This window comes from Panicum virgatum, chromosome 2N (assembly GCF_016808335.1).
Source record: "Panicum virgatum strain AP13 chromosome 2N, P.virgatum_v5, whole genome shotgun sequence".
In the NCBI taxonomy this organism is placed as follows: domain Eukaryota; kingdom Viridiplantae; phylum Streptophyta; class Magnoliopsida; order Poales; family Poaceae; genus Panicum; species Panicum virgatum.
The window spans coordinates 68364114-68423383 of NC_053146.1; the positions used below are offsets into that span (position 1 = coordinate 68364114).

Below are 59270 nucleotides of genomic sequence, written 5' to 3' on the forward strand. Positions count from 1 at the left end.
GCGCGGGCGGAGGAGCTGGAGCGCGACAACGGCGTGCTGCGGCGCGGCGTGGCGGCGCAGCACAGGCGGCAGGAGGAGCTGGAGCGCGACAACGGGGTGCTCAAGCACGGCGTGGCGACGCTACACCGACGGCACGAGGAGGCGGAGCGCGCGGCGGCGGAGCTCAAGAAGAAGGTGGCGGAGCTGGCGGCGGCCAACTACGCGCTCGGCGTCCAGGCGCGCGGCGCCGACAGCCGCCGCTTCCAGGTTTTCCGCGGCCCCGACGTGTTCTGAGGGCCGGCGGGCAGCTCGACGAGATCGCCCATTGCTCGCTCATCTTGGTGGTGTTATCATCTACGGCGTAGGGCTAGTGATCGTCATTAGCAGCAGGCCAGCAGCATGTCGCTGCCTGAACAGACCGATGCAATGTAAACCTTAACACCAAAGGCTTTGTTCGCTTTGGATTACTATACCAAACTCGAAGCTTGTTTTCAGGATCTTGAGTCTGTAGCAGATCAGATAGTCAGTTGAGACTTCAGACAGTTCTGGTTTCAGTTTGCTCACACTCGCAGACAATCACAAGATGCAACAGAGATTCAGTTCTGTATCCCCTTGTAAGAAAGAAGAAAAGGGCAATTATGTGCATTGGTATTTAAAAAAAATAATTTGTGACTTTACATCTGAAAGCAGCTCAGATCTACGGCTTAGGGTTAGTGATCGTGATTAGCAGAGCAGCACCATGTTGCTGGCTGAACAGACCGATGTAATGCAAACATAACACCAAAGGCTTCGTTCGCTTGGGATTCGCCGAAAGGGTAGGCAGACGTGAAGAGTCGATGCAAGATTGAGAGTCGAATCTTTCTCTCTCCTGCAATGGTTCGGCTGCTCCAACGGTGAAGATTCGTTTTGAGGAACCACATCAGACGATGGTTCGATCACTGGAGAATCCCTTACTCCCTCCTTCCACTTAAGGTTATAAACATAGTACGATCTCCCAAAGAACACTTTAACTATTCATTTATCATATATTATATCACTTATAGTTATAAACTTATAATCATTATAAAGTATATTTAATTATGAATCCAATTATATAAAATTTATATTATAAAAATAATAAAAAATTAATAGTCAAATTATCGACCAAAGATAGCAAAATTTAAATCTTGACTAGAAAAGCTTGCGCGGCGTTGCCGCACCTCCCAGCGTGCCAGTGCTAGGCGACAGTGTGCTTATATTTTGGGCAAGTGTTTTTTCTTTTTGGCTGTTGTGCCCTCATGATATAGCAGAGCAATGTTTTCTTTGCAGCACGCCAGCACGAGTAGAAATATATTAGAAATTAAGTAGTACCAGACATAAGAATTGTAGTTCACCAATAGAAATGATATGAAAATGTGTTTTACATAAAGAGAAGATTACATGCCAAATTTATTTGCACTTTTGAATTACTGCACAACTCTGAATGTTCATGATTCCGGGCACTAAGATGAGTAACAGTATACGCTTGTCCCTGTGGATGGGGGAGTGTTTAGATGGAGGTGGGTTCATGATTTGTAGGAACCGGCTCTATGACTGTTTCACTCTTCACCCAGAGATGTAGCTCCTGTAGGCGCAATTATACAAGAAGTCATCAAAGTAATGTTAATTGAGAAATGAAAATGGAAATATGTATATCAGGTGCATATCTGATAATTAGGTAGGTATCTCTGTTGCTGGTGTGAAAGGAACATCAAGTCAATTAAATTTTAAATAGGATAGACCAACTGCAGACCATGCAACTTTTAAGTCTTATGTGTAGTATTGGGATGTTTGTGGATGCATTAATTAAGATAGGTCATGCCTTGTATCGTCAACCAAATATGCAGTGGCATTGTTAAAATTGGAAAGAGTATAATTTGTGATGTAATCGGAATGGACTGCATATGAAGATATTAGCACACGATATTTTTGAAAACACTTTGTTATAAAGTGGCAGATCAAGAACTTAATTCTTTTGAGATGGCTGTTGCCAACATCCCACTTCGTTGTTATTTGACCTTGCCATATGCATTGCCGCATATTATGTGGTTCCATAGTTGTATGGAACTGTAGAACAATTTTCCTGCTATTGTTATTTGATTGTTGCAGGACCAGTGCGTGCTATATAATAGTTGTATGTTTTTAATCAGTATTTCTCATCTAGGTATCTGACTGAGCAAGCAATAGAATGAACGTAGCAAATTAATGACTTTGTACTTAATTATTTTGAGCATGTGGGTGAACACCGAGAGGCCTAGTAGCATGACAATGTTGGGCTAAGCACAATTTAGCAAGTTGATTATACTATGGGAAAGAAAATTTACCTTTTTGCAAGGAACAGATCTGCTGGACAATATAGAACCTGGAGCTGGAGTTGGAAGTGGATGCGCGGAGGTGGTGCTGGTGCAGGCAACAATGCTTGCAGGGTCCTGCTTGCTTGACCCTGCAGTGGAGGAGGTGCTGCTACAATGTGCAGGTATTGGAAGTAGTTGAGCGAGCAAGGTGAGGCTCATCTGTAAATAAAATAACAGACATGAGATCACTTAGGTCTTGGCTATGGTCTTCTTTCTATTGAATTTAGAACTTATTTGTATACTATATTTTATGTTTTTGAGCCACATGAGCCATCATCATTTTCTATTAATATTTTTAGACATGTCTTGTTTGTTACACGTGACACTGCGACATATAGTTGGCCATGGGTAAATACTTGCTTCTTTAAATATATTCCTACATTTGATAGTGTTTGCCCTTGGCTTTTATTAATAGTCATTGAGTAGCAAACTTTTATTGGAAATTGACATCGGCATAGTGTAAATGGCCAATGGTTTCCTCTTGTTGTTAGATTAATTCTTGGTATGTATGTTTTATGTCCAGTGTGTGTTCCTGTAATTATTACTGCTTCGATAACATTATCTCCTAATTGTGTCACTATGAGCCTTGTTCCATTGCATAGTCCTAAGCTCTGGTTAAGATTTCTCAATAGCATAATCGGGACTCCAACTTTTAGTAATAGTCTATGTGGTGGGAAGTTGTTGGAGTTGATTGTATTAAGATATTCAACAGTATATAAAACTTCTGCATCGTTAGGTGCATCTATACATTTTGATATGATATCTGCGCTCAAGTATTCTCTTTCTTGGTTTGGTAGTAGCTTGACCATGTAGTCGTTTATTCATCAACAATTTCATTAGTAGTTGCTAATATAGCTCTTTCTTTAATATAATCAGCATCCTGAAATCTTCTTTGAAAATCAGGATATGTACAGTCTACTAATGCTTGTATTTTATTATTTGATGTTTGTATTAGTAGCTCTTTTGGTATCTCTATCAACGTAGAGTCAGAGTCAGTAGCAATATTTGTTTCACCTATGATAGTTCCATTTCCAGTGCTTAATATCCAATTATTGAAAGATTCTAGCTCTTCATATTCAGGACTCGACGGATTTACCTTTTGCAGACGCATATTTTCAGTTAGGAATAATATTTTAACATTGTTCCAAAGATATGATTTAATAATTGAGGCGTTTATAATCTGAGATTTTGAGCCATTTTGTACGACCGGAAGTATTTGCTTAGGATCACCACCTAGGACAACAACCTTTCCACCAAATGGTATATTGACAGCTTCTTGAGTTACTTCAGACATTATATCTTTGAGTGACCTGTCAAAGGCTTCGAAACACTGTTTATTTGTCATCAAGGCTTCGTCCCATATAATGTGGCTAGTTTCAGTAAGTAATTTAGCAAGTTTTGTGCCTCGTTTTATGTCACATATTGACATTTCATCTATATCAATAGGTATTCGAAATCTTGAATGAGTTGTTCGTCCATTTGGAAGTAGTAAAGAAGCTACGCCAGATGATGCAACTGTTAGAACTATTTTTTTTGGGCTCTAATGTATGATACAATTGTGTTCCACAAAAAAGTTTTGCCAGTTCCTCCATGTCCGGAGACAAAGTAAAATTGTGGTCTGTTGTTTAAAACAGAATCAACAATTTCATGGAAAGCTTCCTTTTGCCTTTTATTTAGTTGTGATTTGTGAATATAACTTTTTAGATTCTTCTTCTAGATATTGTATATCATAGTTCATTTCTTCTTGGATTAGTTTGTTGCTTGTATCTAGTTCATGGTGTATGCATCTACATGGCAGATTATAATTAGTGATTTGCTGTCCATTCCTGCTAAAAATTTCCTCTAAATGTTGTAATAGTAAGTCCTGAAGTTCAATTTCAGTAGTTATATATTTAATTGGGTAATGTTTAAGTGTTAACTGTCTTTCGATATCATCAACCATTTTTTTCTAGTTTTTATTAAAGAATTCTCTTTCATCCTTTATTTCACAGTATGCTAGCATTATGCAAAATAAATTTCGTAATTGAGAAGCTGTAGCCCAGCTAGTAGCTTCTTCAAACGTGTTGTACCATTCGTTGTCATCAGTTAGTAGTCCTCGTGCTGCGTAAGCTTCTTTGAAAGTTTGATATACAGTTCCATTATATGTTCGTATATCCGCGTAGCTTGTTGCACCTTTTACTATCATGAGAAGCATACGGAGGTAGAAACGTTCTCCTTCGCTAGGATTCACGTAATATAATCGTCCAATTTTAAAGCCATGCTGTCTTTTTGTCCATTTTTTTTGTTTTTTCCTCCCATCTCCACTTTAATGGAAATTCACAGTATGTAAGTTCTCTTGCCTCAATATGTTCTCTATTAGCGGTAAACCATTCAGTGAGCATTGTTTTGTGATTTTTTGGATTATCAATAATGTCTTTTAATTTGGCATTTTTTCTCATTTTAACAATATTCATTAGTGGCAGATGTACGGGTAGCCTTTCGACTGGAGGCCAATGATAGTGTATTTCATAGCCAAGCAATCTCCAAAGTGCATCTTGTTCACATATATAGCTACAATCCAAATATTCTTTGATTTCATCTATTTCCTTGGTTTCTTCATCACTGTTGCAAAACATGGATTAAGTGGCTCATTAGATTCGTCTCACGATTTACAGCCTATCTATGAAAAAAATTTTGTAAATAGACTTCATTTAGTACTTCATGTATGTGTCGAAACATTTGATGTGACGGCTTTTTTGCGTTTACGGGGTTTATGGGGTGGGAAAACAGGGCCATCATTAGAAACCGTTCGTTTTCTCTTTTCGGTGGTATGGTCGGGATGGGCCCACAGCCCAGCATCGTTTCGTTGGCGCGGGAAGGCGTCCGTTCAGAGTGCCTGACACCGAAGCGAGCAACCGAAAGGCATGGAAGCATGACGCATGGTTCAGTTTCTTTACTAGAACATTGCGCGGCGTTGCCGTGCAGAAATATGCCCTCCAGTTCAGGTTTATTTTAAGAAATTGAACTACAAAAAGTCCGGAGGGATTTTCGTAAAATTGGTAGACTGTGGGGGTTATTTGGTAAATTTGGCGTCGACGGAGTACCGGTCGATTACTGAAAAGTTCAAGGGGTTTTTTCATAAAATTGATGGACTTCATAATTATTTTAACAAAGTCCAGGGTTTTTTTACAAAATTCACGGAGTCCGGCACGATTACTAAAAGTTCATTTTTTTGTAAAGTAAGGTTCTACAAAGTCCGAGGGGTTTTCCGTTAAATTGATGGACTCCGTGTTCATTTTAATAAAGCTCGGGGGTTTTTTTTTGCAATCCATCTGTTATCTAAGTTGTGGTTATCTCTACATATAAAGATTCCATTGTTTCGCCTACGATACATTGTAAAACCTGTATCGGTAAAAGTAGTCTCTTCTTGAAATTCTTTTGGATAAAATTTAGAACATCTACCTTTTTTCATGCATGGGCAGTTCCAATTTTTCTCTCCACAAGGTCCATGCATCATATGTTCGGATACAAGTATATATCCTAAAGGATCTATTGTTGGGTTTGGTATTTCAGCAGATATCCAAGAATCTATTATTTCTGTTGTTATTTCATTTCCTTTCTTTTCTATCCAAACTAAGATATGAAAATGAGGTAAACCCCTTTTTTGAAATTCTATAGAATATAATATTGCTAATATAGGTCCAAAGATTGAACCTGAGCGTATGTCATCTAGTAATTGTTGCAGCTTCATATGGAACACACGTACTATTATATCACATCTATCATTAGGTTGTTGTCCCTCTAATATTGCTAATGCTATTTCTGGCCATTTAGGATTACATGTGAATGTTATAAAAAGATCTGGGGGTCCATATACACGACAAATAGCTATTCCATCATGGTAGTTTTGTATAATATAACGTCTGCAACCGACGTGGCTAGAAGGTAGAAGTACTCCTTTTCCTATTTGGTTCGCTTCATTCATTCCTTTATCAACTGCATCAAATATTCATTGTACATATTCATCTCTTAGCTTAGATTGATTTCTAGCAATATATTGAAGACGATCTTCATCTTCCATTGCTCGTGCGTCAACTATTGCTTGTTTTGATAATCGCCCATAGCACAAGTAATGATTTGGCCTATAATGCATATGGTATTTAAAAAATTCATGTATGGTTACTGTATCTCTTTTACTACTGTTTTTATGTATTGTTTTGTAACTATCATGGTATTGTATGCCTAATTGGAAGCCTCTTTCTCCATAAGGAAATAATAGAGGATACTGCAAAGGCATGTATGCAGGATGAAATATAGATATGCGTCGTAGGTCATTATTTCGGGTGCTAATAATAATATCTCGCTTATAGTTTTCTGTTGTCATATCAACTACAATTAACACAGCTAGTTCCTCTGGGTGTGGCATTTCATATTGAATTTGATCACCTTTATTTGCACCTATAATTCGAATACTGATATCGACACCTTTATATTCTTCTAATAGGTCACGGGCATGGCGGAATATCTTAACTAAAGGATTGCATTCGTCAAGCATTTCTTTTAAACGTTTTACTATTGTTGGATTAAGATCACTTTTGTTGGTATCTTCACTGCTTAATGCTCGTATTCTATTTTCTATTTCATTTTTTGTATCGAATATGTATAGTTCAGCGAACTTTGGTGATTTATTTGGCTCAGGTAATAATGATCCTATGTGATGATGTATTTGTCCATTTACTCGAAAGACATATGGACCTTCTCCATGGTTAATTTTGTTCTCAATATTGCCTCCCATGGATGTAAATGCAAACAGGCTATTATATTGTCTGATTTTCTGCAGAAAATGTTTTGCGTCTTTGTCACCTTTTGGATCAAGCAAACTCTTTAAATATGGTGAGGGTTCTCTAAATTTAGGTATTTTGATTTTTTCCATATTTGCAGCAATTGGAGTACATTACTTCTCCATGATTGCGCTCGGTATCTTTTTTATTTCTTTCATCAAACCAAAATATGGCATCGCAATATTTGCATTTGTATTCTGGTTTGCCCAAGTATGATCCTTCCTCATATGTTTCTTTTAGATACTGAATATATTCAGCGGAGAAATTAACCATACCATAATGCAAAGATAAATAAGCATTATTTTGGGTAATGTTTAAGCATTGTTTTTTTTTGCATGGTTCTCTATTATTTGGCAATTCTTTAGATCTTCTAGCTTGCGCTTTCTAACTTTGATTTTTTCCTGTCGTCTAACCTTTGCATCTTCTTTTTCTAAATTTGCATTGTCTATACAATAGACTTGCTTTTTTCTTTTTTTATGATTATTTCTATATTCATTATTATTTTCATATAATTCATATGATCTTTTGGCCATATCTATTTATAATTACGAAATAAAGTAATAATATCAAGATAAAAAGATAGTTAGAATAGTTTTACAGACCATTATAAAGACTAATAAAAACTATGTTGAATGGAGTACAAACCTACAAAATTAATAGAATAGTCTTAGTTTGTATTACAATTTGAGATATAATATTTCTTAACATGAAAATAGGTTTCTTAATGGGACGTGTACAGTGAACATATACTATTATCATTCTATATGCACAATGAAAGTTGTAAGATGTTAATATGATGTAGATACGTACCTTCTTCTCTTTATTTTTAGTTGATCATATCTTCTTCTTTTTTTCTGTTGGCACTGCAATCAGACATAGGGAAAGAAATACATAATTTAGTAAGTGTACAATAAGCAGGTTTTAGCAACATGTCAAAGCGATATATATTGTAATTCGAGTGATTTTATTTGGATCTAATATTTATATTATGTATTTTATTTGGTCACGCACACAGAATTATAGAATTTGACAAGGGCAAGGCATCAACGACTTCATATGATGGACCATGAATGCTGCCAGGCTGGTCAGTTAATGGGCAGTGTAGGCAAGAACCTTCTGGCTTCCGTGAAGCTTCGCAATCACAGTGGAACTAAAGAAAGTTTTCTGTTTGGGGGCTCATTGACCTCTGGACACTGCCTATAATTTCTATTCTTTATTTGCCCTTCTTTCTTCTTTTTCGCACGTTGTGTGAAGGGGATGGCTGGGTCCATGGAGCTCCCAGAGGCCCAGAGCGAGGTTAGCACAGCGCATGATAGCTTGGTGGAGATACGTGCCGGCTGTAGGAGCGCTTAGCTCCGGCCCCGTGTAGGAGTTGCACAGGCGCGGGTGAGGAGAGGAGCTGGCGCGCGGTGCCGGCAGACGCTGGCGACCGGAGCGCGTCTGTGACTGCCGGTGCAGCATCAATGCAGCCTGCATCTCTAGTCTAAGGGCGCCGGACTGCCGGTTACCCGATGCAATGCGACGCCGCCCTTTTTGTCGCTGCTAATTTGACGAGTTACGCAGGATGCGGGATTTAATTTGATGACTGGGTAATCGCGCAAAGTGAATGGAAGTACCCAAATTGAACAATCGCTGGGAAGTTGAGATGTAGATGGGATTTCAGCGGGTGCATACCTATTTCGGTGATTCGTCGATGCTCTTCCTTGTCGCCGGCGGAAAATCACAAGCGTCGCACTGTTTCGAGTCGCTAGGGTTGGGGAATAGCGGAAGTGGTCCTGGATTTTTCTTTCTTCTTTTGAGTTGAGGAGGAGATGCGACGGTGGGGTTGGTTTATCTCGTTGTTGGGCCTCTTTCTCGCGAGAGGTGCAGCAACATCTCCATGGCTCTGGAGTAGGCACGGTTGGCTTTGGGAAGAAGCTCGATTGTAGCAGTTGAATGAACGATTGAGATACTATGTGCCTTAGATCTGACGGTTATTATTTACATGCGACGTGGCCCAATGGCTGCTTGAGTTTCCGGCCAAGTTTCGTCGTAAGAAGATGCGTGCGGTGCGAGTGCGACTAAGGTTGGTTTGTTGAGGCAACGGATTAGATTTTGGTGTCTTCACTTGGTTTTAGCTCGGCCGAACAGCCAACGGTTTCCGTTCTCAATGGGCCGGCCGTGTTGTAGAGAACTACAGTAGGCCCAATGGGCCGCAACTTTTAAGGCCTAGTTTATGTTCTGTACCGCAGAGAATTAGGCTGGCAGTGGCCCATAGAACTTGTAGGACTTGATGTCGAATATCAGGTTCGATCGTTGGATGATTTCTTGCATCATCTCTGCCAGAGATCCTTTAATTTCTGGAGCTGGAGTGCTGCCAAACACACCCTAAATGGTCAACTTGAAACTGGTGCCCCTTAAAGTTGTAACCTAGCCTAGCTAAGGGCAAAGGGGTGATAGATCAGCACTGACCCACACACTAAGGGCTAGTTTGGGATGCCGGGGATTAATCCCCGGGGCTTCCCTCCCCCCTGCGCCCGTCAGACCCCCGGGGAGCGCTCTCCCCGCAGGGTGCATATCCCGGACAGCATTTGGCGCCTCCCCACCCTCTGCTCTGCTGCTGCTCCTGCGCTGCTGCTTCCGGCTGCGCTGCTTGCTGCTGCTCGGCTGCTGCTACCGTTCGGATTGCTGCTGCTGGGCTGCTCGGCTGCTACCACTGCAGCCAAGAGCAGCCCACTCCAGCCCTCCAAACACAATGAATATATTCAAGGGTTTTTTGTCTACAGCACACCACCAAAACGTGATTTTGTGGGCAGCACATCCCACTCTTCAAATTAGTTTGGAACACACCGTGAAAACACAAATTTGTATGCAGCACATTCTTCCTATTAAAAATTATATTTTCTAACTGGATAGGAGAGAGGGAACGGTGAAAGGACTAAAGTGCCCTTGGTGCGGGTCCCACATGTCATCTCCCTCTCCATCCTCCCTCCCCTTCTGCCTCGCCATGGCGGCCTCCCGCGGCTGCCCCGCCCCGCGTCCGCGGCACCGGGCGGAGGCGTGGCGCGGTGGCCGGCAAGCCGCGAGCTCCTCAAGCTCCTCTGCTCCGACGAGGCGCAGCGCTGGTGGCGTTCAAGGCCCGCGCCCCCTCGCTGCGAGGCGGAGCAGGCGAGCAGCCGCGGTGGCGTGCACGCGTGGCCGCCGCGATGTCGTGGCGGAACGGCGCGAGGCCGGCCGCGCTGAGACGGAGCGGCAGCGGCGACGTCGAGCTCAGACCTGGAGGTAGCGCCAAGGCGGAGCAGCGCGGGGGCGAAGGTGCCGGCAGCGGCGGAGAGCCCTCCTTCCTCCTCCCTCGCCGGATCCAAGCGCCGGCGAGCCCTCCTCCCTCTCTCCCTCGCGCCGCCAGTACCCTGCTCCCTCCGCCGCCTCCCCCTCCCCGAGGCTTCTCTGGAGCGGCAAGGGGCCTCCTCCCTCCCCCATTGCCGGCCACCGCGCCACGCCGCCGCCCGGTGCCCACGACGACCGCGCCGGCCACCGCACGCGCGTCCACGTGGAGTCCAGCATGCCCAGCAAGATGGTGGCCTCCATGTGCGCAACGGCGGCGGCGGTGGCGAGCACAAGCCATACGACGACGGCGAGCAGCGTGTGGCCACGGCACAGAGAGAGATGACGCACCCGTGGCCCTTGCGGTCGAAGAGTCTCGCCCGGGCGCGGGTCGGCGGCGGTTCGGGGTGTGGCCATTTGCGCCGCCCGTGGAGGATCCCGCTACCACGCCGCCCGTCGCGGGAAGGCAGCGACCGCGCCGCCCGTCGCGCGGAGCCTGCGACCGTGCTGCCCATCGCACGTCCGCTTGGAGGTCGGGACCGAGCTGCCCGTCGCGCCAAGGCCCGCGACTGCGCCGCCCGTCGTCGCACGGAGGCCGCAACCGCGCCGCCCGTCGAGCGCCCGCGCGGAGCCCGCGACCACGCCGGCCGTCGTCGCACGCTAGTCCGCGAGTCTGCAACCCCTCCGGCCTCCGCCCGCATCGATCCTGCAACCCCTCCGGCCTCCGCCCGCATCGATCGAAAGGGGGAGCGGGCGAGCGGCTCAATTAGCAATGCAGTGTTAACAGGAGCTGAGGCAGGCTAATTTCCTCCGCGTCACAAAGAGAGTGGTCGGCCGAGGGGGAAGATGGAAGAGAAGAGAGGGAGAAATGAGAGTACGGTGGGTCTTGGCAAAAGGGTAAATTAGTCTTTCTATCCAACCTCTTAGCTGTTAATGATTAGTTTATTCCGTAGGGTGTGTTGTAGACCAAATTGTGTTTTAGCGGTGTGTTGAAGACAATATCAACTTTGAGAATGTGTTATGCACAAAATCATATTTTCACGGTGTCTCATAGACAAATTTCCCTATATTCAATAGATCAAATCTGCGACGTACACACACTTTGGCATATAACTCAAAATCCCAGCACGTGTGAAAACTCAAAATCTGCGACGTACAAAATATATTCAATTCATTATCAACCGATCGCAATGCAAGCCAGAGTAGTTTTCCATTGATCAAATCCCAACACGTCCAATTCATCCATCACACAACAGGATAAAATTCTTGAGAAATTCATGAAGACAGAAGCAGAAGCTGCACTTGCATGTCTCGTGGCAGGATAACAGCAGAAGTAGAAGCACGCGTGAACACGCTGCCAACGGAAGAAAGAAACAATACTGCCAAAAATCTCTTGCAGGAACTAAAGTAGTAGGAGCATACATCTGAAGGCACAACCATGAACAATATATAAGAGCCTGTTATTCTTCAACAAATGGAATGGTCAGAAACAAATGCTAACCTGCATGGAAACAAGCTCAATGGTCCCACCATTTCCAGCTGGTAACATTGTAAAGACTTCAAGACCCCGACAACCACGAAACCAACTTGGACGGTCTTTCAAGATCTCCACAATCTATCAAGCAAGCTATCATAAGAAACCTCCAGAGAATTTACTAAGAGCAACAGTATGTTCCAAAAAATTTCATTAAAAAGTTCCAAGTTTTGGAACGAAGTGGCACTAGAGGATAAGTGTCCAACATTGCAAGGTAGATATGAACAGAAGATTTAGTAAAGAATCCTTGTATATGAAGCACCTAAGCTACCTGTTTTAAGAAAATTATTTTAACCAAATAATACAAAAACAGTTTTAGCCCACTGAGAGAGCTCTATTTGAGGTTATATACATTTAAACCTGCAACCTAATTTAATCAGCAAGCAGCACATAAGCATCTTCAGAAGCTACACAATATATTACTTTAGACGAATTAGGAGTTGACTAGCCAACAGATCATATATTCTCCAGTTATATGATCTATACACCCCATTTGTAATAAAGGAATGAGTTTTCATGACTGATGCGAGTGTCAATTTTTTTTTGAAAGAAATGATGTTTCAAGTTACGAGAGTAGGGCAGGGGTTAATAGGAAGTTAGAACTGTGGAGACGCACGTTAGAGTCGAAATGGTTCAGACTTAGTAGGACCAAGACCGAGTACATGATGTGCGATTTCAGCGCGACTAGGCATGAGGGGGAGACGTTAGTCTAGATGGGCAAGTGGTGGTCCAGAAGGATATTTTTCGGTATTTAGGATCGGTGCTACAAAAGGATGGCGACATTGATGAAGATGTTAGGCATAGAATTTCAGCTGGCTGGTTGAAATGGCGGCAAGCTTCTGGCATTCTTTGTGACAAGAGGGTGCCACAAAAGCTAAAAGGCAAATTCTATAGGACAACAATTCGTCCGGCGATGTTATACGGTGCTGAATGTTGGCCTACAAAAAGGCGACATGTCCAGCAACTGAGTGTAGCAGAGATGCGGATGTTGCGGTGGTTTTGCGGGCACACAAGGAGGGATAGAGTCCGGAACTAAGTTATTCGGGATAGGGTCGGGGTGGCACCAATTGAGGAGAAACTTACCCAGCATCGGCTGAGATGGTTTGGACATGTCCAACGAAGGCCTCCTGAGGCGCCGGTGCATAATGGGGTTCTTGAGCGGGTCGATAATGTAAAGAGGGGTAGAGGTAGACCTAAACTAACGTGGGATGAGTCGGTTAAGAGAGACCTTAAGGATTGGAATATCTCTAAAAAGATAGCTTTGGATAGGAGCGCTTGGAGACTAGCTATCAATGTGCCTGAACCTTGAACTTATTTCTTTCGGGTTTCATCTCTAGCCTACCCCAACTTGCTTGGGAAAAAAGGCTATGTTGTTGTTGTTGTAAATGATGTTTCAAGTTGTTTTCCCATTGCTGTCTCAGCACAGTCCCCTCCCCTGGAGCTCCTTTGATGAGCAAGACTTTCTTGTGCCTGAAACTCTGCAGGCAAATGTCAAACTCTCCACAGCTAGGCCACTGTGTCTCTCCGCACACCAGGAACAGTGTAAAGACCGGAGATGAGATGCAGACTGATTGATCTTTTCCTCTTCCTTCAAACTATTAATAACAGGGTTCATGGCCATTGTTGTAGGATTTCTAGGGTACCCACAGCCGAGTGGTGGAACGCACCCGCCTATTCCCAGAGAGGGAGTACTCGGGGAAGTACTAGGCGATTGGGCTAATCTAGCACTGAGACAAGCACACAAGAACACACGATCTAGAGTGGTTCGGGCCGCCGGAGCGTAATACCCTACATCCATTGGGAGAGGTATTGATCTTGGTTGTGTATGAATCTATCCTCTGCCGGGTCTTGGCTTTCACCCGGCCTGAGTTTTCCTCTAGCGGATGCCCCCTTTTATAGACAAGGGGTGCGAATACATAAAGCGTTGAGGCCCCGACAGGTGGGCCCAACATGACTGTGTAGCATACTGCGCGGAATACTTAAATGGCTACAGTGGTTGCGAATCTTTCCTCCGATATGCTTCCATGCCCTGCTGACCCTCTGACGAAGGGAGGTCTTCTCGTGTCCTGTCAGCAAGGTGCCCGTTGGCCGGCAAGGAGAAGGCCTCCGACAGCGGGACCGCGGCCGGGGAGAAGGAGCTAGGGTACCAATCCCCCGCTCGAGAGCTGAAGGGCGTCTACCAAGACGACGACTCCGATTCCGATAATGGCGACCGCCGCAAGAAGCTGTACGTAATGTACGGCGGAAGCTGGGAGCTTGTCTCCCGGCGGGACGTGAAGACCCTTCGCCGGGAGGTCCTTTCGGTGAAGCCGGGGGTCCCGAAGGCGGCGCCGCACCAGAGGTGGATGAACACCACCATCTCTTTCGGGCCATCCGACTGCCCGGAGAATATGGTCGGAGCTGGTGTACTACCTCTAGTCACCGCTCCTGTCATATCCAACGTAAGGCTCTATCACGTGCTGATTGACGGTGGGGCTGGCCTCAACGTCATCAGCTATGCAGCGTTCAAGCAGCTGCAGATCCCGGAGTCCAAGCTGACTCCCTCTCGCCCATTCTCCGGAGTGGGCCCACACCCGGTGTTCCCTCTGGGGATCACATTGCCGGTTACGTTCGGGACCGAGGAGAACTTCCGCACAGAGAGCGTTCTGTTCGATGTTGCGGAGGTGAACCTCCCGTTCAACGCCATCATTGGCCGACCGGCACTCTACCGCTTCATGGCCATTGCTCATTACGGGTATTTGGTCTTGAAGATGCCCTTCCCCTACCTGGCGCGCCAAATGTCGTGGTGCTGCAACCACAGTCGGGTGGCGGAAGGCACCCGCCTTAGCCCAGAGGGTGTGTACTCGGGGGTTAGCTAGTCCTAGTTCGATCTCCCTCAAGAACACGATGAACACAGCGGGATTAGAGTGGTTCGGGCCGCCGGAGCGTAATACCCTACGTCCACTGTGTGTTGTATTGACTTCCCTCGAGAGAGAGTTCGCGAGAGCTTGTGTGTGTCTGGAGAGCCTGTAGTGCACAACGAGCGCCTCCCTTTTATATCTCAAGGGAGGCGCGTACATGGCTATTGGGTCCCCGACAGGTGGGACCAACGATGTAGTATAAAATAACGTACTGTTCATACATTATGGCGTCGCAAGCAAAGGAGATCTCTCTCCTGGATTCCTTTGCCTGCTCCTGGAGTCCTTCGTTCATCAAGTCCAGGCGCTGTCTTGTCGGGACGATGCCAGACGTAGCCGGTGGCGTCGCCTGCCATGTAGCTACGCGGGCTGTGTAGCTTGCAGCGTAGGCGGCATGATGGAAAAGTGTCGCGCCGTCGTATCCATTTAATGCTGCAGACGGGCTCTGCGCGGGTGCGGCACAGGCAGCTGCACTGTGCACCTTGGTAATACGCGGTGCACAGTGAGACCTGACAAAGGTTGTCCCGCGTGCCGCGGCGACAGAGCACGCCTCAACCCACCGCATTAAATGCGGTGGGTGGGCGAGTCTCCCAGCGGAAGACTCGCGCACGAGCCCGTGCCCCCGGGACACGTGGCGGCTTCAGACCTTCATGCGGTAAGGGGGGTCCGGACGGACGCAGGAGGTCCCGGACCCCTAGGGGGGGTCCGAGGCCTCGGCTGTCAGCTCGGAGCTTCCCTTCCTTAGAGACATGTGGCGTCTCCGGACCCATCCCCAGGCGGGGAACGGGTCCGGGGCCGTTGGCCTGGTGAGGGAAGAGCCTGACCCGTGGGGCCTGGCTACTCCGTCCTTTCCGCGCAGTTACGGATAACTACGCCGGTCCTGCTTTGCCGCAGTAAGAGTGGGTATCCCTGCTACAGGGTACCGACAGCCATCAAGTAACATAGGTGACTAAAATAGCATGCAGCAATTCATGAACATGTAAATATCTAACAGCCCATCAGTGACTGTCAGAAAGGCCTTGACAACCACAAACAAATTTATTAAAATGCAAGCAATATGTCAGACTAAAATAGCATGCAGCAATTCATCAAAACCACCAAGAACACCATCTGAAAAGAATCACGCAGAACATACCAAAACACACAAAGCAACAGTCCTGCATGCACTCAGTTTAGTCACTGCCTTACTGCCTAAAGCACCACCATTAAAACAGATGTACTCTATGTTTCATCAGCATATGAATAATGTGTAAAAAAAAGAGAGTCTCTAGTGACTAAACTGTAATGATGCAAACCAGGAATACCCATATATAGTGATGTGTGTATGTGAGATATATATAGTTCTTTTCTCAGTACAGAAAGAAGGGATGAGGCATGAACATTGGAAACTTCTGTGACTGCTTGCTTCCACCAGTTGGTATGCAAGTTTTAGAGGTATCAAACTAAGATTCGGAATCCAATTACCATCAAACTTTGCAGCAGAACGGATGAGTTTATTAATACTGAGACATAAATGTACTAAATTCGGAATCCAGTTACCATCAAACTTTGCAGCAATTGGTATGCAAGTTTTAGAAACACGGTCAGAAACTAAAAAAATTTCAAGCGTAAAGGACATGGTCTTCTACAGGGCCATCATTTATGTCGAGATTAATCCGTGATTCGTTTCTTTTTGTGCAAAGCAAATTGAATACATTATCACATCTTTCTGTGACTGCTTGCTTCCACCAGTTGTTATGCAAGTTTTAGAGATATCAGCCGGCAGCAACAACATTAGCATATTATTTTCATAGGGTACCAGGACTGAATGACCATATAATAATTTACCATACATTGACAGTTTGGAAATAAAATAGAGTGATTATAGGAGATGACAAAGGAACCGATGCAAAGTGATTTTCCTCAGCAACCAGAGCTTACCTAGGCTAACAATGTCGATTGAAGCGATCAGCAGGTTGTGAATCTAGGAGATGGCAGCCAATCAGATCAGAAATCACCAAGATCTAAACAAGATCTAGGAATCAGGAGAGAGGAGATCAAACCCTAGGCAATATAGGAGAGGAGAGGAGAGGAAGAACTCACATATGACGAGGAAGTGGAGGCACCGTGGTGGCTCTGGAGGCGGCGGCGGCCGAGGTGGTGCCATCGTCGCAGATCGGATGCCGTGGGGGTGCGAAGGCGGAGCAGCATCACCAACGGGGAGCTGCAGGGGTGGCGTCTAGACGGGGGTGGAGCGGCAGCGCCGAGCCGAGCCTTGGAGAGCAGGTGAAGCGGCAGCACAAGCAGGGAGGCAGAGCACGCGGCGCGGCGGCGGAGCGCTCGCCTCGCCTCGCCTCGCGTCGCTCGCGAGCGGACTGTTCCCGGACCCAAGAGGTGGGGACGAGTCTCCCCGGGGAAAACGCGAGCCCCCCGGCGTGGGCTTCCAAACATCAGGGAAGTTTAGCCCTTCCACGTGGGCCTCTAGCCCAGGGAAAAGTCCGGGATCCCCGCCGGGATTGGGGCTCCCAAACTAGCCCTAAATAGGTTGATGGGGCCCGTCTGGGTGACTCCATGGATCCTAGCAAGTCATCAAACACGGCAAAACCCTAGTGCTAGTAGCCTAGTATGGGAGTCTACTGCACCTGAATACCGCCACTTGCTTCGCTCTCGGCAACTACTCCATGATATATGCAGATCATGCAACCACTGAACGGTCTGAACCCAACAACTAGTGATTGAGCTGTCTTGCTGAATATCCATCCGTTGCAACCAAGAACAGTATGCCTGACAGATCCCTTTCGTTGCAGCAGTTGGCCTGAAAGGGGGCTGGAGAAATTCTCCAGAGGTAAAAGAAAGTCAGCCCTTGCCCCGTGATGAGGATCTAAAGGTGTGGACGACCGGAAGTGGCCAGAAAACTAGAACTGAATGGAGGGTCCAGTGTCAGAGATAGGACTACGGTCCTGTTTAGCACAACTTTATGAGCAGTTTCATATGCAGCTGTGCCAAACGGGTATTTTGCCAGCAGCTTCTTCCACGAAGCACATGGTGAAGCTGTTTCCAGCTTACACTGGGGAGATGAAGCTGGAAATCGTAGCTTCGCCTAGCTTCTTCCTCGGACCCACGTTTCGCCAAACGATTTTGAAAACAACTTCAGCTTCATTAGAGAAGGTGCTTTAGGAGCCGTTATAGGAGAAGCTGAAACTATGCCAAAGAAAGCCTACATACGAGGAGCAAGAACATGTGTGCCTGTGCGTGGGGCCAGCATGTCAGTCGGTTACTGTGCTGCCTCGCTCAGTCCAGTTCGATCAGTTGACTCCTTGGCAGTTTGGCTGAAGGTGCCACGGAATATACCCGGGGAGAAAGGTGACATGGGAGGAGACGAACAGCTTAATGATCAACTAGGACTAGACTCCTGATGCGCCAAATTTCGCTATCAACACACGTGTCATGAAATTTTAATATTGTTCATGACACCACCAGCGAATATCATCATCCATCGTTTGTCTTTCCAACCTTTTTACATGTCAAAGTTGATCGCTGCAATTTGATGAATTTCTTACAAAATTAAAGCTGCCGTTAAATCCCTACTAGTACTCCGTGTAGTGTGTTTGTGTGTGTACCACCTCCTCCTGTGCAACAGTTCGCAGTAACTCCAAGAGGTGGCACTGTACGGCAGGGTAGAAGATGCACGGCGATTCGTTGCTGTCCCGTAAAGGTAAGGGTGGCTCCGTGCTCCAATGGAGGAGCTGCTGGTGTGGAGTGCAGACATGTTCGTCTCTTCCAAGGCATCTCCGCCTCGGGATCCAGCTGTGACACAGGAGAGAGAGAGAGAGAGAGAGAGAGAGAGAGAGAGAGAGAGAGAGAGGAGTTTTTTTTTTTTGAGAAAGAGAGAATGGTGAGTTGGTGACCTTCTACAGCTCGTCGTTTTCTCCTTGGGCCCTTCTCGCTTCCTGCAATAATAGGCACAAGCTACTAACATGAATTTTTGTTCTTTCGCATCTTCTTTCGTTATCGTCTAACAAAGCTCCATAAACATTGCATTGTGTTTTCAAGTATGACAGAAAGCGATTTTTGCGTAATGAAAGGGATTAGGCATCATGTTTCAACTCTTTTGAGCTCTCCTCCATCCGTTCAACATTTGAACGTTGACTCCATCATTCAGTATGAAGGGTGACAGTTAAATACAGTTTGTAGGCATACTCTATAGGACGCCTTGCTCACACAAGTCTCCAATCGAGCATGTCATGTGTGCGACATTTATGTAATGTTCGTAATTAATAGTAGGAAGGAGCACAAAACATATGCAAATAAAATATTTTATGCGGAAAAGAAGTCACTTAGCACAATTTCGGAGAAAAGGGGCATGTGCTTAAAGTACATGCTAATCCTACTTATTGTTCCTTTTGTTGTTTGATAATCCCATGCATTATAGGCACCGTGTCGCCAGCCCATGAGACAAAACCCAAAGGATCTACGACCTAGAATATAAATTTCAGGGGGGGCCTCCTCTACCCTTTGCTTTCTTCTTTTCATGGCTGTGGTCACATCCCTAGGACAAAGAAATAAAGAGGATAACATCTCTCAAGAACCCAAGAAGCATGCAAAAATAAACAAAAGAAAAAAACTTTTAACTTGCATTATTTATTCATACTCCATTACATGACATTGTTTCCTAGAGACTACAATGCTTGATTCTTTTATTATTAAAAAACAATGCAGAATTCCTATAGCTTACTTTTCACTTGCATTTTTTCTTTCAAAAAAACTTTTCACTTGCATTTGTTTCATCTTATATTATACCTCTCCTAGCACCACTTGCTCAAAAGAAAATACTAGCACACATTTATTCCAAGAGCAATTACCATCCTACCCTCGCCAAATTTCCGCATAGGGCGTGGGCACATCAAAGAGGACAGCACTAGTCACAAAAAAAAAAAGAGGACAGCACGTACAGACCCGTCAGAGTCAAAGCGTTCCCGTTCCACTGGCCACCACCAGCCCCGTGCCGTGCAGGCTGCCGAGCCTTGCCTTTGCCGAGCCGTTCCCCCTCACTCGCCGAGGCCTAGCGCAGCTTTACTTTACTCGCCCCCACCACCACCTCCTCCACCTCGCCTTCCGCTTCCCACCCGTCCCCGCGCCGCCGCCTCCGGACCGCGGCCTCCCTCCTCCGGCGAGACCTCTCGCGCCAACACCGCCCCATGCCCCGCCGCCGGTGACCTCGGCCCCCCGCCATGGGCTGCGTGCACGGCCGCCCGTCCACCACCAGCCCCGTGGCCCCCGTCACCTCCTCCCGCCGCCGGGACCACCCCGTGGTCTCCCAGCCGCAGCAGGAGGGAGTCGACTCCTCCGACGCCGCCGCGGCGCCAGCGGGGCCTGGCGCAGCGCCGGAGCAGCAGGCGGGCGAGAAGCCTGAGAAGCCGGCGCAGGTGAAGAGGGAGCGCCGGTCGCGGTCGTCGCGCTCCGCCGCCGCCGCGGCGGCCGCCGCGGCGCACGCGGAGGTGCGCCTGGGCGGGAGCTTCGCCAACAAGGCGCGCGGCGAGCAGGTCGCCGCCGGCTGGCCCGCCTGGCTCTCCGCCGTCGCCGGCGAGGCCATCAACGGCTGGACCCCTCGCCGCGCCGACTCCTTCGAGAAGATCGACAAGGTGCGCCCTTTTCCCTGGCCCCTCCGCCTCCCCAGCTTCGTGATCCATGCCGCGCGAACGCCGAGGTGAAAAATTGCATCTTTTTTCCCTCTCTCCCAGATCGGCCAGGGCACGTACAGCAATGTGTACAAGGCGCGGGACTCGCTGAGTGGCAAGATCGTGGCTCTCAAGAAGGTGCGCTTCGACAACCTGGAGCCCGAGAGCGTGCGCTTCATGGCGCGCGAGATCCTCATCCTTCGCCGCCTCGACCACCCCAATGTCGTCAAGCTCGACGGGCTTGTCACCTCCCGCATGTCCTGCAGCCTCTACCTCGTCTTCGACTACATGGTCCACGACCTGGCAGGCCTCGCCGCCAGCCCCGACATCAAGTTCACGCTGCCCCAGGTCAAGATCCCGTCTTGCTGAGACACCATCACACCGATTATGTGAAATGCGGCTGATGGAGGTGTTTATGTGGGGACAGGTCAAGTGCTATGTGCATCAGTTGTTGTCAGGGCTCGAGCACTGCCACAACCGGGGAGTGCTGCATCGCGACATCAAGGGGTCAAATCTGCTTTTGGACAACAATGGTGTCCTGAAGATTGCAGATTTCGGTCTAGCGTCGTTCTTCGACCCCAACCATAAACAGCCAATGACGAGTCGGGTGGTGACACTCTGGTACCGCCCACTGGAGTTGCTGTTGGGTGCGACGGACTATGGAGTTGGTGTCGACTTGTGGAGTGCTGGATGTATACTTGCTGAATTGCTGGCTGGAAAGCCTATAATGCCTGGACGGACTGAGGTTAGCTGCAGAATGCTTGACTGTTGCATTATATTTTGCCTGAACTACCATATGGCTATCAGCATTCACCGTTGAAAGATTCAGTTTTCCACGGCTGTGAAATTTTCATTACTAAAGCTATCGTAGTGGATTCTTCCATTTAGTTGTGACCCTGCTGCAATACTGTGGTACTGTTCAATTGTTCATGTGGTGGCAAACCTTCGAATTTTCAATCTCTCATCCAAACTGTATTGGTATTGTTATTCATTATATTATTGGATGAAATTGTGCGATAACTTAACCTATTCAATGAGGGGGTTATGCAAAATGATATTGTTGTGAGAATTGTATTTTTGTTGAACAATAATTGATTCTATTTAATGTTCATGTGTAGGCGAACCTTCAAAATTTCAATTTCTCACCCAAGCTATATTGGTTTTGCTATTTTGTTAGATGAAATTGGGCAGTAGACCTATTCAAGGAGCGTGCCATGCAAAATGACCTTGTCGATGAAAATCATATTTCAACTTTGACCTAATTTAGATAAGAATTAAAGGATGTCCTTATTGATGATAAAAGGACCACTTTTTAATCAGGGTTACGAATGCACTGTTTTGTCAATGCAGAACTATACCTGATTCATAGGAATAATGGAACATATCAACCATCTGAAAACTTGATCTGCTTAGCGTCACATGGCACCTTTGTTATGCGTTAAAATCCTAAATTCCTTGCTTTTCTCTAGATCTCAGATGCTGAATTATTCTTTGTTCACTGGTAGCAATGCAATGAAATCATTTGGAAATACGGCTACCTTTTCTTTTAAAATTTAGTGATGGTCATATGTTCATTCATGTTCATCTTATTCGATTGCGCCTCTCAAATGTTTCTTCTTTTGATTGTATCTGTAATTTAGGTGGAACAGCTGCATAAAATTTTTAAGCTATGTGGCTCTCCGACGGAAGAATATTGGAAAAAATCAAAGTTGCCTCATGCAACTATATTTAAGCCTCAACAACCATACAAAAGGAGAATAGCGGATACATTCAAAGATTTCCCTCAATCAGCACTACGACTGATTGAAACACTACTTGCAATTGATCCAGCTGATCGTTTAACAGCAACGTCTGCATTACAAAGTGATGTAAGTTGTCTTTGTTACCATTTTGTTCTTATTTTTTATATAAATGAAAACAAAGACCTTACTTGCTCGATTAATTACCTTTGATGATGACATTAGCAGTGGGGGTACTAAATCACTAAGAATATTTGCAACCAAAAATTGATGATAGTAGCGACCTATTTTCCTTGTAGATCACTTTGGCCTTCTCAATTTGATTTTTAGAGATTATATATAGCAGCTAGTTGACCAGAATGCTCCATGTTAGTCCCTGAGAGAGAAAAAAAGTTCATTGCTTCCAGATTTCCAGAGGGCAACAATAGTTCATTTTTTACAGGACATGAAAGTATATTACTTGTAGCCACAACTTCAAATTGCTACCTTTTGTATTGATCAATATATTGCCATTAAGTAGGCAAACCACCTTGATCTATAGATTTAATTTCTGAACAAGTCTTCCGCTTTCCCAACCTTGTCCAATTCAATAGGTATATCCTGTAGTCAAAATGTTATTCTTGTTTAGACATACAAGATGTCTACGACACTACAAGTTCTTATCTGAATTTATGTGAGTAGGTTATCCATAATCCATCCTGCCGTGTTGTTATTGTGAATAATTCTTTTCAAAAACAAGCCCCCCTTATTTTCACTATGCATGCAGTTCTTTACAACTGAGCCTCATGCATGTGAACCATCAAGTCTGCCCCAATACCCACCGAGTAAAGAGATGGATGCGAAACGAAGAGATGAAGAAGCTAGACGGTTTGTCTCACTTACACTCACAAAGTTCTATCTATATTTTGTCCTTGTTCTGGATGCTATGTATTGTCATCTATGCAAGAAAGTGGTGCAAGTAAATATGAATGTTTTATTCCTTTGCCTGAGAAAGTGTAGAATTCAGAGGTGTCAATTTGAGCTGAAGCCCGGGATTACAGCAGAACCCTGAATTTTTTAGTTAATACTTAGCCTGCTTATGCATCTTAAAATACTTGGGGCAACACTGCTCAATGTGCTCATGTTGATCACAGGAGAGGACATAACATGACAAAAATGTATTCAGCTTATGAAAAAATTATTTCGTTTCTCAAAAGTTACTTTGGTCCACTGCAAGGACATGTACTGATTTTATACTAAAAGTGAGTCTTGGCTGTCGTGCCAAGATTCCAGGATTTCTGGGAACTTGTTGAGAATAATGCTTAGACATCATCATGGAATCCTGCTTACACATCATGATGAGTCATGCAACAATTTGTCTCCCTACTTTTCTGTAATATTGTCTGTCTTTCCAATTATTCCCCTAGATGCAAATTTATTGTTTCTTAGTACACTGTTCCTTAACATTCTGGTTGCTCGTTGGCTGATTGGCTCATTTATTGGATGAACAACAGCTTAAGGGCTGCTGGTAGAGCTAATGGAGATGGAACAAGGAAGACAAGGACACGAGACCGGCCTAGAGCCGTTCCAGCTCCGGAGGCAAATGCTGAACTTCAAGCAAATATTGATGTATGTTAACTAACTTGAGTTTCATTGTTCATTGGCATAAGCTTGTCTGCATATACTGTGTTGCAAGCATTTGTCTGAAGGGTGCAAAGTTTAGTTTATTGGCTAACAATTTTTTTTTTCTCTACAGAAAAGAAGGTTAATAACACATGCAAATGCAAAGAGCAAGAGTGAAAAGTTCCCTCCACCGCACCAGGATGGTGCACTTGGATATCCCTTGGGCTGTTCAAATCACATGGAACCAGCATTTGAGCCCCCAGATCCTTCTTCCTTCAGCACTGTATTTCCTTGTGAAAAAGGCGCCGTGCCTACCTGGTCTGGACCCTTGGCTGACTCTGCAGCAGGCAACCAGAAGCGGAAACACAAGTCTGGCCGCTCTTCAAAACAACCGTCAACTGCCCGTGCTAGATGATACATCATACAATGCTTAGTGCGAAAGAAGTATTCAATACTGAAAAAAATACTTTGCAGCAGCTCCTACGAACTAAGAGATCTCAGTTAAGTCATGGGGCTGCAGCAATGAATGAATTGTTTTTTTCTAAGATCCATTCATGTACGGATTTTTTCCGAACATCGGTCATTGTATAGGCTGGAGAGGGAGCTCAATTAGTCAATTCTGTACATTAGGTTCTCTTTTCCATTCTTATAAGCAGCAATATGTTATGTTAGATTTATTTGAGTGAGGAACGGAACTGTTAGGTCTACTTAGCATGCCACTCTACATAGCTTACTTCCAATCAATTGAATATTTTTTAACTGCTACCTCGTCAATCAGTTACATTGTATGTTTTCTTTCCATTCATCTAGATTTCTTTCAAAAAAAAAATCATCTAGAAGATCTTCAACTTAACTCAAAAGTTATGTTCTTCAGCCCAGTGTTGATATTTTTACAAGTTCTACAGCAGAACTGCCGTAATCTATATGCTATTGCCTATTAGCACGGTCTAATGCGCGGGCGGAGGTTGTATCGCCTTGAGTCTGGCGTGGTGACTGAGTTTTCACCGATTTGTTCCAGTAAAACGCCATTTTTTGGCGGCACGAAGTCTGGATCGATCCTGCTGTCCACTTCGTCCTCCAGCTCGTCGAAGACCCAGGAGTATCTGCTCAGGCTTCCATCATTCTCTGAGATGTACGGATTATACGCCATGTCTCCTGGACCAGGGATGTTACAAACATTTTGGTCAGACTTTGTATGACAGTTCCACGGTGGTTAGTTGCAAAAGGACACAGAAATATGCAGGGGAAAATTCGTCAATTTTGTACTAGCTAGCACAAGGGCTTTGTCTAAGCCATTGATTGCATTGTCTGGGTGTGAAAGTGCTCACCGCCGCCGGCATTGCCTTCAATAGTCCGAACTTTCTCCACCAGCGCTTGGAGCAGATGATGGTTCAGAACATTATAATCCCTACAACAAAATGGGTAACCGAATTATTCACAGTAATTTGATGTTAATTGAACATTGTGTTTTGATGGCCTGTGAGTGCCGTACTTGTATGTGAAGATGGAGTGCAAGATCTGGACGACAGCAGCGGCGAGGAACACTGATCTGACCAGCAGCACCTTGGACAGGACCCAGAACTGAGTGTTGAAGTCGTCAGCTCCCAGTTTGATCACTCCAATCTCCAGCATAATCGTAACGCAAAGACCTAAGAGGAATCTTGGTAGCAAACGCAAATTTCAGAGTTCAGTATAAGTTTTGATGTGGACACGAGTCTGAAAACTGAATGGTTTGGCAATCTGTCTGAAGTCTGTAGCCTGAATCTCACCGAAATATAGGTGGCCCCTGATGTCGAACGTCTGCTTGGCGCTGGTGAGCATGTAGATGAGGAAGGTGATGCAGCAATAGAAGAAGAAGGCCTTGATGAACCGGGACTCCACGAGGATGGCGTTGTGGAGGACGTAGAGCTTGTCCAGTGCCGCGAAGATGTTGGCCTGCTTCGCCCTGAACTCTTCCTGCAATGGCAAACCATAACTCCATCATCAGAGACCTATTCCTACCTAGCACAGCGTTGGAAAAAAAAAACAAAAATTCCCATTTGAACGGTGAAGAAGATGAATGAAGAGAACAACCTGAGCTTCCAGTATCGAGTGAGAATTCTGGATGAGATGATCGTGCGCGCTCCGGATCTCCTCTTGCCGGGCCAGCAGCTCCTCCTGCTGCTTCTTGCCGAAATGCGCGAGGTTCTGAATCGTCTCCCTGCTCTCTTCGAGTGCTCGTGCCTGGAAGCCGTGGAGATCGTCCAGCTCTCGCATCGCCTTGGCCTGCCCGTCCAGCAGCCGCATCTGGTTCTCCAGCGACCTGCCGGCCGCGCTCCCGATGTCGTCGGCGGTGCGCTGCAGGCCGTCCATCCTCGACGACACGGCGTCGCCGACGGCCCTGATCCCCCTCTCGACGCCCGCGGCGTCTTCCCTGAGCCTGTCCATCCCGTCGCCGAGGGTCTTGTAGGACTCCTCCACCCGCGCCATGCCGGCGTCCACCGCGCCCCTCATCGCGGCCTGTCCGGCCCTGAGCTCCGCCTGCGCGGCCGCGATCTCCTTGGACTGCTCGGCGATGGCCCTCGAGTGGCCGAGCACCTGGTCCATCTGAGCCCCGACGGCGGTGGACGCCGCGGCGAGGTGCTCGGTCTGCGCGGCGACCGACGACAGCGAGCCGCGGATGCTCTCGGATTCTTGTAGGAGATGGTCAGACCTCTCCTCGATGGTCTCGAGCTTGTCGTGCGCCGACTTGGACGTCCTGGAGAGGTCGTTCACCAGCCTCTCCGTGCTTTGCTTGAACGCCTCGGCCCTGCCCGAACAGGGATGATCCAGACCATCAACAACAATGGCATATGCTAATGCTAATCGTCAGAGTAAAAAAGAAAGAAAAATCAGAACAAATGCAGGATGTCAGAGGCCGGCTTACTGGAGCTGGTGGCAGAGGGTGTTGGTCTCGAGGAAGAACTCGAGGAAGACCATGTCCTCGGACTCGGAGAGGCGCCTGCGGCAGTGCAGCATGGCGGAGCGGTCGTCGCAGTCGGGGAGCGGCGGGCGGCCGGAGTCCTCTTGGAAGCAGCTGGTGAGGTGCCAGGCGAGCCTGGACTGGCGCTCCTTGTCGGCCATGATGTCGGCGCAGCTGGCGAAGAGGCGGGTGTAGGCCTGGCCCCAGCAGGCCGCCGGGCCCTCCATCCGGCGCCGCGCGTTGTCCACGAGCCGCGCGCCCCGGGGGTCGTTCCTGCCGCCGTCGATCGAGAAGCCGTCGACCGTGGCGCCGTCCAGCCGCAGCGGCGGCGGCGTTCCGGCCTCTTTCGACGTCGTCCTCCACGAGAAGATGCTCCACGACGCGGCATTGGGTGCGGAGCACAAGAGCAGGATCGAGATGGCAAGGAGGAGGCGAAGAATTCCCCCGCTCCTCATCATTCTCCGACGACTACGCGTGGATCACTCCTCCGCGTTCTTGACAATGTTTTCCTGCACTACCAAATTACCATCAGCGCTAGCTGTCGCAAAGATCGATGCAGCTGGTGTTAAAGTGTAAGTTTTTCTGTCGTGAAAACCGGTTATTACGCGCGCTGATGAACAAAAGCGGAGAGTTGTGAATGGCGATGACGAGCATCTAACTGTAAACGCAGGATTATTACAGCCAAGAACAGCACGTCATAAAGAATCAGTTTTTTTTTTTTGTTATAAAAATCTGTCGGTTGGGCTCCCGCCGCCGGTTCAAACTGATCAGGTTCAGCAATGAGTCCTCCGCGTCCGTTGGGCTCCCGCCGCCATAACCGTCGTCGATCACCGGCCGGCTGCCGGAGCAGCAGCAGATACACCTACGGTTGCGGTTCAGAATCAATCTGAAACCCTGTTGGCGGGCGCGATGGAAGAGAGGACGGAGGGGCTTGCTCTTGCCCAGGCGTTCGACGGCGACGATGTTGCGTGGCGGCTAATTAATCCGGCGATGATAAGCGTGGCGTCATCCCCGGCCCCGGCGAGAAACAAGGCACAGTACGCCTGCCGAAGAGCAGAACTTACCAATGCAAGCGGCAATCCTGGTGGCGGCGGTGGTAGAAATGGGGGCAGGGCCGGGGGCTCAAGGAGTGGGTGCTCGTCGGAGTTTCCCTTATTTATATAGTGGAGACAGCGGACGCGTTCTGACTGGGGCGTGCGTGTGTGAACTGTGGAGGGACGCCGCCGGTTCGCCGGAGGGCGCGTCCCACGAGCGGAGCGGAGCGTCACCGCGTCATCGCCGACTCGCCGTGTGGCCGCGTCGGCGTTGCGGTGCGAGTTCCCGGGCATCCGGCGCGAGTTGATTTTAGACGGGGAATGAGATGACGCCCGTTTTGGCTCCCTCTCTCTGACCTCGGTTCATGTTGGGGCGTCCGTTGGATTCACGCTCAACAGTCGCAAACTGTTCTCTCCAACCCAAAACACGTATAATTAATTGCTCGTAACCAAAAAAAAAATGTAACTTCAGGAGAATTGCACTCTTGAGTCTGGGATGTAACACTATCATTAGCACCGATAATTTTTTTAAAAAAAGGAATTTGCGTGCCATATAAAACATATCGATTGATCTGGGCAAATTTTCGTTCCTCTTCAAGAAAAAGGGAACATGATTCTTCGGAGGACCGAGCCTCCATATACAAACAGAAAATTGTACTACTAGAATACAGGAAACGACATGCCTCTTAGGAAGAAAATCAATATTGGCACATGGCATTATGGCAACAGCTGTTCGCTGCAGGTTTCCACTTTCGGGCTCTAGCTTGTGTAAGAAAAGGAGAGAATTGCAGCTATCGAGCAACGTACAAAAATCAATGTCACAACAGAGTGCGCCATCGAGGACGCGCCAGGAATACACATGCTATTATCGGAGAGGCTAAGCGCTACATGTATCAAGCAAAATACACGGGGGATCAAAATGGCCGCGCGCTGACCTTGGTTGGCTGGCTGCACCCACGCCACAAAGCCCGTACTTGGGGTATCATCTGCCAACCTGCGCTTCTTATCTACGCTGCTTGGAGTTGAGGGGTCAGCTTCTCCAAATCCACAGGAATGTCGAGTCCCGACTTTGTCAGACAATTGATCATCGCAGGGATGTCCTTAATCAAAGCTTCCTCCATTGCCTGATAATGTAGATACAATTTGTCGGTACACAGGTACATATAACAGATCCGAGGAATATACTGTGCCCAACAATTTTGGTACCAGTAAAAAATTTGCTGAACTGGCACTCCCTAGTTCAATTACTGCCAGGTGTAATCCAATCTCACAAGGAGATAATAGTTCTGCTGGTAACTACCGGAAGCTGGGCTGTGGAGGAAATGAACCAAAGATCAAGTATCTCACCTTCCTATCATCTTTCTTCTGCCTTTTTATCACCTCTGCGGGCCATTCAGCAATCAGTTTTTGGAGTTCATCCTTCACAAATGGTTTCTTCTGATCAGGCAAATGCTACATCCAACCATAAATATTTCATCAGGTTAGCATGTCATTTCAAGGTTTTTATATGTAAAAAGCTGGCTACAAATTTTTCTAGCATAACATGTATGTGCAATTTTTGGATAATATTTTAACATTCAAAATGTCAAAAATAACATGAGCTGGAACAACACAGCCAGCAGAGATGCAGCAGGACATTCAGAGCAAGGAATAACCAGTTTTTATCCAGAAACAAGTTTGAATATACTGCTGCTGTTTAGCTATTCCAGTAATCCTGTGCCAAACCTTGTAAAGGAGTTTAATCATGGCAGCGGCATTTTCTGGCTTCCGATCAAGCAGAGACCCCTGCAACAAGATAACCATAGCGAGTCTGCAATCAGAAACCTGAAGCAAAGGACATAATCTTAAACAAATTACCAACAACACCTATGTAGTTTTCTACAAATGGGTAAAAGCGCTAAACTACATACCCATTGCTGCTTAATATTGCACGTTGAAAAGTACAGACCATTAGTCGATCTCACACCAAATAACATAAGAAGAAACAATACTACATTTGGCTTGTTGAGTGATAATGTCCATTCCAGGAATAATTACCTTTGCACAAGCAAAACCTGTTGCAAGAGTGTAGTGTTTGACAGACTTGCCTCTTAGACTATTAATGTTCCAAATAGATTGAGAGTCACCTGCAGAAGCAGAACCTAACTATTAGGGAAGCCTCACAAAACCACACTATGTCACAACTCCAAAAAACAATTTATATTATTTGCCAAAAAAACTGACCATTTCATAAAAAAAAAAGATTTGACAACATTGTGACCCCTCCTTGATTATTCATAAAGATAAGGCAACTTCCTCAGGATCAAACTATGCCACTGGGAATGAGCAATGATACATGTTCTGCCCATCCCTAACTATTTGCCTGAGGTACAAAATGGCAATGCACCTCCAACACACTTAAGCACCAGAATCTAGCCTTAGGCCGGCTGTCTAATTTGGCTGAGGCCCATAAAAGAATCAAATTGCTTACCAACTTTGGCGGCAAATTCCATCCAAATGTCAAACACAGTACGATGCAGCTTGACGCCAGCCTTCACAAATCTTTCAGCATATTTCGAGAGTAAATCCCATCTGTTAGCATTGTAGCAGATGCTGCATAAGGCAGTATAAACCCATGAGATCAACAACTGAAAGGAGAATGAAATCTAAAATCAATGTAAAATGAAATATAAATCAATCACAACAAAATCTTAAGGCTTAATTTCTGCAAAATTCACCTAGTTAGTTATTACCCTGGATCTCTAATTAAATCCACTAAAGTTAACATTTTGAGAATATATTTTTGTTAAAGTACACCAGGACAAAGTGAATCAGAACTATATTGCAGAAACCAGAAAGATAGGCTGATTGTTGTGGTCAAACACTGTTATAGATTTTAATATATCTAAGCGCTATTTAAAATCTTTTACAATTATCTAAAAGGTAATTATATGAAAACAATATATGACGAATAGAATAGATTGTTACAAGACCAATTGAGAACAGATAACAACATACCTGAATACTATATCAGCAGTGCCTGGTTGCAACGGCAAGGCATTTCTCCTAAGGACTTGCATTATGCTTTCCATTAGTTTAGTATCGTTTAGCTCTTTAGCATGTTTCTGCAAAAGGAGAGGATCATAACCTCATAACCAAGTAACTAGGAAACTGTATAAGAGTTAAAATAAATGAATACCAGTAGATAATGAGCAGAACCAATGGTTGGAGTGATTCCATAAACATTATGCTTCCATAAAGCCTTCAACCCTGCATTCATAACATAAAACTTAATTAATGGGGGGCAAAAGGACCCTGAGTTAAGTTAGCCTAAATTTTGAAGGCGGAATAGGACGTTTCCAATCAGAAACTGGGTCAAAGAGCTTTAATATGTCCCACAATAGAAGAAACAAAATTGAAAAGTGATAACACATGAAAGTTGATGTCTTTGTGTTTCAGACTAGATGCCAATGCCATACAGAAATAGATCTCTTAGATGCTTAAAATCATACCATAGTCAAGGGCGCCCACACGAGCACAAGCCTCGGTCACCTTCATACAGAGATGGTCATTGAAGTTTGCATTGATGCAAAGATTTGATAGTCTCTGAATCAAGGATAAGTACAAGATTAAGATAGCTATAGTGATAGAACAATTTGAGGACAAATACAGAGAACATACTTGGCCATCAATGTCTGGAGACATTAGGTAGTATAAAGACAACTACTATACTAACTATAAGGAACTAGCACAGAAATTACTCTTGTTAAGAATGTTCCAGAATGTCTAAATTTGTTTTGACAATGCAGTCAACAAGTCCAGATCACGCATTCTTATTCCATATGTCAACATGACCAACATATAAAGAACACTCTGTTAACTCAGATGAATGAACACTTCTTCACAGAATAACAATAAAAGAGCCCTAGAAATTAAGGTACTTGTAACTGTACCCGCATGGTGATGATGATACTTCTTCACAGAATAACAAATAAAAGAGCCCCTAGAAATTAAAGTACTTGTAACTGTCCTCGCATGGTGATGATGATACCAATGAATGTGGAAATGTACAGACAATTGTACTGAGCTGATTTGCACAGCAGCACACAAAATATACAATGACCACAAGCATAGTCAGCCAGAATAGCACAGAGAAGTATTGTGCACGTTTGAGGAAAACGAAGGAACTTACAAATACTCTTAGTTTCTGCAAAATTTGAAAAAGAAGTTTGATGTCCTCCTTATTGGAGCAGCTACTGATCATCGACCACAACCAGGCATTTGGAGGCATAGTCTCAGCTTCAACAGATTTTAACATTTTCTGGTACATCTCCTCTACCGCTTCTGTGGCCAACCATGATATGAATTAATCCAAGGAGCAGGCTAATGAAAATTAGGGAATCCATTCTATGTGTAGTTATAGTATATCAAATGAAATACATAGCAAACTCAACCAAGAACCTAGCAGAATGAACAATGCCTTTGCTTGTTTTACTTTGTGGGTTTGGAGTTATCTGGAAAATTGTAACTTTACAAGAAATATAAACCTCTACTAGCGAAAACAAATGTCAAATCCACGAATCTAGCAAAGCCGACCGGGGAAAATGACCAGATCATGCATAAACTTTACTTAAGCATCAGAGAGTCAGAAAACAGCTCTGCATTTTCTGGATTACAATCATGAATCACTTGCATGAGAAAAAACTTAATTGAAGGCACTGCAAATACAACCAGAAAGATGTAAGGTACATTGATGAGCCCAGGAGGCAAATGTTTGGATATTTATGCAGGGGATCCTTTTGCTGCTAACTCAATAACAGTATGAAAAAGTTGCTGCTTAATTTTGATAATGTTTTCTTCAAAAACTGAATAGGTTAACAAATCTAGCACAGTTTACAGGGCCAATGGGAGAGCAGGAAGTCAGGAACTATGTAATGGCAAAAACAGTGTTCCAGAACAACCTGTAGGGTGATCCACATCACTTGCTTCTGTTGAGAAATGAGCTGTTGCCATATGACGATGTACTGATTTCTCACTCAACCATTGTGAAGCCATGGTTGGCAATATAAGGTTACCTGAATTATTGAAAAAACAATTTAGTAAAGATAGTTTCAATCCAAATTATTTTAATCAATGATGGAATTAATTGCCCCCATAAAGAATTTCACTGCAATAAATAAAGCAACTTAATAGTCAGTTAGCTGGGGTACTTCAGAAGGTGTTGGTAACATCCTCTTTTCTTGAAGAAAAGTTCAATATAATCCAAACCAACAAAAAATAATGCTCAAGATGAACAAGAAGCCAAGGAAGGATGAATGTCAAGCCATGACTCTGTTCAATTGATAGATGCTTCTATGTAACTAGCTGCCCCCACAAACAAGTGGAGATTGTTTAGAAATATAATCTTCTGTGGCAACAAATGCAGTGACACACTCCAACTAGCTAAGCTCACATCATCATTTCATTTCCCTAGCTGCCCAAATTATTCAATGGCACGACGTCATATGATCGAAGCCAGGACACATATAACACAATGACTTAAATACTTCGTTCACTATTGGTCCCAGACTCACTGATGGTTGGGATTATCAAGGAAATGCTGATGAATTATTCAAGGAAACATATACTACATTCAGTGGCCTCACTATGAAAGGCAAGCATATAGTAGTGCAAGCAAATTAGTGCACTGTGAGGCAATTGGGAGTCATCGTCAACCCAATTTTCAGTATAGTCCACAAAGAGCTCACTGGAAATGTCTCGCATCAAATACGGCCTCTAAATGGAAACCACCATAGAAAACAGTTAACTCCTCAGAACGACGCACGAACGAACATCTCTGCCCTCTAAGCCTTTTAAACCCTCGCAAGCCCCTTGAAATTAGCCAGGCAATCCCCAACCTTCACCACTTCCCGAGTGAGCATGAACACTTTTAACTTGAAACCCATGCGAGAGAGAACATTCCCTCGCGAGTGGAGACAACAAGGTTAAGCACGCTGCTCTGCGCGCTCCCCGCCAGTTCGACGAAATGCCGCGCCAGGCAAACCCGCGAGCAGCGCATCAGAATCACAACAGCCAGACGATAGAGTTGAGGGATTCGCGGTAAGAGAGCTCACCAGGCGATTGGGGGGCAAAGCAGGAGGAGAAGTCCCTGGCATGATGCCGAGAGGATGCCGAGGAGGGGACGCCGTAGAGATGGAGCAGGAGGGCACCCTCAGCGCTTGATGCGCTCTCGAGACGAGGGCCCCAGAGAATGCCGGGGAGCCCGGAGGCCGCCGGGGACACGAGGACGCGACGCGCGCGCGCGGCGGCGGCCTGCATAGCGGCGGCTTCGCTCCGTGCGGCGGCCGGAGGGGGAGCGAAATCGAACTGGGGAAGTCTGCGAGGAGAAAGGGAAGCGCACAAAGTTGGGCTGCGTCGAGTTTGATCGGGTTCGTATCAAGCGTGTAATTTGGGCTCGCCTTAATGGGCCGTGAGTCCATGAACGCATCTCGTTGTTCGTTCTGGCCTGCTCGTCCATTGTCCTTCATTTTATTTTGCGGTGGAATTTAATTTTGTCTGTTCTCGACTGGCTGACTGCTGATGCCGATTTAATGCGAGAGAAAAATACTGCTGAATGGCTGTCTGACAAGCCAGCTGAATAGAACATCCATTTTTATGCTTTCTATTTTTCAGTTAATTTCAATGTTTTTATAAAAAGAAGAAAATCGTTTTTTATGAGGAACTGGTTCGCAAAAATATACACGCACACTCTGAAAATTACATGCCAAAAGATTAGTTGAGCACTTCTCCCGGATGAATGGATGATACAGTTGCAGCGGCGTGAATGGAAGGCAAGGTCGACGTGGACGGCCAGATTAAACCTAGAGGGAGAAGAGCTTCCTGAGATTCATGGGCGAGATGTACTTGCTGTCGCCGTCGACGATGTACTTGGCGAGCAGCACGTTGGCGGCCTCGCTGGGGTGGTACGGGTCCCAGAACACGTGCTTGTCCCGCGCGTCGCACATGCTCGTCGTCGGCCCGCACGGCACCAGGCCGTCGTACGACCCGCCGTTGCCGCAGCACGCCACGCTCGCCGTCTCAAACCCTGCAGCAGCAATAAGAACCAAGCAACGAAAAATTATTAACATCTCATCGTCGTCCTGAGCTCCGGCGGCGATAGACCTCGTCGACCGATTCCCATTGCGTGCTCACCGTAGTTGGGGTAGTTGGTGATGAGCTCCATGACGAGGTCGTAGACGTTGGCGAGGCAGAACCTGGCGCCGGGGAGGTTTCCGTTGAGCTCGATCAGCAGCTCCCGGAGCCGGGCGTTGTACTGCGCGGCGAGCTGGTTGGGCAGCTTCACGCACTCGTCGTCGGCCACCCGGTTGATCGTCTTCTGGTACGGGATGCAGCCCAGCGGGCCCGCGTTGGCCACCACGAACTTCCGGGCGTCCAGCGTGTACAGCCTCTGCAACAACAACAGGCAGGCACACCTGCGGCGTTCAGGATCGATCCGCCATTGCTGAGTGAGTGGTGTGGAGATCGATTGAAGCTGCAGCTCGCACCGTGAGCTGGTCCCGGAGGTGGAAGATGAGGTCGTTGATGAAGCTGTCGGGCGACTCGGAGATCCGCGTGCCGGTGGAGAGGACCGGCATCAGGTAGTTGTTGAGGAAGTCGTTGGAGGCGACGGTGACGGAGAAGATGGCCTTCCTTCGCAGGAACTCCTTGGCCCTGTCCCTGCCCAGCAGCTCGTCCAGCTGCCTCCTCGTGATGTTGAAGTAGTCCACCTGGAGGTCCATGCCGATCCTGTTCACCTGATGATCATGCATGAACAGCGGCAGATGGATGATGATAATATAATTAATATGTTATCTTCAGTGTACTGTTCAGTCATCATCAACCTGATGACATGATTATTATTGATTGAATTCGGGGACGAACGACTCACGAAGATTTTGCCTGTCGCGTTCAGTATCCCGGCGCCCCCCGACGCGTAGTTGACGCCGTTCAGGATCGCGCCGCCGGTGGTGTTGGGGGCGAGGAATGGCGGCGAGTAGTCGGCCTGGCCCAGCATCTCGCCGATGATGTCGGCGATGGTCCTGCCGTTGGTGAAACGCCCGGTGGGCATGCCGCCGGACGCGGCGAAGTCGATGCCGTTGGGGCTCATGTTGGCCTTGGACAGCGACGGGATGTAGTTGTTGTTCCCGGCGTCCACCAGCGAGTCGCCGAAGATGAAGGACGCGCCGCTCCCGAACTCGTCCACCACCTCCGCTCTCGCCGCCGCCGCGCAGAGCACCGCCGCCGCCACGACGGCCATTGCCGCCGCCCAACCCATGCTTCGTTCTGCTTGCAGTCAGTCAGAGAAACCACTGGGCTGCGCAGCACAGCATCAACATAACTCACTCGATCGTTGCAGGCAAGGTAAGGGAAGCAGGGGCGATCGATTTGCGTGGTATATAGGTGGCCGACGATGGAAGTAGGTGGCTTATCAGCTGCAGCTCAAGATCTCCAAGGAACGAGAGAGAGAGAGAGAGAGAGAGAGAGAGAGAGAGAGAGAGAGAGAGAGAGAGAGAGAGGAGAGAGAGAGAGGAGAGAGAGAGAGAGAGAGAGAGAGAGAGAGAGAGAGAGAGAGAGAGAGAGAGATCGCCGGCCAGTGTTCTCCCCGATCGGTTTCCTTCCTTGCCGTGGCATCATGCTTGTTGATATGGGGAGGAGGGAGACTCGGGGAGCGAGCGGGTGCAGGTGTTTGGTTTGACGGTTGCGCTGCGAGCAGTGAACTAGATATGGTAGCTAAACGAACAGGGGTCCTATCGGTCATGTCACCTGGCCGGCCGTCGACGTCGCAGCTCCGACGTGTGACGGTTGTCCGGTCGCCGGTTCAGCAGGGTTGATGTGAGTTTGGCCTCCAGAATGGAAAGCTAGCTGGGCGCCTCTTGCTCTTGCTATTTTCTTTTCCGCAGTCGTCTCTGGTGGTTAGGTGGCGGTTAGTTTAGGTGGCCTGAAACAACCGAACAGGGGCTCGACCGGCAGGTGGTCTCTGTTTCCTTGTTTCCTTGGACAAGAGTCTGGCCGTTCTCTGATACTACGAGATAGATTTCATTTCAGGATTTGGTATCAGAAGAGACTCGGCTCTGGAAAAAGGAAATCGAAAGTGATTCTTGCTGCCTCGTGTCCTGCATATCTGCTGCGTATTCTTCTTGCTTGTTTGGTACTAACTCTGTACTCTCTGAAACTCTGATGAGTGCTCCAGGCACAATTCCTGAACTGCAACTGCAATGCTCGATTCTGAACTGCGACTGCAATGTTTGGTCCACGCTGTCCTAAATGTTGGAGACAGATCATCCAAACATTGGGTGTGTTTAGTTCCCACAAACTTTCCAAACTTTCCATCACATCCCCTATCACATCGAAACATTAAATATAGCAAATGACTCATGCATGGAGTACTAAATGTAGTTAAATAAAAAAACTAATTGCATAGTTTTGATGTACGTTGCGAGACGAATCTTTTGAGCCTAGTTAGATCATGGTAGGACAATATTTACCACAAACAAACGAAAAGTGCTACAGTGTGCTACAGTGACCGATGTGACTTTTTCTCCCACCTTTTCACCCCATCTAAACACAGCCATTGGCAGTTTTCTGAGACTTCTGGTGCACAACCCTGCTGAGTTTGGCATCCAAACATCACATCAACCCTGATGTCCTAAAAAATAAAAAGAAAGTAGTAGTAATGCTTTTATACCAGGGAGGAATATCATGGAGGGTGTAGTTATTTTACATGAGACTATCCATGAACTTTATAAAAAAACTTAACGGGGTCATATTCAAAGTAGACTTTGAGAAGGCCTATGATAAAGTTAAGTGGCATTTCATCCAACAGACGTTACGGATGAAAGGTTTTTCCCCCAAATGGTGTAGATGGATTGAAAACTTTATTTCAGGAGGAAGTGTTAGCATCAAAGTTAATGATGACATTGGACATTACTTCCAAACAAAGAAAGGGGTTCGGCAGGGGGACCCCTTGTCTCCTGTTTTGTTTAACATTGTAGCAGATATGCTTGCTTTGCTAATTAAAAGAGCAAAGAATGATGGATAGATAAAGGGGATTATACCACATCTTGTGGGAGATGGTTTGTCAATCCTACAATACGCGGATGACACCATTTTGTTTATGGACCATGACACTGAACAAGCAAAAAATTTAAAACTTTTGCTTAGTGTGTTTGAACAACTGTCAGGTCTGAAAATAAACTTCCACAAAAGTGAACTCTTTTGCTATGGAGAGGCAAAAGGATTGGAAGATCAATATGCAGAAATTTTCTGATGCAAGATTGGGGATTATCCTTTCCGTTACTTAGGAATTCCCATGCACCACAGAAAACTCCGTAATAGTGATTGGAAAGCGAAATATGTGTCTTATGGAGGCAGACTTGTTCTTATCAATTCAGTTCTAAGTAGTCTTCCCATGTTCATGATGTCTTTATTCGAATTACCGAAAGGCGTCCTCGAAAAGCTTGATTTTTATCGGTCCAGATTTTTTTTGGCAAGGCAATGCATCTAAGAAAAATTATCGTCTGGCTAGATGGGACCTCATATGTCGCTCGAAAGATCAAGGAGGGCTCAGTATAATTGATCTGGAGATCCTGAACAAATGCCTTTTTAGTAAATGGTTATTCAAACTGTTTAACGAAGATGGTATTTGGCAATCCCTGCTCAGAAAGAAGTGCTAAACCAACGGATTCTCATTTCTAGAAGGGTCTCCTCAATGTTAAGCATACTTTTCTCTCCTACACATCCTACAATATCAAAGATGGTTCCCAGATTAGCTTCTGGGAAGATGTTTGGAGAGGAAATCGTCCATTCAGTGAGCAGTTCCCAAATTTATATCATGTTGTGTTTAATAAGCATGATACTGTGGAACAAGTAGTGTCTACCAACCCTTTGAATCTCTCTTTTCGAAGAACGTTGGTAGGGGTTAAGCTAACTGAATATATTAATCTTGTGGCTTATTTAAGGGAATTTAACTTAGCGGACGAAAGGGACACTATTTCTTGGAAACTACATAATAATGGACAATTTTCAGTTCGTTCTATGTACCAAAAATTGATTAATCAACAGGTCCCATTCCGACATAAATATATCTGGAAGTTGAAAATCCCGCAAAAAATTAAGATCTTCCTTTGGTACCTCTTGAAGGGGGTGTTGTTGACAAAAGATAACTTAGCTAAAAAGAATTGAGATGGTAGTCACAAATGTTACTTTTGTAATTGCAACGAGACGATCCAACACATTTTCTTTGATTGTCATCATGCCAAAATTCTTTGGAGAGTATGCTCAAAAAAAATCTTTGGAGAGTGGTGGCAGTAGCCACAGGCTTACCTCCTCCTAGTTCAGTTGCGCATATGTCGTCTACCTGGTTGTTAGACATAGATGCTAAACATCGCAAACTTATTTTAGTGGGGGTTGCTGCCCTTTGTTAGGCAATTTGGTGCTGCAAGAATGACATTTGTTTTAATAATGTTAGATATACTTTTTTTCTGCGGGCTTTATTCAGAAGGGCATACTGGTTGCGGTTCTGGGCGCTCTTGCAACCGGCAGGAACACAGGAGTTACTTCGATCTGTGAGCAAAAATTTAGAGACGATGACGTTGGAGTTGTTTTCTAGATTTGGTTGGAAGTTTAATAATAGACTGGGTTCCTATTAGTCTTTTTTATTTGCTCCTTTGGTGTCAGTCAGTAGACTGACGTTTATATAATAAGATCAAAATACTGGCTGTGTGCGGTTGAAGAGGCCAGAACGTGGTTTCAATTATCTAAAAAGTAATGCTTTTACTGAAACTTTTGCCTTAAATAGTACTCATTCCGTTTCAAATTATAATTCATTCCAAAAAATTTGGAGAGTCAAAATTTTCAAGTTTGACCAAATTTATATAACAAGATAATAACATTTATAATACCAATTAAATACCATTAGATTCTTTGTTAGCTATATTTAATAGTATACCTATTTGATGTCATAAATCTTTGTGCTTCTCTCTATAATTTTGGTCAAAATTTGAAATGGTTTGACTTTCCAAGATTCTTGGAATGACTTATAATTTGGAACGGAGGAAGTAGTATTTGTCTAGTATCTGCCTTTTGCGTTGTGTAAGCTGCACTGTCTTAAGGGCTCAAAACTGTGGTTAATGAATCATCTGCTCAGTGATGAAGATTGCAACAGAACATTACTGGGACACTGCAGCCTGTTCATGTCAGATGTAAAAAAATGATCAACCTCCCCTCCCCCTGCTAAGTTAAGAAGGTATGCAAAATTGAAGTGCATTTGAAGCTTTGTGTTAGCTGATCGATACGCGCGCATGTATGCGCATCACGTACAAATAGGTACAGGTCGTATGTTATACATGAGGGAACGTATGAACAGAACAGATAGGACTTAGGAGGGCACTCTTCAGACTACAGGTCACCACGTTGGATGCCAGTATGCAACTACAACACATGGGCATGGGCTACACATACAAACACTGCTGGTGGTAACATGACAGCAACTGCTATCTCGACAAGGTTATGCTAATGCTCATGTCGCAGGATGCGGACATCTCCGTGCCCACGGGGCGCACGTTGAAGTACGCCGGCTGCTTCGGCTCCGGGAGGACCGTGCCCTCGCCGCTGCTCAGCATCTTGACGACCTCGTCCATGGCGGGGCGGTCCTCCGCGCTCTCCTGAACGCAGAGAAGGGCCACATGGACGTATTTCTCCATCGTGAAGTGGTATTCCTCGTTCCCTAATAAACAGCGATCCACCAGCTCCCGCCATTGCCCGGCTCTCCAGAGCAGCCAAGCCTAGAAGCAAAGCAAGTTAGATCGCAAAGAGGTAATTCTTCTGCTTTTTTTTTCTGATTAGCTTTTTAGTGTTCTATGAGCAAGCGAAATCATTTCCTACTAACATATCCGATGAGCTTGTACAATTTGCCATCGTATCTGTAGGAACCAGTGGTCATCGTCCCGCTGATGATCTCCAGGAGCAGGACGCCGAAGCTGAAGACGTCAGATTTGACAGAGCAAACTCCATCCGAGGCATACTCTGGAGCTATGTAGCCACTTGATCATGCCAAACAAAAATATTCAGTGGACCATACAAGTAAACTATAGTACAAAATTATAGTCAACTTGAAAATATCTGCAGACTGCAGTGGGATCGAGCTGCTTACTGTGTGCCTACAATTCTAGTGGTGTTTGACTCGGCCACGCTGGAGCTGAATATCCTAGCCATCCCAAAATCTGAAATTTTGGGGTTCATCTCGCCGTCCAAGAGAATGTTGCTGGCTTTGAGATCCCTGTGGACCACGCAGAGGCGTGAGTGTATGTGGAGGTAGAGAAGCCCCTGCGATATCCCATCGATTATATTCAGACGTTTAGGCCAGTCTAGTGACACTCCTTTTTTATTCTCTACAGAAGACACAGCTGCAGTTAGATTAAGAAAAATAAGAATAAAATTCACAGATTTTTATCATGTGAAAAATTGGTCTACACGGTGTTTTCAAAGGGGAAGATGATCTTTTGGAGTAGTTTTCAAGTGCAAGAATTTTTCAAGGAGAAAATTTTGTTATGGAGAAGTTTTCAAGGTAGTCTTGTTGGCATACCAAAGATGATGAGGTCTAGGCTTTTGTTTGGCATGTACTCGTAGACCAGAATCTTCTCGTGCTCCCCTTCAATACAGCAGCCCAGCAGCTTGACTAGATTCCTGTGCTGAAGCTTTGCAATGAGCTGGATCTCGTTCTTGAACTCTATCAAACCTTGTAAAGAACAGGGACCAAGTCTTTTTACTGCAATTTCAAGCCCATCAGGCAACATGCCCTGACAATGCCAAATATATTGTACTTAGTTAGAACAGTTCTTTTAGTTCGAAGATAGAGCCAGGACTTATATGATGTCTGAACGAACATCACTATGAATGACTTAAATACCTTATAGACAGAACCAAAACCACCTTGTCCAAGTTTGTTTTCAATGGAAAAACCATTCGTACCACCTTTCATCTGAGAAAAGTCGTAGAGCGAAAACCCTGAGTTGCCTTCTTCCATTCTCCATAGATTGATCACACTTTTCACAGCAAGAGACAACCTTCTTAGCTCCAACCGAGCAAGTTCTGATCACAGGTAAAAATTCTACAATTCATGTTCAGCCAAGAAGGGATTTTTTTGGAAGATTCTTTGTTAGTATGAGAGTGACATATATATGTACCTCTTTTCCTTCGTATTTTGATCCATCTATGGAGGAGAAAACTAGCAGCCAACACCAATACGGAGACAACCCCTATGGTCGCCCAGAGCCAAGATCTTCTCGCTGTGTAACGACAGTTAAAACAAACCAAGACATTAGAGTTATTACTAATTAATTGTGGAATGTGTTCATGTTGTAGTGAGATGGAGAGGATCCAAGCATAAAGGTCTGGGTTGCTGTAGTTAATTTTGAAAATTTGATCCCTAATTTACACAAAGTGATTCTGTTTTTTTTTAAAAGGCAGAGTTAAAACTCGTTTAAAAAAATACATAAGACAATTGTTTGAAAACAAAATTACACGGGATAAAAGTAGCTTTTGGCACTTACGGAATTGATTTCGTTACGAGAAACACTTTCAAATAATTGCAGTTTCAGTAATTTTGGCCTAATGAACAGTTAGATACTTTTTTTTTGGCTGAAGTATATATTTTAGCAACATCCGAAACAAGCACTTATTTTTGTGGTAAATCCGAAACAAGCACTTGGTGGGCAAGAAAGGGAGCAAGTACGTACGTTTGGGCTTGTGCAGGTCGACTGACAGGTTGGCTGTGTTGAAGAACGTGTCGTCCGTCTCGTAGCGCACCGTGCAGCGCGGCACCAAGATTCGGCCGCCATGTTGCCCACTGGGACGAAACGTCGCCGGGAACGCCGAGATGAGGCCGTCGAGGCACGCCCGGCACCGCTCCGGCGGCATGTCCACGGTGCACTGCACCAGGCCGTACAGCGTCAAGCGCTTCTCCTTGAACCACGACCGCCCCGTCGCGTACCTGTCCGGCCTCCCCGCGGCGATGCCGGCGATGGCGGTCACCAGCTCCTTGACGAGCCCGTCGAACCGCAGCGCGGCCTCGGGGGGCGTCACGAAGTTGGTGTTGTTCCCCGCCCACCGCGGCTCGTCGCCGTCGTCGCCGGAGAGGAAGTCGACGCCGGCGAGCCGCAGCTGGTACCGGTCGTAGAAGAGCGTCACGTCCCTGGCCTGCCGGCCGCAGCCGAAGGTGCTCTCGGAGTCGTTGACGGCGCTGCGCAGGGCGTCGCCGAGCCCCCGGGCGCAGGCGTCGCCCGTGAAGTCCCCGCGGCAGAGCGCGACGCCGTAGGCGGCGTCGGGCGGCGCGCCGACCGCGGCGACGGCCGAGCCGTTGGCCCTCGCGCCCGCGACGAGGGTGGCGGCCAGCGCGTTGAGGTTGGACCTGTAGGCGTCTCTGCTCGCGTTGGCCGCCGCAGGCACGCCGCCGCACTTGTAGGCCTGGATGGTGTCCTCCGCGCCGGCCGGCGGCAGCGGCAACAGTGTCGCCGCGAAGGTGACCAGGGCGACGGCGAGGAGGAGGAAGTGGTGGACGGCGGAAACCGACATGCTGCTGCTTCACGTATGTTGATTGATTGAAGACGTACGTCTACTATGTCTAGCTAGCAGCTTAAGGTGGCATGGAGGTGATCGATGGAGCTCTTATAAGCAGTACGTTTGCTTGCTGGTGGGCTTTTGGCTGCTGCCGCCACTTGATCATCGTCGCCGGAGTGATCCAGCATCAGCGACGACGACCTTGTTGGTACAGTTGACCAAGATGATAATTTTGTGGAAGAAGCGCTGGTTCGGTTGCTTATACTTTTATAACGAGAATAATGTACGTACGTAATCATAGATACAGTATGTATAGCTGTCACGCGCGGACTGAAGATTGAAAATACTGTGGCTGGTTGATAAGATCATGCGACGATGGTGAAGCCAAGGCGTTGTTGCACGCAAGCACGCCATTGCTATCAAGATGAGCACGCCGTTGGCTTCTCGCCACAAGTCTGATTATAAACTGAGCGCGGTATTTGACTTTGCTTCAATGGTCTCAGTCCGAATCGTCACTGATGTGGAATATTAATTTGAAGGAAACATGGCCGCCGCCGGCAGCAGCTGTCGCCGACGAAGTAGTGGTAGCTTGGAGCTTGTTAGAATCTGTCGCGGCTCTGAATCTGATGAGGTCTGATAGCTGCAAGAAATTGCGCGGCAAGTTGGAGATCGATTTCGCCGTCGATACAACAATACAGCCGGAGCCGATCGCTGCTTGTAATTGGATCGTCACAAATCTGTACGTACTGAAACAATGTCCCGAGACCCGACCGACAGACCCGCTCTAGTCTAGTCCAGCGATCCGTAGACAGCCGAAGCAGCACTGATCGAGAGGAGCACGCTATTGACCTGACTTGAAGTACGCTACTCCAATTGGGATCGTGGGTTTCTCTATTTTTTTCTCTAAACAACTCCAGTTGGGTGGAGGTTAATTTCTCGGCAGCAACAGCAACGAAGAATAATCAAGGACGCCACTGGCCCTGTCATCCTTCATCGACCAGGAAGTTGTTACTGGTGGATATATACATAGAGGCTGGAGCTGCAAGAGCTAGGATTATCTTGGACTAATCGACAATTTGACAAGATCCATGAACTGCTGCCAACAAGGCAACAACACCACAGTCACCGAGGAGGAAGAAATGGAGGCGCCAGCAACGCCCCTTGGATTCTCCGTGGGCTTTGCTACAGAGTTGGCACGGAGGCCTAGCTTGCCTTTTGCAGCCCAATGGGCTCCTGGTATTTGGGCTGCTGACCAAAAGCCGCGCATTGAATTCTTTTTTAGAGAAGAGGATAGTTCCCGCTTTATTTCAGAGAAACAAAGCCCAAGGTTACGGTTCAACACAGAGTACAGCAGAGTTCACAAATACTGAGCTAAGAGCTACGAACAGAAATATGAAAAGCCCAACGTCAAAGGCTTAGAACAAAGCAGATGATCGACTTGGCGGTGACTGTCATCCGGTGCCTCTTCCAGCGTTGTCGGCGTATTTGCATCACTTCAGGCCTCCCGCCCAGTTGAGGGCTTGAGGCTGCTGAACCTGATTGTGGCACCGTCTGGGAGCTTGAGGGTGTTGCATCGGACCAACCCAGGCGAAGCCGCGCATTGAACTGCTCGGAGGGAGACCAAGAGAGAGGATTAGGAATTGGAGAGACGGAGAGAACGAGGCAAGAGGAGAGAGAGAGAGTTGCGGCTGCTTCGGTTTTCTCGCAGCTCCTTATAATACATGCACCATTGTTGCAGAGCAAGTCGATCCAAGACACGGCATCAACACCCAACACCCGTGAAGTGAAGCACACACAAATCGACATGGCTGACCTTCCACTACTCTACCTACTCGTGATTCCTCTGCTCCTCGCCATCCCACTCCTCTACCTCCGCCGCCGGTTGACGCGCGGCCATGGCAGCAGCGCGCTGCTACGTCTCCCTCCGTCGTGTTGAATAATTCTTGTGCTTATCTAGTGGTGTAGCTGTTGGTTAGTTGCTGCATGGCCGGTTTTCAGGCTGCGCACGTTCTTGAGCTTTGACTCGCGCTGTGTTCGCGAGGGAGCGCGTCGTGCGGCACGAACTAGGGCGTCTGGGATGGCATTCGCTCCGTGATGGACGTGCCGCGCATGTCGGAGGCCACGGCCTCGAGTCAGTTGTAGCCCTTTCTTTATATGCAATACAAAGAGTCAAGAAAACGCTGCCACATTGCAGCACAACGAGACCCGCGTTCATCCACTTCCAGTTCGCGTGAGTTGTGTGCGTGGGTTCTTGAGTTCGCCGGCGTCGCGGGTTGCGACGTCTCTCCGGCGATCTCTGACAAGTGGCATCAGAGCCGGTTGCGGGCCGGGGATCGATCGCGGCGAGGTTTCGTCGTTGGAATCGTCACCGCGCGATCGAGTGGGCGATGACGGGCACTCCGCCGTCGTCGCCGAAGGGAGGCGAGAAGAAGTCCGGACGATTCGAGAGTCCGGGAGCGAGCGGCGCCAAGGGCGGCGAAGTCGTGATTCAGCGGGTTGTTCGAGAGGTGCGCGGCGGGACTAGCTACCCCGTCCTCACCAAGACGAACTACACCGACTGGGCGCGGCTGATGAAGGTGAAGCTCAGGGCACGCCACCTCTGGCGGGCGATCGAGGTCGGCGATGCTGATCCGGACGACGACATCGAGGCGCTTGACGCGCTCTGCAGCGCCGTGCCCCCAGAGTTGGCGACGACAATCACCGACAAGGACACGGCGAAGGAGGCGTGGGACACCATCAAGACGTTGCGCGTCGGCGACGACCGTGTGAGGAAGAATACCGCGCAGCAACTGCTGCATGAGTTCGAACTCGCCACGTTCAAGGATGGTGAGTCGGTGGAGGACTATGCGCTTCGTCTGACCGGTATGCAGGCTTCCCTCGCGACTCTCGGCGAGGTGTTGTTGGAGAGGAAGATCGTGGAGAAGATGCTGCGAAGTGTACCGCCGCGGTTCAAGCAGATCGTGGTCGCGATCCGCACGCTCCTCGACACATCCACGCTCTCAGTGGTGGACCTGACCGGGCGACTCAAGGCAGCGGAGGAGTCGTTCGAGGGACCGCCGTCTTCGCTGCTCCACGACGGCAAGCTGTACCTCACAGAGGAGTGGAACGCGCGTCGGAAGCAGCGGGAGGCCGAGCACCACTCCAGCGGGGGCGCGAGCGGGAGCTCTGCGCGCCGGGGAGGCAGGCGTGGACGCGGAAGAGGCCGAGGCGGCGATTCCGGATCGTCTTCGTCTACCGGGCCGGGCAACTCTGTGGGCAAGGTGGGCAAGGATCAATGTCGCCGGTGTGGCAAAACCGGCCATTGGGCCCGGGACTGTCCACTGAAGCCCAAAAGGGAGGCGGCCCACGTCGTCCAGGATGAGGAGGAGGCCTCGTTGCTTCTGGTGAGGTCAACGCCGCTTCTTCCCCTCTCCGCTGCAGCTCCGTCTCCGCCGCCTCCGGTGGTCGATGGCACAACGTCGGCGCCGGCTGATCTCATGGGCGGGAGGCCCGAGGAGGAACCCGAAGCGGCGACCACGGCGACTCTCCTGGTTGCGACATCGGCATCACCAGGAGGGGCACGCCCAGATCCACTTCGGGCGGCGGCCGCGACATCCGGTGCGGGGACGGCGAGGATGGCCGCGGGATCCGGCTCCCAGGTGCGGCTCGTCGAGCACAAGGTTCTCGTGCACCTTAGCGAGGAGGAGAAGAACCGCGACACAACGTCGTGGGTGCTCGACACCGGAGCGACGAATCACATGTCGGACGCTCGGATGGCGTTCGCGGAGTTGGACACGGCGGTGCGCGGGTCTGTGAGCTTCGGCGACGGCTCGGTAGCGAACATTGAAGGCTGCGGGACAGTGCTGTTCAACTGCAAGAACGGGGAGCACCGCTCGTTCGTCGGCGTCTACTACATTCCCCGCCTCACGTCGAACATCATCAGCATCGGGCAGCTGGACGAGGCGGGGTACAAGATCAACATCGACGACGGCGTCCTGAGGATCCGCGAGCAGAGCCGGAGGCTACTGGCGCGGGTGGCACGCAGGGCGGACCGGCTGTACGTGCTCGACCTCGACATTGCACGGCCGGTGTGCCTCGCGGCCCGCGGCAAGGAGGAGGCTTGGCGCTGGCACGCACGGATGGGCCATGTCAACATGAACGCGCTACGGAAGCTGGCACGGGAGGAGATGGTGCGCGGCCTGCCACCGATCGAGCAGGTGGACCAGCTGTGCGATGCTTGTCTCGCCGGCAAGCAGCGGCGGAACTCGTTCCCGGCGGTGGCACAGTACCGGGCCGAGCGCACACTGGAGATCGTGCACGGTGACCTATGCGGGCCCATCACGCCGGCGACACCGAGCGGCGGCAGGTACTTCCTGCTGCTGGTGGACGACAAGAGCCGGTTCATGTGGCTGTCGGTGATGTCGACGAAGGATCAGGTGGCCGCGGCGATCAAGGCGTTCCAGGAACGTACAGAGGCGGAGTCTGGCCTGAAGCTGGGGGTACTCCGGACTGATCGGGGTGGGGAATTCACCTCGGTTGAGTTCGCGGAGTATTGTGCGGCTGAAGGGATGCGACGACAGCTCACTGCCCCCTACAGCCCACAGCAAAATGGCGTCGTCGAGCGGCGAAACGGCACGGTGGTGGCGACGGCCAGGAGCATGCTCAAGGCGAAGGGGCTGCCGGGCTGGTTTTGGGGTGAGGCGGTGAACACCGCGGTCTACATCCTAAACCGGTGCCCGACCAAGAGTGTGACGAGGATGACGCCGTTCGAAGCTTGGTACGGGAAGAAGCCGGCGGTTCATCACCTGAAGACGTTCGGCTGCATTGTCTATGTGCGGAACACGACTCCACACCTCAAGAAACTGGAGGATCGTGGGCACAAGATGATCTTCGTCGGCTACGAGCGGGGAACCAAGGCGTACAGGGCCTATGATCCTATCGCGCGTCGCGTCCACATCACCAGGGACGTGATCTTCGACGAGGAGGCGCAGTGGGACTGGTCCCATGGCGAGGAAGGTGGCACGGCGGCCGGGAACGTCGACGACACCTTCACTGTCGAGTTCACCATCAGGTACGCACCTGGTGATCCGGAGGAGATGCAGGGTGAGGAAGCTGCGACGCCGGGTACGCCCCCTGCTGCGACATCGGCCTGGCAGGGTGGACCGAGCGCGTCGCCGCCAGGAACGCCCCCTGCTGCGACATCAACACCTTCGGCCACGACATCGCCTGTCCACTTCGTGACGCCTCCACTTCTCCAAGGCGATGAACTGGACGCCGACCACGACGACGATGCGCCGCTGCGGTTCCGTGCGGTGGATGACGTCGTGGGGCCGGGATCACCGCCAGGCTATGCCGTTCGTGATCTTGGCGATGGCAGATTGCTGGCGGTGAGCGCGGAGGAGCCTGCGTCCTTGGCGCAGGCACAGAAGGAGGCGTGCTGGCGCCGAGCGATGGAGGAGGAGCTCCGGTCGATCGAGGAGAACCGCACGTGGACACTCACAGAGCTGCCGCAAGGCCGGCGTGCCATTGGGCTCAAGTGGGTATTCAAGGTGAAGAGGGACGAGTACGGCGCGGTGGTGAGGCACAAGGCGCGGCTCGTCGTGAAGGGGTACGCACAGCGCCACGGCATCGACTATGATGAAGTCTTTGCACCGGTGGCGCGCATGGAGGCAGTGCGGCTGCTCCTGGCCCTTGCTGCTCATGAGGGCTGGGAAGTTCACCATATGGACGTCAAGACAGCGTTCTTGAACAGCGACCTGCAAGAAGAAGTGTTCGTGGAACAGGCGCTGGGGTTTGCCCAAGCAGGGCAAGAACACAAGGTATACCGACTGCACAAAGCTTTATATGGTTTGCATCAAGCTCCTCGTGCCTGGAATCAAAAGCTAGATGATAAGCTGGGTGTTCTTGGGTTCAAGAAAAGTCTATCTGAACATGCAATTTACTGTCGGGGTGCTGGGTCTGAGAGGCTGGTAGTGGGGGTCTATGTGGATGATTTGATTATCACAGGGGCCAGCTGCAACAGCATCAAGAAGTTCAAGGCACAAATGACAGAAATTTTCAAGATGAGTGATCTGGGATCACTCACTTATTATCTGGGCATTGAGGTGAAGCAAGGAGTGGAGGGAATCACTCTGTGTCAAGGAAGCTATGCAAGTAAAATTCTTGAGAAGGCTGGCATGTTGGAGTGCAATGCTTGTGATGTTCCTATGCAAGCAAAGCTGAAGTTGAGCAGGGACAGTGATAGCCCTCGAGTTGATGCTACAGAGTATAGGAGCTTGGTGGGAAGTTTGAGGTATTTGGTGAACACTCGACCTGATTTGGCTTTCTCAGTCGGGTATGTGAGTAGGTTCATGGAGGAGCCTCACGAAGATCATCTAGCAGCAGTAAAACACATTCTGAGATATATTGCTGGGACTAGAGATTGGGGGCTCAAGTATGCAAGGAAGAAGGGAGATCAACCTGTGCTCCTGGGCTATAGTGATAGTGATCTAGCAGGAGATGTTGATAGTAGAAAGAGCACCTCTGGAGTGATTTTCTTCCTTGGCGAGAGTCCCATTAGTTGGTAGTCAGCAAAACAAAAGGTTGTAGCACTGTCAAGTTGTGAAGCTGAGTATATTGCTGCTGCAACAGCTGCCTGTCAGGGAGTATGGTTAGCACGGCTGTTGTCTGAAATCTTGGATTCAGTGATGAACAAGCCGGTGCTCAGGGTGGACAATAAGTCCACAATCTCTCTTGTGAAGAATCCTGTGCATCATGACCGGAGTAAACATATAGACACAAGATTTCATCTAATCCGGGAGTATGCACAGAATGGGCAGATCGAAGTGAGCTTCATCAGGACTGATGAGCAGCTGGGTGATGTCTTGACAAAGCCTCTCTGCAAGAACAAGTTTCTGGAGCTTTGCACCAAGATCGGCCTACATATCTGTAAGTAGAGTTGGAGCACAAGACTTAGGAGGAGATTTGTTGAATAATTCTTGTGCTTATCTAGTGGTGTAGCTGTTGGTTAGTTGCTGCATGGCCGGTTTTCAGGCTGCGCACGTTCTTGAGCTTTGACTCGTGCTGTGTTCGCGAGGGAGCGCGTCGTGCGGCACGAACTAGGGCGTCTGGGATGGCATTCGCTCCGTGATGGACGTGCCGCGCATGTCGGAGGCCACGGCCTCGAGTCAGTTGTAGCCCTTTCTTTATATGCAATACAAAGAGTCAAGAAAACGCTGCCACATTGCAGCACAACGAGACCCGCGTTCATCCACTTCCAGTTCGCGTGAGTTGTGTGCGTGGGTTCTTGAGTTCGCCGGCGTCGCGGGTTGCGACGTCTCTCCGGCGATCTCTGACACGTCGCCGTGGGCGCTCCCGGTCATCGGCCACATCCACCACCTCGCCGGCGGCGTGCTCCCGCACCACGCGATGCGCGACCTCGCGCGGCGCCTCGGCCCGCTCATGCTGCTCCGCCTCGGCGAGCTCCCGGTCGTCGTCGCCTCGTCGGCCGACGCGGCGCGCGAGATCATGCGGGCCAACGACCTCGCCTTCTCGACGCGGCCCATGAGCCCCACGGGCAAGATCCTGCTCGGCGAGGGCAGCTACGGCCTCGTCTTCGCGCCCTACGGAGACGGGTGGCGGCAGCTCCGCAGGATCTGCAGCATGGAGCTCTTCAGCGCGCGCCGGGTCCGGTCCTTCCGCGCCGTGCGCGAGGAGGAGGTCCGCCGCCTCCTCCGGTCCGTGGCGTCGTCGTCGGCCTCCTCGCCGGTGAACCTGAGCGAGATGGTGTCGGCGTACGTGGCCGACGCGTCGGTGCGCGTCATCATCGGCAGCAGGTTCAGGGACAGGGAGACGTTCCTGCGGCTGCTGGAGCGGCGGCTCAAGAACGTGCCCGCGCAGAGCCTGCCGGATCTCTTCCCGTCCTCGCGACTGGCGATGCTGCTCAGCCCGACGCCGCGCCGGATGCGGAGCCAGCGGGAGGAGATGATGGCGTTCGTCGGCACCATCATCCATGACCACCAGGAGAACAGAGCCGCCAGCGTTGAGGAGGAGGACTTGCTGGACGTGCTGCTGAGGATACAGAGGGAGGACGAGCTGGATCCACCCCTCACCACCGAGAACATCAAGGCCGTCATCATCGTAAAGTTCGCTAGCTCCATCTCATTAGATAATCGTGCTGATCATATTTTAATTTGCATGCGTTTCTTTCTAAACTACTATACTACAGGATATCTTTGGTGGGAGCAGCGAGACGTCGGCGACGACGCTCCAGTGGATCATGGCGGAGCTCATGAGGAACCCGAGAGTGATGCGCAAGGCGCAGGACGAGGTCCGGCGCGTCCTCGCCGGGCAGGAGACGGTCACGGAGGACAGCATCGGCGAGCTACGGTACCTGCCACTCGTCATCAAGGAGTCGCTCCGGCTGCACCCGCCGGCGCCGCTGCTGATTCCGCGGGAGTGCCGGAGCCCGTGCCGGGTCCTCGGGTTCGACGTGCCGGCGGGAGCGATGGTGCTCGTCAACGCGTGGGCGATCGGCCGGGACCCGAAGCACTGGGACACGCCGGAGGAGTTCGTGCCCGAGAGGTTCCAGGACAGCGGCGTCGACTTCAAGGGGGCGGACTTTGAGTTCATCCCGTTCGGCGCGGGGCGGCGGATGTGCCCGGGCATAGGTTTTGGGCTGGTCAACATGGAGCTCGCGCTCGCTTGCCTTCTCTACTACTTCGACTGGGAGTTGCCGGACGAGATGAAGCCGGGCGACCTGGACATGACGGAGAGGCAGGGGATCACGACCCGCCGGCGCTCCGACCTCTTGCTTGTCCCAACGGTCCGCGTGCCGCTGTAATAAGGGAAGCGAAATTTGTACTGTGTTTCTTTTCTTTTGAGGCAGGAGATTTGTAGTATGTCTAGCGCTCACCCATGTGAGCATGTGATGTCCACCTGAATTTACCTCATCATCAATCAATCAAAGACCTTTTTTTTTGCCTATCTATAACCCGGGTGATTTTCCTTTTAGACATCACACACTTTTTTGCCAACCAATGACATAGCGACACATCAACAGTAAAACATAAAAGATAAAACTGAGTGATACAACAATTTTTTCCAACCAGAAAATCAAATAACCTAAACACAAAAATAATCGAGTGCGCAGAAACCAGAAAATCACTCGGAAAACGTCCATGCCATGTCTTTTTACTGCACGTAACTCGGCTTCGTCTCTTGCCTAACTCTGCTCTCCTCTGTCAGGACGTGAAAACAAATAGAGGTAGGAAAGTTACTGGTGAAGAAAGAAAATAAATCACGTGGGAAATCGCCACTGCGACTTTTTTTTTCATTAGAGGAGGCAAACAAAGGGCCCCCTCAGTGCCAGTACGTGGTATCGAATACCGGTCGCCAGCCCCAGCGACCGGGGGCTGGCTCCAGGAGCCACTCCAAGAGCGACGAGCACCTGTGGAGGAACAGGGCCGGCTCTATAATTTCAAGAATCTTTGCACGAGTAAGAGGACAAGGATCTATTGAACTAAATTTTAGTGCTCAAAATTACAGTTGCAATATATGTATAGCTCCTAAAACATAACAATAGTGTAACAAAAGTTAAAAATAATAATTATGATTACCTCAAATAATTACTGTGACCATGTGCATGTCTGTTGTTCGTCGTCCTTGCTGTTGGCGGTCACTGAGTAAGGAGTGAATCAAATCGGTGTTAGCATCTCCTCTCCTCATGCAGAACTCAAACTAGTGCGAGCGCGTGATCAGGATGCTAGGGTCGTGTCGGCGGCAGAAAACGAGAACAAAACTTTGAAGCGTGTCTGCGCTCCGCCGATGGTCAGGTTCCAAGTTGGAAGACTTCCCTACGGCTATACGTTATGGTTAGAAGTGGTAAAAAGCCTCAAATATTAATTTAGATAATTTAAGGACCGGGTCCTAAAAGAAACTGCTCCTATCTTATTTAATTTTGAAATAAAAATATATAAAGATCAAGTTGGATTGTGAGCACTAGGGCCATGATCCGTTACCATCTATAATCATAAGCTGGTTTATGATGATTATTATGCCAAATAGAAAATTCTATATATTAATTACCTATATGATCTTGTACCCCTAGCTCCATGGCCCCCGACGGTCCCACGGGCTGCCCCTCCCCTAGAGCCGGCCTGTAGAGGAAGAAGAAAAAAAAAAACAACAGTCAAAGAAGGTATTGACCAGTCAGCTTGCTCTTTATTTTTATTTTTTTAGCACTACTAGTCTATCAACCCGTGCTCCCGCACGGACTAATTAGAGTTATTTTAAAAATAAATCATACAACTCATAACTATAATTATATATCTCGCGCACTCCCATATATTGGATATTCTAACACATACTACAAAATATATATTCATCATAATATAGTTGAAATAGATTTTATTTTGCACCACATCTCCATGTGTGTTTGACATATATATTTAATTAAACTATTTATTTATGTATTAGTGTTCTTATCTCTTTCATCGTACATGAATACACAGTGACACTTATTATGGGTAGTAGTTTTATATACATAATAATACAATAATGATAGAAATATTAATTTAGAATTTTATATTGATATACTTTAATATTTTATTATAATTATATAATTTAGACTCAGATTTAGGGGTTACTTTAAATTTTAATAATAACATAGTTTTATATATATATAAATTAGGGGTTTTTTGTATTATTTTTTTAATGGCATAGCTGGGTAATTTACACGAAGATTAGGAGTTACTTTATGTTTTTTAATAATGGCAGAGGTGGGTCATTTAGATACATGTTTAGGGGTTACTTTAGTCTATTTTTATAATGACAGAGGTGAGTAATTTATTAAAAAAGATAACAGATTCAATGACTATTATGATTGGAGTAGTCAGATGGATGGCCAGATGTTTCTGATTTTCGTGGGAATTTCTAGGACTTCTCTATGTTTTTTAGAGTATCTACCTATGATCCTAGGTGGCTTCACGTGGAGGCTTCAAATAAGCCTGAATATACAGTGACACTTATCATGGGTAGTATTTTTGTCGGGTACCATGATTAGGGGCACTTACGTGGAGGTAGGGTTTTTTTATTTTTTTATTTTTATTTTTTTGATTTAACAAAAAAAATTACCGACCAAAATTTTACTCAAATTTTTTTCCTTTTTTGATTTTTGATGCAAATTTTTTTATTCTAAGTTTTTTTTTCGGATGCAAATTTTTTTGTCTCTCAAATTTTTGTTTCTAATTTTTTCTCGTCAAAAAATTTTCTCTCTCCAAAATTTCTTTTAGAAACTTTTTTCTAAAATCGGAAAACAACAAAAAAATTACTAAAAATGGAAGAAAAAAACGGTCGGGAGATCGACCGTAGGGAGCCCCTCCCTACGGTCAACCGTAAATTAGCGATACCCAAAAAAAACTTGGGTGAGGACAGGACAGTCCCTGGATTTCTGCCGCGTGGAAGCCTGTGCAGATGAACGCTCGCGGAGAAAAGGCCGCTTGGCTCGTTCCGTGCTGGGCGCTCAGCTCTCAATTCTTCTTGTCCATCGAGAGTCGCTGCATCTCATCGGCGCGCGCCTACGCCGCCGCCTGCCGGGTGCCGGCCTGGTGATCTTGTGATCTTTATCTATGCCCGGACTGGCCATGTCATGTGCATAGTCACATTGTGTCGGTGTCACGGTGTGATGAATTGATTAAACTTCTTTTTGTCTCTGGCTTCGTTCAAACCAAAAGAAAAAACGAATACTTGGTGACTGACTGATGTCAGCACTCAGCACCATGAGCAACTGACATGAAAATCCAGCACGGTGTTTGCACGGACTTTGTATTCCGAACGAGCGCATACAGCCCAGTTTGTTTCAGCCCGGAGTTTGTGACTGGTGAGCCCAGCTCTTGCGTTTTTTTCTTTTTTTTTGGAACAGTGGTTCTAGAGTTTATTTGACTTTAGCTTACTCCTGGGCGAGTTACCCCACTACTATTTCACTCTGGTTTTCGCCCTATGTAGCATGGAGTATAACCCACGGCAAATGTATGCTTATGAAAAAAAAGGTAACTGAAGAATTAAGAACAATCTGAGTTTGTGCTGAATAAGATAATATTGGATGATGTACAAACAATTCATTCAGGACTTCCAGGCCCAAACAATTACTACAGAGTAGGAGGTTGATTTACAAAAAATCCATCTATCAAGTACATTGCATAGATACACGCCCATGTATATCGGGCGGGCACAGTTCCTGAGGCTGCGGCGGCGCTGCTGCTGCTGCTGACATGCCCATGTTTCCAGAGCACCTCCACCTGGCCACCCCGACGCACGCATGGATGCCATGCACGGCCCTGAAGACGACATGGAAAGTAACATGAGACAGGAACGCTAAAACGTAGCTAGATCGATGGCACGCATGCACCGCCGCGGCTCTCGTGCGGCAGGCAGTTACCACGGCGTTTTTCTTACCTGGCTTTTCTATCTCATCAGAGCACCATGTCCTTGATGAGATCGAAATGCGGGTAGCCGCCGTCCTCCGACGCGCGGCGGCTGTCCTGGACGGCGAGATCCTTGACTGCGTTGTCGTCGTCCGGCGAGGCCGCCGGCGGCGGCACTGCAGGCGCCGCCGCTGCGGCTGCTGACGACGACGATTCGCCAGCTGCAGCGGCGCCGCCGTAGAGGCGGACCTTGCCGGGCATGGCCTGCATGGCGAGGTCGATCCGGCGCGCGAAGGAGAGGGGCGCGGCAGGGGACGGCGGGAGGCCGTGGAGCGGCACGGGGTCGTTCTCACCCCTGAGCTCGGCGGGGAAGTGCGCGAAGAAGCAGACCCGGCGCGGGCAGCGCAGGCCGGCCTCGCACATGACGGTGCGGAACCGCGCCGGGTGCAGCCAGAGCTCGAAGACGCCGTGCGCGTACCGGCAGCGGAGGCCGCGCACGCAGGACGGCGCCGCCCCCGTCCGCGCCAGGTTCTGCTGCTGCTGCGACTCGCGGAACGCCGGGCAGCTGACGGCGAGGTAGGAGAAGCTGCGCGGGTCGCGGCGGCGGGCGCGCTCCCCCTTGTGGGCGTACGGGCACGCCGTCCAGTCGTGGTTGCCCGCCTGCGGGCACCGCTGCACCTTGTACACGTACACCCAGAACGCGTCCGCCATGGCCGCCCACAGCCGGTGCCCGCGGTGCGCCCACGCGTACCACGTCGTGGGGTCGCTCGGGTCCGCGCCGCCGCTGCACGCCGCCCACCCTCGGCACCTATCCGCAGACATATCCATCTATCTCAACAATTCCGTATGCTCACCCACGTACACTAGCTATATATATATAATCTACCGACTTGTACACTAGTACATACGATGATCTGTCACCGGATTAGCTAGCTAGGTTAGCACGGAGATCTAGGAAGAGATAGATCAGCAGGAAGCCGTGCGTGGTGTTTTTGTGCTTCGAGTGATGGCTACTTGCTGGCTTATCTACTGTGGCTCTTCTTCTTGCATTGCAATGGTTTTGAGACCTATAGCTACGGTTTTATTTTTTACTTTCTACCACGATATATATATATATATGCGGTAGGTGATTTGTTTGTGTACATGAAAATCTATATGCCCCGATGCCTGTATTTATAGGGGATCAGACGTAGTACTTTGGGGCTGTACCCATGTAGCTTTAAGATGCTGTAGACTTTATTTTAGGTGTTGGATATATCTCAGATGACATGTACATACATCTACATTCTGGACCCTTCTCCCGGCAGATTTGCTTTTTGTAAGAGACTATATGTATTTCCATGTCACCAGTGGTGGGTAAAGGGTGGCCACGTAGGAGACATTTGTCCCATGCCATTGTACGATAGGGATCGGATCAACCATGAGGGATTGTGTGTGTGTACTGCGTGGCAATTGTGCTGGCTGAGTTCGCCTATAATTAAAGCAACCAAATGAGCTCTAATGAATATACACAATACAAGTCTCACACTGATGAATATTACACCAATGCACAACTTACCCATATGAGCACCTCCGTATATCTTGAGATTGACCAAGTCACCACATTATTCTGACATGTGAAAAAAATAATAGATACGAATGAGACCTCCACCAATCAACCCTTTTCATTATAATGAAATATACCATTGGGAATAATAAAATGTCAAGAAATATGGGAATACATACACTGGAAAAAAAGATAGATCTAGCATGGAAGGCTGATTACAAAATAGATGCATCAATGGATAAAACTTACTTCAAGGACATGACATAGGGAGGAATAAAAATGTGGAGTGAGATTGACCACCAGGCCGGAAGTTAGAACCTTGAATGAAAATAATAGATCTTAACTGTGATCACATCACAACGACATCGAGTGAGCGATGGTGCTATAAGCATGAGAGTGGGAGATAGTACATACCTGAGAGAGCTCGAAGAGCGTTATGGCGACCTTCATTTCGAAGCATTGTGGTATCGACGTTTTGTGATTGATACCACCTATGCATACAAGAGCGATTCATGGAAGGGAGCGGTTGGGCTGCGCGCTATTTATAGCCGCGGGCTAGTGGCAAGATGTCTATGCCACCATCACATTGACGTGTGTATGCGTGTCGCTATCGATAATGTAGTTTGCGTGTTACATAATTTGCACGACTGGTGACAACTGTATTATAGAGAGCACACTAATAATGCAATAAACTATAGAAGTACAATAAATCATGGCAATCCTACGACAGAAATAATTACTTGCACCTCTTGGTGATTCCTTTTTTCGATCAAGTGTTTTGTCCTAGCAACTATCGTTGTGCTGTCATACCATAAAAAGTTTATCCATTTGTGATACGGGCTTAAATATTCGTATATTCAGCCAAGTTAATATTTAAATAGAGAAACTCCATTTTACTCCCCTCGTCCATTCACTTTGTCCACTTAACCCCTTAGCAAAATTTAGACTTAACTTACTCCCCCTTACATAGGGCATCATCATATCATATTATAAGTTACATTGCAAAATTTGAAGTTAAAATTCCACTTGTACATAGAAAAATAAAAAGACAAATCTCAGTAGGGGGTAGATTGGACCAATAGAAATAGTGTATAGTGTAGGGAAGTAATTAAATTGAGCCTCAATTTTGTTCAAGGAGTTTAAGTGGACAAAGCGAATTGTTGAAGGGAATAATATAAAATGGTCTTTTTCCTATTTAAATTGACTATTCTATACTTATCCTCTCCAAGTTATACTATAAATTTAACATTGCTATTTTCACATCAAATCGATTGTGAGTTGTTAGGATATGAAATGGACCCAATAACTTTTATAAATAATGTTAACATTTTTATTTTCACATCAAATCGACAGTGAGTTGTTATTAAGATATGAGATGGACCCAATAACTTTAATTAAATTAATTTTACTGATCCTAGTTCCATGCATATAATAACAGCATTGCCACGCATGGAAATAAAAATGAAGTATCAAATGGCCGTGTTTGGTTAGGATTCCATGGAATTAAGATATGAGATGGACCCAATAACTTTAATTAACGCATGACTGTATATATAGTTCGTGTGTCATATCCACGTCGGATTATTGCATGTTGTCTCCGAAAACCAGCCGGTGTCCCCGGGCGGGCTCCTGGTTGTGGCCTAAATAAAGATACTTTTCACCCCAGACAAACAAAACTGCTCTCCGTTATCATTATTGCTAAAATACACTGCTTTACACATCAACAGTGCCACGCATGTATGCCTCCATGTACGCGTGTGCAGGCTGCCAGAGATGGCATGCACCGCCTGCATTTGCTTATCCGGCACTGCAAGCTAACCAGATGCCTTGTTGCGTGATCGATCAATCGCTCGAGAAGGAAGAATAAAAGATGGTAACTTATTGCTAGCCGGC

At 47.7% G+C, this 59270-nt stretch overlaps 6 protein-coding genes, 2 long non-coding RNA genes and 1 pseudogene across 8 annotated transcripts; 2 read left to right on the forward strand and 7 right to left on the reverse strand.

Moving 5' to 3' along the window:
* Window positions 1-1299: 1299 nt before the first annotated feature.
* On the reverse strand, window positions 1300-9073 carry LOC120662117. Its single transcript, XR_005670196.1, has 4 exons — window positions 8846-9073; window positions 7982-8034; window positions 2322-2510; window positions 1300-1582 (listed from the first exon to the last, which is right to left on the reverse strand). It is a non-coding gene; the product is annotated as an uncharacterized LOC120662117 (long non-coding RNA).
* A 2525-nt stretch (window positions 9074-11598) lies between these two features.
* On the reverse strand, window positions 11599-17277 carry LOC120662120. Its single transcript, XR_005670197.1, has 4 exons — window positions 16988-17277; window positions 16826-16908; window positions 11976-12089; window positions 11599-11898 (listed from the first exon to the last, which is right to left on the reverse strand). It is a non-coding gene; the product is annotated as an uncharacterized LOC120662120 (long non-coding RNA).
* Window positions 17278-19921: 2644 nt separating this feature from the next.
* LOC120662119 (probable serine/threonine-protein kinase At1g54610) lies at window positions 19922-24668 on the forward strand. Its single transcript, XM_039941224.1, has 7 exons — window positions 19922-20526; window positions 20626-20910; window positions 20990-21307; window positions 22203-22430; window positions 23068-23168; window positions 23795-23909; window positions 24037-24668. The coding sequence occupies exons 1-7, from the start codon at window positions 20116-20118 to the stop codon at window positions 24316-24318; spliced, it is 1740 nt and encodes a 579-aa protein (XP_039797158.1). The 5' UTR covers window positions 19922-20115; the 3' UTR covers window positions 24319-24668.
* Window positions 24669-24735: 67 nt separating this feature from the next.
* LOC120662118 (protein GAMETE EXPRESSED 1-like) lies at window positions 24736-27309 on the reverse strand. The gene is made up of 6 exons (XM_039941223.1): window positions 26809-27309; window positions 25977-26691; window positions 25673-25859; window positions 25396-25552; window positions 25232-25311; window positions 24736-25058 (listed from the first exon to the last, which is right to left on the reverse strand). Exons 1-6 carry the CDS (start codon window positions 27300-27302, stop codon window positions 24841-24843), a joined length of 1851 nt encoding a protein of 616 aa, XP_039797157.1. The 5' UTR covers window positions 27303-27309; the 3' UTR covers window positions 24736-24840.
* A 1136-nt stretch (window positions 27310-28445) lies between these two features.
* Window positions 28446-34258, reverse strand: LOC120662122. The gene is made up of 11 exons (XM_039941225.1): window positions 33971-34258; window positions 32819-32932; window positions 32050-32201; window positions 31370-31463; window positions 31057-31127; window positions 30876-30982; window positions 30349-30470; window positions 29916-30004; window positions 29604-29663; window positions 29226-29330; window positions 28446-29002 (listed from the first exon to the last, which is right to left on the reverse strand). Exons 1-11 carry the CDS (start codon window positions 34173-34175, stop codon window positions 28886-28888), a joined length of 1236 nt encoding a protein of 411 aa, XP_039797159.1. The 5' UTR covers window positions 34176-34258; the 3' UTR covers window positions 28446-28885.
* A 289-nt stretch (window positions 34259-34547) lies between these two features.
* LOC120662123 (GDSL esterase/lipase At2g23540-like) lies at window positions 34548-36443 on the reverse strand. The gene is made up of 4 exons (XM_039941226.1): window positions 35785-36443; window positions 35402-35650; window positions 35049-35304; window positions 34548-34941 (listed from the first exon to the last, which is right to left on the reverse strand). Exons 1-4 carry the CDS (start codon window positions 36169-36171, stop codon window positions 34718-34720), a joined length of 1116 nt encoding a protein of 371 aa, XP_039797160.1. The 5' UTR covers window positions 36172-36443; the 3' UTR covers window positions 34548-34717.
* Window positions 36444-40387: 3944 nt separating this feature from the next.
* Window positions 40388-43466, reverse strand: LOC120662964 (cysteine-rich receptor-like protein kinase 10). Its single transcript, XM_039942007.1, has 6 exons — window positions 42622-43466; window positions 41803-41938; window positions 41479-41692; window positions 41047-41284; window positions 40783-40936; window positions 40388-40678 (listed from the first exon to the last, which is right to left on the reverse strand). The coding sequence occupies exons 1-6, from the start codon at window positions 43464-43466 to the stop codon at window positions 40388-40390; spliced, it is 1878 nt and encodes a 625-aa protein (XP_039797941.1).
* A 7308-nt stretch (window positions 43467-50774) lies between these two features.
* LOC120662965 lies at window positions 50775-52350 on the forward strand (annotated as a pseudogene).
* Window positions 52351-55407: 3057 nt separating this feature from the next.
* LOC120662966 (zinc finger CCCH domain-containing protein 10-like) lies at window positions 55408-56659 on the reverse strand. The gene has a single exon (XM_039942008.1). The coding sequence runs from the start codon at window positions 56657-56659 to the stop codon at window positions 55880-55882; it is 780 nt and encodes a 259-aa protein (XP_039797942.1). The 3' UTR covers window positions 55408-55879.
* Window positions 56660-59270: the final 2611 nt, after the last annotated feature.

Bases quoted from the DNA above. Each gene is read 5' to 3' on its own strand.
- LOC120662119 (XM_039941224.1), top strand. From the start codon at position 20,116: ATGGGCTGCGTGCACGGCCGCCCGTCCACCACCAGCCCCGTGGCCCCC. The intron at 20,527-20,625 runs GTGCGCCCTTTT...CCTCTCTCCCAG, and splicing joins CCTTCGAGAAGATCGACAAG to ATCGGCCAGGGCACGTACAG. The intron at 20,911-20,989 runs GTCAAGATCCCG...ATGTGGGGACAG, and splicing joins TCAAGTTCACGCTGCCCCAG to GTCAAGTGCTATGTGCATCA.
- LOC120662118 (XM_039941223.1), bottom strand. From the start codon at position 27,302: ATGATGAGGAGCGGGGGAATTCTTCGCCTCCTCCTTGCCATCTCGATC. The intron at 26,692-26,808 runs GTAAGCCGGCCT...CTGTTCGGGCAG, and splicing joins ACCCTCTGCCACCAGCTCCA to GGCCGAGGCGTTCAAGCAAA. The intron at 25,860-25,976 runs GTTGTTCTCTTC...TTGCCATTGCAG, and splicing joins ACTCGATACTGGAAGCTCAG to GAAGAGTTCAGGGCGAAGCA.
- LOC120662122 (XM_039941225.1), bottom strand. From the start codon at position 34,175: ATGCAGGCCGCCGCCGCGCGCGCGCGTCGCGTCCTCGTGTCCCCGGCG. The intron at 32,202-32,818 runs GTTGTTCTGGAA...GGTTGGCCACAG, and splicing joins TGATGTGGATCACCCTACAG to AAGCGGTAGAGGAGATGTAC. The intron at 31,128-31,369 runs GTATGATTTTAA...TTATGAATGCAG, and splicing joins TGTGGGCGCCCTTGACTATG to GGTTGAAGGCTTTATGGAAG.
- LOC120662123 (XM_039941226.1), bottom strand. From the start codon at position 36,171: ATGGGTTGGGCGGCGGCAATGGCCGTCGTGGCGGCGGCGGTGCTCTGC. The intron at 35,305-35,401 runs GTGCGAGCTGCA...TTGTTGTTGCAG, and splicing joins ACCTCCGGGACCAGCTCACG to AGGCTGTACACGCTGGACGC. The intron at 34,942-35,048 runs GTGAGCACGCAA...TTGCTGCTGCAG, and splicing joins CACCAACTACCCCAACTACG to GGTTTGAGACGGCGAGCGTG.
- LOC120662964 (XM_039942007.1), bottom strand. From the start codon at position 43,466: ATGTCGGTTTCCGCCGTCCACCACTTCCTCCTCCTCGCCGTCGCCCTG. The intron at 40,937-41,046 runs GTAAGCAGCTCG...GGCATGATCAAG, and splicing joins ACTAGAATTGTAGGCACACA to TGGCTACATAGCTCCAGAGT. The intron at 40,679-40,782 runs GTTAGTAGGAAA...CTTTGCTTCTAG, and splicing joins TGTACAAGCTCATCGGATAT to GCTTGGCTGCTCTGGAGAGC.
- LOC120662966 (XM_039942008.1), bottom strand. From the start codon at position 56,659: ATGGATATGTCTGCGGATAGGTGCCGAGGGTGGGCGGCGTGCAGCGGC.